The sequence below is a fragment of the Oncorhynchus mykiss genome, chromosome 26 (assembly GCF_013265735.2).
Source record: "Oncorhynchus mykiss isolate Arlee chromosome 26, USDA_OmykA_1.1, whole genome shotgun sequence".
Taxonomy (NCBI): Eukaryota; Metazoa; Chordata; class Actinopteri; order Salmoniformes; family Salmonidae; genus Oncorhynchus; species Oncorhynchus mykiss.
Window position 1 is genome coordinate 24044391 of NC_048590.1, and position 72089 is coordinate 24116479.

The 72089-nt window shown below is 44.5% G+C and overlaps 1 protein-coding gene across 1 annotated transcript; it reads right to left on the reverse strand.

The window, feature by feature from the left end:
- Positions 1-10876: 10876 nt before the first annotated feature.
- LOC110506449 (lysyl oxidase homolog 1) lies at positions 10877-35684 on the reverse strand. The gene is made up of 7 exons (XM_036963809.1): positions 34128-35684; positions 25167-25275; positions 23849-23986; positions 17597-17753; positions 17209-17304; positions 15646-15761; positions 10877-12672 (listed from the first exon to the last, which is right to left on the reverse strand). Exons 1-7 carry the CDS (start codon positions 35239-35241, stop codon positions 12666-12668), a joined length of 1737 nt encoding a protein of 578 aa, XP_036819704.1. The 5' UTR covers positions 35242-35684; the 3' UTR covers positions 10877-12665.
- Between the last annotated feature and the right edge of the window lie 36405 nt (positions 35685-72089).

Here is a 72089-nt window from a genome sequence, read left to right on the forward strand (position 1 = left end):
TTAAAATGATGTGTTCCGGAGACACAGGCAAACACACACACACTCTCTCCAAGAGTAGCAGTGATCATGTGGTAAGAATTCCCAACCCAGCTCATCTTCTCACGCACATCACGAGATGGATCAGAGCAGCCAGCCAAGAACTAAGGAGGGGTCACCAAGCTGTCTGGAGTCAGGCCACGTTACTCTGCTACAGAAAAGACTGTTGCCGCCACCAGGATGTGAAATCACCCATCTGATGATGGGAGGCGTCCCATTGACACCCAGAGGAGACAGGGACAGTACAGGCTGTCGTGTAGAAAGAGTCCACTGAAATATGGTGCTGTCAGAGGACGGGAGACGTAGGGCAGAGTGCTGCTGGCGGCTGCAGCCGAGGCGCCATCACTCCCTGTGGCTGACTTCATCAGCTTTCCCTGTGGAGCCCATTGGGAAGGATGACGTCTGCAGACATTCTGTATATACATACATACAGACAGATATATCCCTCACTAACTGGGGGAGTCCTACCTTGCCTTCTGAACATCCAGTCATTAGTTTCAATTGTCTGGGACCATAAACACGAATATCCCAAATTCAATTTCTTCCCCTTTCAAAGAAGGGGCGCCTTAATGAGAATGTATTGCCCTGTTGTTGCAGCCGTGCAGTCGTTCGGACTCCCATGGATACGAAGGAACGAGACATTTGCATACTCCTTAAAACTGATGAGTGGGGAAAGTGAGAGAACCTAAGTTTTAAGAAGAATACATCTTTGCCTCAGACACCAAAACCGGGGCCAGATGTTTCAGAGATGAGGCACGAGGCATTTAAACTGTCAGGCTGTGCACTCGAGTGTGTCGTCAGTCTACTACTCAAGCTGCTTCCCAGCCTCCTATAACGCCCATCGCTTTCGATGCAGAGCGCTAACACAAAAAGTGAGATGTTTGTTATCTCAGATATATACGGCACACTCTGCTCTGTATAAAATATGTACAGGATGAGCCAGGATGAGCCATTATCAAAACAAATGAGCCAGTGACTGCAGCTGCATGTAAATCAGAACATCATTTAGTTCACTGTTCAAATGATGGAAACAGTTTTTTTCCTTCTTGACTTACACTGTGCCCACTCAGTCATTGCTCCTTTTTTCTCCATCCAACCTGGACTCGGGGGTAGATGCAACAAGGAAACGGAAATCCAGGTTAAATATTATACTAATTTGTGTCCCGGATTTCCGTTTACTCTGTTGGATCTATCCCTAAGTATTGTAGGGGTATGGTATGTATCAGGTATGGTATGTAGCAGTGTAACCTTTTTCTGCAGTCAAATCACCAAAGCGCCCTCTCGTGGCCTCATGGGTGGAATGTTATTAATATTTTTTGTACAGAAAATCCAGTGTTTCTATGTCAAACATTTTTTTTAAATATTTTATTCTGTTGTTTATATAAACTGTAATATTGGGATGTAAACTCAACATTTAAAAACATGTCAACTCTACACTGAGTGTATAAAACATTAAGGACACCTTCCTAATATTGAGTTTCACCCCCCTTTTGCCCTCAGAAGAGCCTCAATTCGTCGGGCATGGTGTCGAAAGCGTTCCACAGGGATGCTGGCCCATGTTGGCCCATTTTGACTCCAATGCTTTCCATGTCTCAATTTTCTCAAGGCTTAAAAATCCTTCTTTAACCAGTCTCCTCCCCTTCATCTATACTGATTAAAGTGAATTTAACTAAAGTGACATCAATAAGAGATCATAGCTTTCACCTGGATTCACCTGGTATGTCTATGTCATGGAAAGAGTAGGTGCCCTTAATGTTTTGTACATTCAGTGTATATCTGACATGGTACAGAGCTCTTCCTTTTGTTAAGCCCATGACCATGTGTGTGTGGTGTATACTTTTGTTTCAAAGTAGATTTGTTTAAGAAACCTGATTTAGCCCACTGCAGGAAAAGGTTATTCACATTTTTTGGTGAGAGATTGCATTTTTTTTATGAGCATGGCCTTATTTATATTATAGCATATTGGATGACTGTCATTCATATTTCATTCACCCAGCTCAATGTAACATCGACAGGTTTAGGCTACTACATGATACTTGAATTTTCACTATACCCATCATGAGGTTGCTACAACCTAGCCTATGAATGAAAGTGTACAATATAGGTGTACAAAAAATGTGAATAATCAAGGTGACAGACAGTGACACATTCAATACCATATTGCACATGCTTGCCTGCATCTAGCGGATCTAAGGTGTAATCATTAGACCAACAGTTGAAATCGAGACATTCTATTGGACAAATTCCTGTATGTTTATCCCCATTTCATTCCGTTTAAGAAATGCTTTTCAACAGAATCGGCGGAATTGTGAAAGTGAAGTGAAAGTGAAAAAAATAAAACAAAATCTCTCTCTCGTTTCTCTTGAATTTTTAAAGAAATGAATTTGCTCAGAATTGTTCAACTATTGTCTTTCTCTCTCTGAGTCAACTACTCACCACATTTTATGCACTGCAGTGCTAGATAGATTTCAGTACTAGATTAATTATCTGAACCTTTAATTGGGTGGACAACATGTCAGTTCATGCTGCAAGAGCTCTGAGAGGTTGGAGGACATTTTCCAGAAGTTTTTATAATTACTCTGTAAGTCTATGGAAGGGGGTAATAACCATGAGCCTTTTAGATTCTGTATTCAAGTCAATGTACAAAGAGGAGGACGGAAACTAGCTGTCCTCCAGCTACACCATGGTGCTATTGAGGCTACTATAGAAACTTCATTGCAAAACAGTGTGTTTTAATCAATTATTTGGTGATGATGTAAATATATTTTAGTATAGTTTTAACTAAAAAGGATAACTTTTTTATATTTTGCTATTTTGATATGTATGAAATTCACAGAGGATGATGGTCCTCCCCTTCCTCCTCTGAGGAGCCTCCACTGGCATGTATTAATTTGTAGATTTCCATCATCCATTTTGTATCATATCTTACGAATTACAATTCCTATTATATGTTACGAATTGCAATTCGTAAATATGTTGCGATTTTCAATTTGTTGTGGCTAATGTTGGCTAGGTGGTTAATGCTAAGGTTAACTAAGTGGCTAATGTCATCTAGGATAGGGGTTAGGGGCTAAGGTTAGAGTTATGAGTTATGAGTTATTGTTAGGGGAAGGGTTAGCTAATATGTTAAGTAGTTGAAAAGTAGCTGAAATGTAGTAAATAGTTGCAAAGATGCTAAATAGCTCAAATGCTAAAGTTGGGCTGCTAGACGTTTGCGTTATATGCAGACCCATTCTATGCGTTATATGCAGACCCATTCACCCAGACCAAGTAACCTTCTTTCTTGTGCAACCATATCAAACGTAACATATCATATAATTTAAGTGTCCTGAATTTACATTTACTATAATACGTCTAGTATTTCAGACCAGGCTGCTCCATCTCTCCATCTCCCGCTCTTTGTTCCCTCCATTCCCAAAGACAATCTCTCCTTTCTCTTTGACCACACAGCAACATGTTTATCCTCCCTGAAAATGAAGGTGAGCCTTTATTCATTGAATTAATTTGAAAAGCGCAGTAACAGCCAGAAGATGAATTACCTGTGGCCTTGATGTTGTGCCACAGAATATGTGTGCAGCAGGAAGGCTCTGCAGAATGAGACCGCATGTCTGGGGGTTATTTTTTGGCAGTGTCTGGTTGCATAATAATTCCTTTTCTCTCCTTCCTCTCAATTAAATTATCCTCACCAAGAGAATGCTTGAGTGGGGAGTAGAGCAGTCTCAAGTTATGTCTTCAAGCCTTGTCTCAAATTATGGTCAAATGATGTTGGAATGCTTAGTGAGCTTATAGCTAGTTAGTTCTATCATTGATCTGAGAGTAAGTAAGGATAGAATGCTAAGGCCAAGTCAGAACACTTAGAAGCTTTGTAACTGTGTCAGAGGAAGTAAGATGGTAAAGACCAAAGGTGGACTAATGAATATTGATGGAGCGGAGACAGACAGGCAGAGACCGGCAGAGATAGATAGACAGGCCATGGAATGAAGATCCATGTAGCTATGACATGATTAAGTGTTCCGTGACTGGTTATTAGATACATCAATTACCTGTCCACTCCCTCTGGCCTCGTAGGAGTTTTAATAGATGGATCTCTAGGACTGTAAGCTGCCCTGTACCTCTCCTATGGGTGTGAATGGATCTCAACTTTGTCCTGAGTGACGGTCTATGACACCCTCACAATGAGGATAATGTCAGATTTAACTCTGCAACACTGTACAGCTCACCGTGTATTTTACAAGTCACTCATCACCCTCATCGACCCTCCTCACACCCACTGCTTCCTTTCCTAGAGCCTAAGTAGTATAAGACCTCAGTTGATCCCCATAGAGCCACGCCTGTAACATGAGAGTTCTTAGAGGCCAAAATGTGTTCCCAATGTTTACACAAACTGAATCACATGCCATAACATGGATTACATTCACACTTGTCCATTTTTAATGTAGAGCCTAGGAATGCCTCCCCACCTTCCCCAGGCTGTATCACATCCGGCCGTGATTGGGAGTCCCATACAGTAGGGAGGCACACAAGTGGCACAGCGTCATTCGGGTTTGGCCGGTGTAGGCCGTCATCGTAAATAAGAATTTGTTCTTAACTGACTTGCCTAGTTAAATAAAAGTATATATATTTTTTAAATACAATAATAAAGCTGATGTCAAATGATGTACAGTAACTCACTGCCGTGTATTCTGTTACCCTGTCCTCTCTTTCCAGCAAGCAAACACACGCACACACACGTGCACACACGCGTACACACACACACATACTCGCACACACACACAATAATCTGGAGGAATTTTTTTTGGAAGTGTCTGTGTACCGTAAGGAAAAGGCTGAGAGCAGCTTGAACAAATAGCCATCACAGAGAGGAAGTCCCCTCAGAGTGGTCAGGGTAATACAGGGACAAACAGGAGGAACATAACACCCATGGGGATGACACAGGAAATATTGGACATTTTGTTCTCCGGAGATGAGAAATATTTTCATTCCGAAGGATTAGATTTTTTTATTTGTTTTATTTCACCTTTATTTAACCAGTTAGGCTAGTTGAGAACAAGTTCTCATTTTCAACTGCGACCTGGCCAAGATAAAGCATAGCAGTGTGACACAGACAACAACACAGAGTTACACATGGAGTAAACAATAAACAAGCCAATACACAATAAACAAGTCAATGACACAGTAGAAAAAATAAAGTCTATATATAGTGTGTGCAAAAGGCATGAGGAGGTAAGCAATAAATAGGCCAAAAGGAGGGAAATAATTACAATTTAGCAGATTAACACTCGAGTGATAAGAGAGCAGATGATGATGATGTGCAAGTAGAGATACTGGTGTGCAAAAGAGCAGAAAAGTAAATAAAATAAAAACAGTATGAGGATGAGGTAGGTAAATTGGGTGGGCTATTTACAGATGGACTATGTACAGCTGCAGCAATCAGTGGGTCTGGCGACGAATATGTAGCGAGGGCCAGCCGACTAGAGCATACAGGTCGCAGTGATGGGTGGTATAAGGTGATTTGGTAACAAAACGGATGGCACTGTGATAGACTGCATCCAGTTTGCTGAGTAGAGTGTTGGAAGCTATTTTGTAGGTGACATCGTCAAAGTCGAGTATCGGTAGGATAGTCCGTTTTACTAGGGTAAGTTTGGCGGCGTGAGTGAAGAAGGCTTTGTTGCGAAATAGAAAGCCGATTTGATTTTGGATTGGAGATGTTTAATATGAGTCTGGAAGGAAAGTTTACAGTCTAGCCAGACACCTAGGTATTTATAGTTGTCCACATATTCTAGGTCGGTACCGTCCAGGGTGGTGATGCTAATCGGGCGGGCGGGTGTGGGCAGCGAATGGTTGAAAAGCATGCATTTGGTTTTACTAGTGTTTAAGAACAGTTGGAGGCCACGGAAGGAGTGTTGTATGGCATTGAAGCTGTTGTATGGCATTTGGAGGTTAGTTAGCACAGTGTCCAAGGAAGGGCCAGAAGTATACAGAATGGTGTCGTCTGCATAGAGGTGGATCAGGGAATCGCCCGCAGCAAGAGCGACATCATTGATATACACAGAGAGAAGGTACGGTGGAATTCGAAATGGTCAGTGATCTGTTTATTAACTTGGCTTTTGAAGACTTTAGATAGGCAGGGCAGCATGGATATAACAGTTTGGGTCTAGAGTGACACCCCCTTGAAGAGGTGGATGACCGTGGCAGCTTTCCAATCTTTAAGGATCTCGGACGATACGAAAGAGAGGTTGAACAGGCTGGTTAATAGGGTTTGCAACAATGGTGGCGGATAGTTTTAGAAAGAGAGGGTCCAGATTGTCTAGCCCAGCTGATTTGTAAGGGTCCAGGTTTTGCACCTCTTTCAGAACATCTGCTGTCTGGATTTGGGTGAAGGAGAAGCCGGGGAGGCTTGGGTGAGTAGCTGCGGGGAGGCGGAGCTGTTGGCCGGTCATGGATTTATCAGTGGTGACCGTGTTACCTAGCCTCAGTGCAGTGGGCAGCTGGGAGGAGGTGCTCTTGTTCTCCATGGACTTTACAGTGTCCCAAACTTTTTTGAGTTTGCAAATTTCTGCTTGAAAAAGCTGCCTACATTGGTTCCTGACTTCCCTGAACAGTTGCATATCGTGGGGACTATTCGATGCTATTGCAGTCCGCCACAGGATGTTTTTGTGCTGTTCAAGGGCAGTCAGGTCTGGCTGGAGTGAACCAATCTGTTCTTAGTTCTGCATTTTTTGAACGGGGCATGCTTATCTAAGATGGTGAGGAAACTACTTTCAAAGAATGACCAGGCATCCTCGACCGTCGGGATGAGGTCAATATCCTTCCAGGATACCCGGGCCAGGTCGATTAGAAAGGCCTGCTCGCAGAAGTGTTTTAGGGAGCATTTGACAATGATGAGGGTTGGTCGTTTGACCCCGGACCCATAGCGGATACAGGCAATGAGGCAGTGATCGCTGAGATCCTGATTGAAAACAGCGGAGGTGTATTTGGAGGGCAAATCGGTCAGGATAATGTCTATGTCTATGCCCATGTTTACGGATTTAGTGTTGTACCTGGTGGGTTCCTTGATGATTTGTGTGAGATTGAGGGCATCTAGCTTAGATTGTAGGACTGCCGGGGTGTTAAGCATATCCCAGTTTAGGTCACATAACAGAACGAACTCTGAAGCTAGATGGGGGGCAATCAATTAAAAAATGGTGTCCAGGACACAGCTGGGAGCGGAGGGGGGGTCGATAGCAGGCGGCAACAGTGAGAGACTTATTTCTGGAGAGGTTCATTTTTAAAATTAGAAGTTCAAACTGTTTGGGTATAGACCTGGAAAGTATGACAGAACTTTGCAGGCTATCTCTGCAGTAGATTGCAACTCCTCCCCCTTTGGCAGTTTTATCTTGATGGAAAATGTTGTAGCTGTGTATGGAAATCTCAGAATTGTTGGTGGCCTTCCCTAACCTAGGATTCAGACACGGCAAGGACATCTGGGTTGGCGGAGTGTGCTAAAGCAGTGAGTAAAACAAACTTAGGGAGGAGGCTTTTGATGTTGCCATGCATGAAACCAAGGTTTTTTCGATCACAGAAGTCAACAAATGAGGGTGCCTGGGGACACGCAGGGCCTGTGTTTACCTCCACATCACCTGAAGAACAGAGGAGGAGTAGGATGAGGGTACGGCTAAAGACTATCAAAACTGGTCGCCTATAGCGTTGGGGACAAAGAATAAAAGGAGCAGATGGTAGAATAAATTCAGGGCATAATGTGCAGACAGGGGTATGGTGGTGTGCGGGTACAGTGGAGGTAAGCCCAGGCACTGAGGGATGATAAGAGAGGTTGTATCTCTGGATAAGCTGGTTATAATGGGTGAGGTCACCGCAAGTGTGGGAGGTGGGACAAAGGAGGTATCAGAGGTATAATGAGTGGAACTAGGGGCTCCGCAGTAAACTAAAACAATGATAACCAACATAAACAACAGTATACAAGGCATATTGACATATGAGAGAGACATACAGCGAGGCATAAAGTAAGCACAGGTGTTGATTTGGAGAGCTAACTAAGACAACAACGGGTGAGACAACAACAGCTAATCAGCTAAAACAACAACAGGTAAAATGGCAATGACTGGGCAGAGAGCCACCCGGTAGCAGCGGTGATCCGGTGCCAAGGTCCAGAGCTTATGGCAAGGATCCGGTGGAGTAGTGGGTTCTAGCTGTGTTTGGGTGGAGTCCAGGTGAAAAACTGAGTAGGCCGGGAGGTGGGCCTCAGGGATAGTTTCGGTGCTGGGTAACTCGGTGGGTGCTAGCTAGCTGTGAAGATCAGGAGAACGGTCCAGGGATTACGGCAGGAATCCGGCGTTGTAGTGGAGAGACAGTCCGTTAGGTAGGCTGGCGTAGGTAGGCTGGCGAGTATTATCCAAGCTAAAAAACGGGCTGGTACCTGTGCAGAAGATAAAGGCCACAAGCAGTGGCTACCAATGGCTAAATAGCTGGTAGCTAATTAGCTGGTTAGCTTCTGATGGCTAGGTGGTTCTTGCTATAATGTCTAAAAATAAAAAATAATAGTGGTTCCGTATCACATTGGGTGAGGCAGGTTACCGGAAGGTATAATTGAACTAAAATGGAGAAGAGATGAAAATAAAATTGAAATATGTACAAAAAAGACAAAAAAATACAAAAGTACACGAGAAGACGAACAAAACACGTCTGCACTGCTATGCCGTCTTGGAATCGGATGACAATGCTTCCTGAACAAACACCACTGGCTATGGTCACCCAACACATTCAAATCGTAATTCTTTACGCAATCATGATAACAAATTGCCTTTAAAGGTCCAATGCAACATTTCTGGGTAACAATTACTGTGACCTTACTGTGACCTTACTGTGACCTTACTGTGACCTTACTGTGATTGTTTTAATTTAAAATGGTAAAAAAAATTGCTTCTTAGCAAAGAACAATTTCTCAGGCAAGAATTTTGCTAGGACTGTCTGGGTGTGGTTTGACTCAAAACTAGCTGTTATTGGCAGAGAAGTTTGGAACTCTCTTTCTTATTGGTCTATTAACTAATTTACCACATGGTGATGTCACCATGTAAAGCCAAAACTCCCTCCCACCAAAACACGCTGATATTTCAGACGGTCTTTTCAAACAGCTCTCATACTAAAAGGGCATTGATCATTATCACTATTTTCACAATTTCACATTATTATTCCAACCTTGTAGTTTGGAAATATATATAAAATACAGGTAAATCTGATTTGGACTGCACCGTGTCTTTCAAGTATGACAGTAAAAGTAAAGTTGAAGTGAGTTTAACAGAGGGCAAATCCCTGTTTTTATAATCTTATCCTGCTGCATTAGTAATACAGGAAAAGTATCGTCCAGACTGTTACACAGGCAAACAGTCCCTCCCTCACAGTATGAATCTAGGCTGCTCCACTCTCCTGGTGAGACAAGCCTGTGAAATATCCTCAAACACTTTCACTCAGCCTCTGTGTGTGTGTGTGTGTGTGTGTGTGTGTGTGTGTGTGTGTGTGTGTGTGTGTGTGTGTGTGTGTGTGTGTGTGTGTGTGTGTGTGTGTGTGTGTGTGTGTAGGTGGGTGGGTTGTATCTGTTCTCTTCTCCTTTCTTTCTCTTCCATTGGGTTTTTCAAAGAAACTAAATCAACTCTTCTTTGTTTAGAGAACCTTCTAATAACCCTTTCTACTGAAGGTGATTGTTCCTTTTAGGAAGTCTTCAAAAGGGTGGATATTGCTTGCTGTGATATGTCCTATACTCCCTACTCGGGCTTTCCTGTTACCTCTAGTTGCTTTAAGTGTGTATCACTAACCCACATATTTGTAGTCTAGTTAGATTGGCCTGTACTGTGGGGTCAGGAATGCTCCGTAAAATAAGCCTTAGCCCTTCAGCTGCTGTTGGAAAAGCATCATTATAGAGAAACACGTCAACAAATGTTACTTTTCAGTATTGGGGTCATTTGAGAAAGCTTTTGCTTTTTATAAAAAAGGCTACACTTATTTTTGTTTCTTTACCAAAGGCACTGTGTGCCCATATCCATATTCTTATATGGACATTATGGCATTGGATGCCCATAATGATGTTCAAATGTAAAGCCAGCCCAATCAAGCTGATCTTACAACATGTCTCCGGACAGGAGATGTGTGCTCTGTTTCAGGCTTACTAACATCGAGAGAGACTGATGACCAGCAAGCCTGCTCGGACACACAAAGTAATTAGTTGTGCGATATCACATGATGAATGCACGACACAAATGAGACAGCCATGTCTCTTGCTTGGCCATGAACAGCTGTCTATATATTTGTATTCACTGTATATTTTTGTGAATCTGAAAAGGTCTGTTTTGCATTCCTGCACGGATGCTGCATGATAAATGTACACGACAACACAGACAGACCTACAGTAAATGCCATAATGCAATAAACATACCTTCACCTGACATTTCAGAGTAGGAAACCATAAATAACTTTTCAATATTCAAATCTCAGGGCACTGTTTGTCTGGATGTGTGGCCTATTACGTGAACGCTCCGGAGCAGTGTAATCCCAAACTGACCATGGAATTCTTATTTACATATAATAAGGACAATAAAATGAAGTGCCATATCAAAATGGATATAGGTCCAAATCCTAACATGAGATACACACATGAAACTGGAAGTTGAAGTCATTTCCAGCATTGAAGTTTGCTCTAATGTTTATGTCTCGTGCTTGAACACATTTTTGCTCCATTATTGTGTTATTATCCCACCAAAATTTTTTTTTTTAAATTTTTTTTAACACAGTGACAGAAACCACGTCGGTAACTACAGCCTGTAAACAACCGTCACATGTCAGTCCAAACACCTTATAGAGGTGTAAATGTATGTCTTTATTAGGTATGTCATTTTTGACAGGTGTTCAAGAACAGAAGAACTCAAGCAAATCAACATATACTCTATATATTTAATGATACCTGCTATAATCCACAAGTCTAATAGTGTCATTCCATTGATTGAATAGAATCTCCTAATTATACTTTCCACCTGTCTTGGTAAACAATATCAAGAGCAACCAGAATACAAAGAAGTGTTGGTCAATGACAGCATTGATAGACTACTATGTACAATGTTAAAATGGTAAAGTTAACGTGTAATATGGTATATAAACAGAATACAAGACCAGACCTGTTCTGCATTTGTTCGTGTTTCTAAATCCTTTCTCTTAAGTGTTTTACTGTAGGCGTGTGTTGCAATGGAGTGTGTGGGAGGCCACAGTGGGCCATCATCACAGGGATGTCTGATAGAAACCGTACACTCAACTGGAAACAGTAGCTCACTCTTTGAGAGGTAGGTAGAGGCGGCATTTCGGTACTCTGTCTGTCTGTAATGCCAAGCTAAACCTACTAGTGTAATGCATCACAACGATAGGTTTTTACAACAGTAGTTTCTTCTTTACAGTCACTCTCTGCCGCAACACACTCAATTTGAACAAATCCAAAGTATGTTCTGGATTCGTATAAAAAACATATATGAGTTCCTGGAATTTCACAAATACAGCAACAATTCAAACACAGTACTAAAGACCCTTTCATTAAAGAAGAGAAGAATCAAAATACAATCAATTAAAACAAGTACAGTTCTCTATAGCTAAAACCATGCATCAGTGGGTTAATTGTCATGTACATTCTTCTTACAAAGCTACAGATAACCTATATGGCATCTGACCAGTGTTGGTAGTTGAAAAAGAACTCCAATGTAAGTTTAATTCTGGAAAGCACCTCCTTGAAAATAAATGGCAGTTCTGCCAACTAAGCTTTATGTTTTATTGTGAGACAAACACAAAGATGAAGGACGAGGACGAAAACTGACTTTGACGGTATTTAGAGGCGGTAACGCTCTGGGTTCTGACAGCCTCTTTATGTTGAGTGACTACTTGATGGAGACTAACGTGTGCAAACGAACAAGACCTGGCTTCTCCCCTCTCTCTCGTCTCTCGATAATATTACACTATGTAGATGTGCTCAGAGAATCACATTGTTTTAAACCTGGCACAAAGAGGCAGAGAGAAGAAGAACAACAACACTATAATGGTCCTAGTGAGTCACTGGCTGGGGCTGCCATGTCTTCCTCCCAGACAGCGTGGATGAATGCACCATTTTTTTTTTTTTTGTTGGATTGCAGTTGAGCCCAGACTCGTCTGGGACCACTAATTTCAGCACCAGCTCCATTTCACACCTTATTTCAAACCAAACCGAGCCACTCTGCGCACAGCTGTGAGCAACGTACTCACAATGTCCAAGATGTTTACTATTTCATGGACAAAAGCCTCATTAAGGCTGTCAGAGTATAAATACGAGCAGTGGGGTTAGTCTGGGAGAGAAGGTTATGGATAATATAGAGGGAAAACAACAATAGAGACGGTGGGAGACTGGAGTGATGAGTCTGGTATGGGTTTTCAGTTTGTGTGCTTGTGTAAATATCCCCATGTTCTCTTCAGTGCCACTGGAACCCTTGTTCACTCTGGGCCCAGGAAACCAAAAACAGCACAAACAAAACAACAGCAACAACAATAACAAAACGAATTCCATTCACATTTCAATGGAACAGCACTGTCCTGGAGGACTCACCCTGGCTGGGCAGCCTTCCCACGTCCGATCAGGACCTTCAGGATGGACACAGAACAAACAACACAATGAGGCGGGTGTTGATAACACAGAGAGACAGAGAGGTTGGCCTACCTGTCCACACATTCTTATTAAAGGCCCTTTCTGTAGACCGAGGCAACGTTATTATAGTGAACTTAAACTGAAGCTAAAATGAAAACAAATCATGAAAAACGACTTAGAAACGTAAATAAAATAACTAATAAACCTGTCTGAAAAACTAAAACTATTATCTTTGACACCAAAACTAACCAAAATGAAAATAAAACAATCATGAATTATGTTCAGTTTCATTTTTTCCCCTAAACATTGGACAGAAATCGAATTTCAATTGGGTTGTCATGCTTTTGAAGTGTTTTAAAGCTACTGAACCGGGCGGGTAAATGCTGCCAGGAGATGGGTAAGTTTCAAATAGGCCTAATTTGTGCATTACTGTCACTAGCTATCACTAGCTAACAGGGAAAAAAATTGGCTAAGTAGCCAACTTGATTCTTCTTTAGGAACGGACATGCCGAAATGTTTGATGGGGTGGTGCATTTTTAGCCCAGTGGGCCTGTCTAACTTTTTTGTTGTTGTGCAAAATCATCATTATCTGGCTAATAATGGGGGCCTTAACCTTTCTGATCTCCCCATCCCGGATCCGGGTTCGTGAATACAGACTCAAGCTCATTACCATAACGCAACGTTAACTATTCATGAAAATCGCAAATCAAATGAAATAAATATGCTAGCTCTCAAGCTTAGCCTTTTGTTAACAACACTGTCATCTCAGATTTTCAAAATATGCTTCTCAACCATTGCAAAACAATCATTTGTGTAACAGTATTGATGGCTAACGTAGCATTTAGCATTAGCATTCAGCTGGCAACATTTACACAAAAAAACAGAAAAGCATTCAAAAAAATCATTTACCTTTGAAGAACTTCAGATGTTTTCATTGAGGAGACTCTCAGATAGCAAATGTTCAGTTTTTCCTGAAAGATTATTTGTTTAGGACAAATCGCTCCGTTTTCTGCGTCACGTTTAGCTATGAAAAAACCCCTGTATCCAGGATTGTGTAAATCTATCAGCAAGCTCATTAGCATAACACAACGTTAACTATTTATGAAAATCGCAAATTAAATGAAATAAATATGCCATCTCTCAAGCTTAGCCTTTTGTAAACAACACTGTCATCTCAGATTTTCAAAATATGCTTCTCAACCATAGGAAAACAATCATTTGTGTAAAAGTAGCTAGCTAGAGTTAGCATTTCGCGTTAGCATTTAGCGTTAGCATTAGCGTTAGCATCCAGCACGCAACATTAACAAAAACATAAAAGCCTTCAAATAAAATCATTTACCTTTGAAGAACTTCTGATGTTTTCAATGAGGATACTCTCAGTTAGATAGCAGATGCTCAGTTTTTCCAAAAAGATTCCTTGTGTATTAGAAATAGCTCCGTTTTATACATCACATTTGGCTACCAAAAAAAATCCATAAATTCAGTCCTCAAAACGCAAACTTTTTTCCAAATTAACTCCATAATATCGACTGAAAACATGGCAGACGTTGTTTAGAATCAATCCTCAAGGTGTTTTTCACATATCTCTTCATTGATACATCGTTCTTGGAAACATGGTTTCTCTCCTGAATCCCAGGAGAAAATGCCTGCACCTGAAGATTACGCACAAATTTAGACAAAGGACACCGGGCGGACCTCTGGAAAATGTAGTCTCTTATGGCCAATCTTCCAATGATATGCCTACAAATACGTCACAATGCTGCTAAGACCTTGGGCGAACGACAGAAAGTGTAGGCTCATTCGTTGCGCAATCACAGCCATATAAGGAGAGAATGGAAAACAGAGCTTCAGAAATTCTGCTAATTCCTGGGTGATGCATCATCTTGGTTTCGCCTGTAGAATGAGTTCTGGGGCACTTACAGACAAAATCTTTGCAGATTCTGAAACTTCAGAGTGTTTTCTTTCCAAAACTGTCAAGAATATGCATAGTCGAGCATCTTTTCGTGACAAAATATCGCGCTTAAAACGGGAACGTTTTTTATCCAAAAATGAAATAGCGCCCCTAGAGCTCTAACTGGTTAAAGAAATAAAATGGGCTGGTGAGGGGGCCTCAAGTGAAAAAAATGCCTGGTGTATCAGGGCCGAATTTTGGTCCCAGTCTGCCCCTGTTCTTCTTATATGTACCACTAAAGTTAAAAAGCATTGAATTGGCGTAAACATGGGTTAGAGCGAGTTTCCTTCCACCATATTGTTTTTGCACCAGTCTCAGCGCTTTTCCATTTAAATCCAAGTCACATTGAGCTGGAGTTTATCATTTAAACCTAACCTAACCTTTGACTTGATCAATCATCCCAAAAAACACACCATTTTTATTTTACAATACAAACGTCTCCTAGCCTCCCCACATACTTTCTGTTCCTATCACAAAAAAGAAAACTGAAACAAAACAATAAAAAAAAAACGAAATAGCATGTTTGTTGTTAGTTATTCACAACTAAGACAATCACATAGGGTATATACTGTCATACGTTTCCATATCATTCCAATGTCAAATAAAGGGTCAGTTGGTTTTCTGAATGCTTTAGCCCACTCACCATGTAATTATCTGTGTACTCCCTATATACTCCATAGAACTAGAGGTGATTTACTACCTCACTTGTACATTTTCATTGCTCAGATAAAGTATGCTCTAAAGCTGAGTCTCTTTCATAAAAAGAGATGGATTTTTCAGTAATTCGGAGTGTAATAATGCACTTCCTAATCAACCCATTGAAAGTCCCAATAGCATTACTGCTCCTTATGAGAGGCAGTATAAAACAGTCAGTAATCATTCATCTTGGTGACATTGATGAACATGATTCACAGAATCATTAGGTAATGAACTAAAAAACATTATATCAGGTTGTTTGACATAATAATGAGAGCTTGTCTTTTGACTAGTGTCATAAAAGAGACGTTGCTGTACTCACTGAGATATCTTGCAGTTGGTTGTTGTGACGAAGCGTCCCGTGTAGTGGATATTGCACCTCACCACATTGTTGGTGAAGTCAGACTCCAAGATAAGGTACTTGGGGTTGACCTGGAGCTGAGAGGCAGAGGAGGCAGAGGAGGATACCACTACAGCTAGGCAGGTAGGAATAAAACAATAACGTACACAGTACATTTATCAGTGGAATTCTGGCAGAGACCGGACGGAGAATCTTGACTTGAGATTCTGTATGCGTAAATAAAACATTTGAAGTGCTGCTTTAATCATCTGTTGATGCCAATGGGGAATTGATGAGGAATTAAGATAGCTATATGTGTGCTGTAGGCTAATGTGCTCACTGACACCTGGAGTTGCATGGCAAATGGTCCAGGAACAAAGGCCAATGTCCAAGGACTAGTCAGCTCTTTCTCTTCTGAGGGGCCAAGGTTGTATCTCTGTTATCTCTGTTACAGTATCCAGAGCACCTGATATTGATTGTGATAGAATAATACTATAGTATCCACGTGTGGTTTCTGTCTGAGACTTGTTCACTGAGAATAACTCTGATGCTATCTATATGTATGTATGATCTCTGTGGTTACTGTTCACTGAGGATGACTCTGATACAATCTATGTTTGTATGATCTCTGTGGTTACTTGTATCTGTATAACGGTGAAATCTGAATTACTATCTGCCAAAATATCTCAGTAATTCTTATTACTGAGATATTTTTTTACATTGCTGTTATCCCCCATACAAGCATTTATATGCTGTGACACCCTGTGGAGATTGGGCCTGGGAGTGTTCAGGTTACTGTAAACTTGGTATCATTTGATTGCTCAATGGTGGTTGGTTTCAGGTTGAAAGGTTACGGCTTCAGATGTTATAAATGGAATGAAATGCCTGATCTCTCTCTTATCCTGTATCCAGTCTATGCCCAAAACATTGACAAAGACTCCAGTCACCCAAGTCATGGACTGTTCTCTCTGCTACCGCACGGCAATGCTTTGTAAATTAAGCTTTCTGGCTTGTAGGTGAACCCGCTCGTTGTACAATGTTAATTAAATACCTGCCTTTGATATAGACAATTCTCAGACCAATTCTTGCTAGTCAACGTCAACACATTGCTTAAAGCTTGCTTGTACATTTGAATTATCTTTGTGGAGTCAGAGAAACATTTGAATAGGCAAATTGTTTATTCTTCCTACGAGTCGCATGTGAGGTATTTATAATATCATATATATTGTATGTCAAATATTACTGTCCACGACATGCAACTCAATTTAAGATTCATCCCTCATTGAAACACATGAGGTCAACACAGACAGGCAGAGAGCGATGGGACTGAATTGCAGTCAAAACGAGTAGATCGGTATGAGCCACAGTCTAGGAACAGTAATGTTTTATAGCTTAAGACAACTTTCCACATGTAAAACTTTCAGATACATTTTCCCAGTAACCTGGTCGGGCGCACCTTTTCCTATGGAATGTTGTCTTTGGAATGGCGCCTTCCTGGAAGATTACCAAGTACACATCAGAACTTTCCTCTGCTCTTAGTCTCACCTTTAGTATGTAGTTCCCAGGTTGGATGTCTGTTATATCGATCCACTGGCAATCAATATCAGCGTTGTACGTATCGTAGCAGCCTGGACTCAGACCCTGGAGGAACATAGAGGAGAGTTATTCATGTGGAACATCAACAGACTATGCTTATGGCTCAGGAGCAGAGAGACGTGCCTGCACCATCTCTGACTCATAGAAAGACTGAGTGGGGTGGAAGAACTGTTAAACAAGAGACATGTTGTGGTTGCTCGCTGAACTCAGATGATGATACCTTGTTGCGGTACCTGCTGCAAGAGCATGACACCGACTTGCCGTCGGACAAATGAATGATGCCATGCCAAGTCTATTGGCAAATCTACCTTAGTGAGATATGTGTTGGTGTATCTACCTGAGTGTGAGATGTGCAGGCATAACGCTTCAGGTGACCAAAGTCACAGGTGGTGTCCTCCAGACAGAAGCTGGCCTTGTGTCCCTCAGCCACCTTTCTTCCTGTGGTGACCTCCAGCAGGTCATAGTGGCTGAACTCATCCATGCTGTGGTAGTGTCTGTGGGTAGACAGAAGGGCAAATAGGTGGTCGGTAGTGCAACAAGAGGGGAATGAATGTCCACTTTTACCATATAATGCATTTGTGACAGGTAAAAAGCATGTGCCGCGTGTGCCGCGCAGCAGAGAAAGGAGGCATGGCACAGGGTGGTCAGCAGGGGAACAAAGAAGAGTCCAATTTTAACATTTATAAATTCAGTTAATGACAGGTACAACAACCAATACTAGAGATGTGCTCAATTTGCATAAAGGATAATTACATGATAATCAGTAAACCAACACAGAGCAAACTGTTTACTGCAGGCCACCATCCAAAGTCTTTAAATTAGGTGTGCTTGTTTATTTGAACAGCCCATTGCCCTCACCTGTCAACACTTCAACTCGGTGCAGCTTGACTGAGCATATGACAACATACCAAAGGAGACTAGAATGTAATTAATACCTACAACCATGCACTGATGAAGAAAGACATTAACAATCTATTGATGTCTGAGGTCTCGTTAATTACTTTCTATCAATCTGGAAAGTTTTAATCACTACCGCAAGATAAGTGAAGGATTGAACATGTATTCGTGTTGTGTGTGTGTGTGTGTGAATGCGTCTTTGTCAGCCCGTGCGTTTGTGTATGTGTGTGTGTGTTTACACAGCTTTAACAGTGTTGGAATGCTGGCTCTTGCCACTGCTAGCCTAGTTACCCATGAGAACAAATCATGTCCTCAGATTGTGAAATGAGCTACACCGCTCCGTATCTCAGTGTACTGCTGGTGCTGGTCCATCTGAAATCATTTACTCTAATAGCCGTGCACCATCTTGTAGCTGGGATGTGGACCAATGCCAAGTGTCAGACAGTGACCTGAGAGGGCTGGCTGTTTACTGTTGCCCTCTGCAGACCAGCATGTTGTGAATATCCTTTCCATACGAACTGTTAACACTGTGGTACTCAGATAAATCAGACAGATACCGCTACACTGTAAGGTTGAGAATACAAGTGACATACATGGGGGATTCCTTTAAATATGCAATAGAAACAGTGTTGCACTGTGAATAAGAAGGCGTCCTCTGTCCTATTTAGTCTCCTGCTGTTTGGAATAAATGGCAGCATGGTAAATGTAAAACATATTGTATCTCGATTCCCAGATACAGTAATGGCCTCGTATTTCAGCCAAGTTAGATTTCCTATGAAGATGTCATCTGAACTGTGAACACAGTGTCGAATGGCTGAAAAGCTGCAGTGCATTGTCAACCTATTCATCTCACAGGCACTTAAATGTATCCTAATCTTAATTTTTGAAATGAATCACCCTTTCTTGCTATTTTTACTGAAAGTCACATTCCAGATTCCAGACACTAAGAATTATGTCAGTGTTTGTTTTGGTGAATGTAGTGCAGGTGTGGTAAGAGCTGGAGCTGGTTCAGTCAGTAGGACTCAGACTGTATAAATAATAACCCAGTCTCCTTACCTCATGCTCCCTGTTCTAACATAGCTACAACTTTTTACTGGCGTAGTCATTAAAAGATTGAATGGAGGCTTGGAGGGAAAGGCAGACGGGTACTTTCCACCAATGGAGGAGGTGACAAATGGAAGAAGTAATTCGTTCCATAGCAGTTGGAGATGGTAAACAGCTCCTCTCAGGTGAGGAACAGTGTGTTTCCGCAGGCTAAAAGCTACACCATGCGATTCTCTAAGGGGGAATCTGCACCGACTACACAGGGAATCTGTAAACACAGAGGAATTGAAAGGGCTGTACACTGGGTATCCTGAGAGGGCAGCTCTCTGCAAAACACCCTCTGTATGTGGTGTGTGTGTGTGTGTGTGTGTGTGTGTGTGTGTGTTTGTGTGTATGTGTCTATGGGCAGGGGTTTGGAGGCAGGTGTTCAGTGCAATGGGGGTTTGAAATATGGGCATTATTTTTGTTCCCGCGAAATATGTTTATTTAGATGGAAGCCTTGAGATTGTTATCTCTCTGTGAGAGTGGGACAGACAGGGAGACACTGGGTCTGTCTGGACTGGAGGGCCCTTTCCGTCGCCTTGTAATCCTGGATCTCCCCTTGTGACTATGTCAACTAGAGAGAATTCACTTTTGGAAGGACACAGAGAGAAGGCTGGAATAAGCCTGGCTTGTAATCCTAACATACAAAACATTCCAATCCCACTTTGCACTTTATAACCACAAGTAATTTTCCAGTTGTGTTAAAATGCAATACAAAGACGTCCAGGAGGCCAGGCAGGAGAAGGGGGGGAAATATTTAGTGGATGGTGTTTGCATTCCATACAGTCCAACCAGATTACAGGAAGCCCAGAAATGTATCGCATAACGCCTGGGCAAACAGTAGCCATGGCCTTTGACCTTAGAGGTAATGCTTGTGTTCACCATAAAGAGAAGAAAAGAGGAGCATAATCGGAATATCTGCATGTATAGTGCATTTGGAAAGTATTCAGACCCCTTGAGTTTCTCCACATTTTGTCACGTTACAGCCTTATTCTAAAATGGATTTTAAATAAATCAACACACAATAACCCATAATGCCAAAGTGAAAACAGGTTTTTAGAAATGTTTGCAAATGTATAAAAAAATAAAATAGAAATACCTTATTTACAATAGTATTCAGACCCTTTGCTATGAGACTCGAAATTGAGCTCAGGTGCATTCTGTTTTCATTGATCATTCTTGAGATGCTTCTACAACTTGATTGGAGTCCACCTGTGGTAAATTCAATTGATTGGACATGATTTGGAAAGGCACAGACCTGTCTATGTAAGGTTCCACAGTTGACATTGCATGTCAGAGCAAATACCAAGTCATGAGGTCGGATTGTGTTGAGGCACAGATCTGGGGAAGGGTAGAGTTCCTCTGTGGAGATGGGATAACCTTCCAGAAGGACAACCATGTCTGCAGCACTCCACCAATCAGGCCTTTATGGTAGAGTGACCAGACAGAAGCCACTCCTCAGTAAAAGGCACATGACAGCCAGCTTGGAGTTTGCCAAAAGGCACCTAAAGACTCTCAGACCATGAGAAACAAGATTATCTGGTCTGATGATACCAATATTCAACTCTTTGGCCTGAATGCCAAGTGTCACGGCTGGGAGGAAACCTGGCACCATCCCTATGGTGAAGCATGGTGGTGGCAGCATCATGCTGTGTGCGTGTTTTTCAGGGGCAGGGACTGTGAGACTAGTCAGGATCGAGGTAAAGATGAACGAAGCAAAGTACAGTGAGATCCTTGATGAAAACCTGCTCCAGAGCGCTCAGGACCTCAGACTGGGGCGAAGGTTCACCTTCCAACAGGACAACGACCCTAGGCACACAGCCAAGACAAAACAGGAGTGGCTTTGGGAAAAGTCTCTGAATGCCCAGCCAGAGACCGGACTTGAACCTGATCGAACATGTCTGCGGAGACCTGAAAATAGCTGTGCAACAACGCTCCCCATCCAACCTGACAGAGCTTGAGAGGACCTGCAGAGAAGAATGGGAGAAACTCCCCAAAAACAGGTGTGCCAAGCTTGTAGTGTCACAGCCAAGAAGACTCGAGGCTGTAATCGCTGCCAAAGGTGCTTCAACAAAGTACTGAGTAAAGGATCTAAATACTTATGTAAATGTGATCATTCTTATTTTTTATTTATTTTTTATAAATTAGTAAACATTTCTAAAAAAAAAACAGTTTTTGCTTTGTCATTATGGGTTATTGTGTGTAGATTGTGTGTAGATTGATGAAGAAAAAAATATATTTTAGGATGATGCTGTAACTTTCAAGGGGTCTGAATACTTTCTGAAGGCACTGTACATAATCCGGATATTAACTGTGTACATCTATTGCACTGTTTGATCATAATTGATCACTCTATTGTGTAAATGGACAGAAATGTTATATTGAGGTTTACATTTTTTATAGAGAAATCTGAATCTAATGATGCACACTGTATTTAAATTCAATTATTTAAATTCAACCGAGTTCATGCTATCTGTTTGTCTCCATAAAACACTGATTCTAAGGTTTTATCCTAAACTTTCTGTACCGTATAACATTTGCTCAATACACAAATGAAAATATAGATGGATTAAGGGGTCATATACTGACTACTCATTGTATTCAAATATTCCATTGGGGGGAAAAATGTAGGACAGTGAAGTTGATTTGGCAAAGAGTTGTTCTTTTCTCAAACAAGCACACTTGTTACTGTGTTCTGTGCTGTTCCACTAACACAAATCCATGTCATCATATAATACCAGGCACCAGGCCTATGATGCCAGGGAACAGATTGATAGGAACATTTATGGATTCTATTCCATTTCCATTGGCCAGTCAAATCGAGCTGTTGCATTGGCTAACTCCCGCCCTGGAAACCAAGGTATAAACGAACAGTGATGTCACCAGGCAACATTGCCAATCTGCTAATGGGCAGTCAACATTCCATAGAGCTGAGGACAGTAAGTACAGCCTGAAACTTGTTGCACAAACCCAAGGAACACAGACATACTGTGACCAATAAAACCGTTGTGGAACGCAAGGTCATAGAGGAAGGGCAGGGCAGAGGGTGTCCAAACATATCAGTGATGTCATGACATACTGTATGAAGTGAAGTCATGATTGCACCAAAAAGAGCAAATGTGAACGCACTGACCTCAGCTAACCAAACTAACACAAAACGAAAGAGCTAAACAGCCAACTTTAAATGTCACATTTAACAACAAATCCGATTAACCCTGTAGAGCAAGGATCTTACCGTTTTTACCATAGCAAGGTTGTGTACATTGGCCCCGGAGAGGATGGCTGCTGTTTTATGGGCTCTTAACCAACCGTGCTATTTTGTTTGTTTTTTCGCATTGTTTGTAACATATTTTGTACATAATGTTGCTGCTACTGTCTCTTATGACCGAAAAGAGCTTCTGGACATCAGAACAGCGATCTCTCCTTTTGAATTGGACAAATCATTTTTCTTTAATGTGCCGGACGAGAGGGATTTACTCCAGACACCCGAACAGGCCCTCATCCCCGTCATTTGCAGGAGAAAGAGACTGAGGTTTCGCCGAAGGAGATCGGGGTGCCTTGTGAGGATCCAGTGACGAGTGGCAAATCTGCCTTTGCCATCTGTCCTATTGGCCAATGTACAATCGCTGGATAATAAAATGGACAAACTAAAAGCACGTATTTCCTACCAACTGGACATTAAAAACTGTAATATCGTGTGTTTCACCGAGTCGTGGCTTAACGACGACATGAATAACATACAGCTGGCGGGTTATACACTGTACCGGCAGGATAGAACAGTAACCTCTGGTAAGACAAGGTTTTTACCTCATTTCTACCAGCATGTTAAATGTGCAACCAGAGGGGAAAAAAACTCTAGACCGCCTTTACTCCACACACAGAGACGGGTACAAAGCTCTCCCTCGCCCTCCATTTGGAAAATCTGACCATAATTCTATTCTCCTGATTCCTGCTTACAAGCACTAAAGCAGGAAGCAGGACTGTTTTGCTAGCACAGACTGGAATATGTTCTATGATTCTACCAATGGCAATGAAGAGTACACCACATCAGTCACTGGCTTCATCAATAAGTGCATCGATGAAATCGTCCCCACATGGACTGTACGTACATACACCAACCAGAAAACATGGATTACAGGCAACATCGACACTGAGCTAAAGAGTAGAGCTGCCACTTTCAAGGAGCGGGATACCTGAACATCTAATCAAATGGCTACCCAGATTATTTGCATTGCCCCCTCTTTTATGCTGCTGCTACTCTCTGTTATTATCTATGCATAGTCATTTTAATAACTCTACCTATATGTATATTTTACCTCAATTACCTCGACTAACCGGTGCCCCCGCACATTGACTCTGTACCGATACCCCCTGAATATCGTCTCCCTACTGTTATTTTTCTGCTGCTCTTTAATTATTATTATTATGTTTTATTTTTTTTGTATTTATCTTAAAACTGCATTGTTGGTTAAGTGCTTGTAAGTAAGCATTTCACTGTAAGGTTTACACTTGTTGTATTCGGCGCATGTGACAAATACAATTTGATTTGAGTATCATAAACCAATAGCATATACTGTATGGGTTTGGGGAAACACTGGTTACTTACTGATGGCAGCTGTGCCACTCCCAGGTGTGTCGAGGTCGGTTGGGCATGAAGTCAGCTGTCCCCTGGTTCTTAACCCTCTGTGGGAAGCGAAGCAGGACTCTGACGTCATAGTCTGTAGTCTCAGCGCTGTAGGCAGTGCTGTGGGAAGACAAACACACAGTATGGAATAGCAATGAGTGACGGAAAGTGCAGAAGGCTACAGAGAACATATCTCCCAAGGGTTGTCCCGGTGAGTTTCTGATACCTAAGGCTCACAATGTGTTCCTGCAACAAGACAGAATTGAGCGCGTCTGGAAAAGCTAGAGGGAAAAAATATGTTAAATAAATAATTACAGATTACTGTGATTAATCTCCATAGCCTACTGCACACGTTTTCAGTTTTGTAGCAAGGGAAGCTTTGAAGTGGACAGGCATACACTGTGTAGAGACGTCCAGTATGAACACATTTTTTAGAATTGTTTTAATATTAACCTGCATTCAAAAGTATCAGTAAAAATCTTTGCAATTCATTTTATGGCTGTTTTTGACATTGGAGTGTATAGCACATTATACAAGGCCATCTGTCCATGACTGCTGATAACACAGGCAGGATATGAGAGGGCTTCGAGGAATGGCTGTGCTTGAGAAAGGAAGGAGGGCAAACAGGAGAGCCAGTGGGACAACAAAGTTCATCGCCTTCATTTAAATGCTCTGCAGTCTGGGCAATTGTACCGTACCCATCTAACCCTGGGGCCAAAGTCAGAGGACCATTATGTGTGCTGCGACTGCAGACCAAACCACTCAGAGAACCGTTTACTGACAGGCCACGTTACATAGGCAAGCCTTAGGCTGCTTTTACACAGGCAGCGCAAATCTGATCTTTTGCCCAATTATTGGCAAAAGACATGATCTGATTGGTCAAAAGACCAATTAGTGGCAGCATATCAAAATTGTATAAATGCAGCCTTAGTGACAGGCCTAGGTGAACAGATTTCAGGTTATTGATGTTGCACTGTGAACTGGGTTCCAAACTTTATATACTGCATCTTAGATAAGGAGTACATTTACTAAGCAGGTAGATAAAACAGTCCGGAGCGGAGACATAATATGCTAATATTCACCCATAGGCACATGGAATCTTTCAATCTGTTCTAACTGGAGGAGACTGATTGTCCATCAGAATGTGACAACTGGCTTACAAAAATTGGTGATAAGAGTGACTACTAACAGAGTGACTACTAACAGAGTGACTACTAACAAAGTTATTGTATGTTCTCCTCATCCAAAGCAAACACAGACACTTATTAAAACACTTAAAAGGTTTCAAATGGTCTCTTACCTTGCCAAGCATTTCTCCTCGGCAGCACAGCGGAGAGAGTACATGTGAGCCCTCTGGATATACGTGGAGGCCTGCACATAGTTGGGATCAGGAACCAGGTCTGGCAAACCTAGAACAAGACACTTGGCTCAACAAATAGTATCCTTCGACAGCAATTGATTCAATCATGTTAGTATCAATACCTTGATGCCAATGTCAACTTTTACAGGTCTGCTTCCTCCCTTGACAGAATATAGAGTATCGCTGTGGTGCACCGACCAGTGAGGTCATTCCTCAAATAAAACAGCACAGCTTTACACCTCCTCATCCATCAGCTACATTTCATTCCCCTGCGTTGTGTTAGTGTAAGGACTTTAATACAGATGCAGTGGAAGTTCACGCTTTTAATGATGTGCAGCTTATAAAGCCTTCCTAAACACTACATACATGTGTTACAAATCATTTATAACCATATTTCATGCTTTATAAACGCTTCATAAATGTGGCATAACTGCGTGACATAACCACCAATGTCAAATGTGACATAACCCGCTATGTCAAATATGACATGAACTTGTGCTTTATAAAGGGTGGTATAAGCACCGCTTAATAAAGGCCTTATAAATCATATTAAATTGAGGCTTCACAAAGTATTTATAAACCTGTCATACGTTCTTGGTAGAGCATCTCAACGCCAGGATATTGAATTTGATTCCCAGGACCACCCATACGTAAACATTTATTCACCAATGACTGTAAGTCACTTTGCATAAAAGCGTCTGCTAAATGTTATATATTAATTCACTAAAACATTTCTAGGATGGCCCAACCTCTTTCCCTCTTGGGTGCATAGTCAAGTATTGGACCTGAACTCTACTTTCCCCAAAATGCTGTGCTGCAGAAGGATGTGTGCAGTCATGCACAGCAGAACACGTTGGTAGGGCCTTTAAAAAATATTTATTTTTGTTTTTGTTTTTCCAGGTTTCGGATTGTTAATTGTTCATGTTTAGACAATAATTTTTCATATATCGTTAATGGTTATTGACACTTCTCTACTATTACGTTGGGTACTTTTATTTAAAACATTTCTGAAATTCCCTGACATGGAAGTACTTTTTTAGTGTTGCTGATGAGACACTGATCATATTATGAGTTCAAATGCCGCTGGGCAGCGAAAGGATATTTTCTCCAAATTATTCTGGGGGACTACACACATGCGGCTATTCTGTGTTGAGCGGTTAACAAAGAAACAGATACTCCTATCTGCTTCATTTAGAGTTATTTATGCGACTTTAGTTATGATACAAACGTTGGGCTATATGTTAAAATTGATTTTGTATTTGACCCCCTTTTTCTCCTCTCACCGCTGCAATGCACCAACAGGCTTGGGAGGCGAAGGTTGAGTCATGCGTCCTCCAAAACATGACCCGCCAAACCGCGCTTCCTAACACCCGCCAGCTTAACCCGGAAGCCAGCCGTGTGTCGGAGGAAACAACTGACGACCAGGGTCAGCCTGCAGGCGCCTGGCTCGCCACAAGAAGTTGCTAGAGGAAATTGAACCAAGTAAAGCCCCCCCGGCCAAATTCTCCCCTAACCCGGACGACGCTGTGCCTATTGTGCGCTGCCCTATGAACCTCCCATTATGGCCGGTTGTGATACGATGCAGTGCCTTAGACCGCTGTGCCACTCGGGAGGTCTATATGTTTCGATTTTTAATACATTCTAAGACTGCAAGATGCGACTCTGATGATGAATGGCATGAGCTCTAGTTTGTTTCTTGCGCAGGCTGCAAACACTTCATCAGTCTCTCATTCACAATTTGACAAGCACTTGATAATGCCTCAAATTTCCTGGCGGCATCCCCCTTGTGTGGCTGTAATGCCCCCTAAAAACATCCAGGTCTTTTGTGGCCAGTGGCCGTTGTACCCTTGGGCTGAATATAATAATTAGAATTTCCTTCTCCAGGCTGCGTGCTTCGAAGCACCTCTCACTTCCATGATTCTCTCAGATACCTCAATTCTTATTAACCAATGACTGTCACATGATCTGTTCCTTCTCACAGGCATCTCAGTGCCTGTAGGCTACAAGTGAAGACAGACACATCGGGGACGCAACTGCATGTGTCCTTCTTATTGAATTCCGAGGCGCATATTGAAGATATTGGAATAACTGTCCACATTTACTTTTCGTCAGCCAACAAGGTGAGTAGGCCTAATGAACAGCAGAAGCACTAGCCTATGACAATCTACTATCCCCCATGGTACAAAAGTTGACCTATTCTATTACATTTTTATAGTGAAAGTTATCTTCCCCAAACTTGAAACTCACGCGCCGCCTATGTATGCCAGTTAGGCTCTACACCGGTTATAAAGCAAATTAATGTGCTTCATTTTAAGAAGTTATTTGGCCACTTTAGTTTTGATTCAAACCTTGTGATACAAAACATATAGGGCTATGGGCTAGGCTACATGACGTGTGCAAATTAAGATTTTAGAGGGTAAATCATCTTTAATATTACAGATAGATTGTGGCTTCCATCAATGTAATTGTCTGCATCATTTCCAATCCCCCATATATTTTGTGTGTGTATGTATGTATGTATATATATATATATATATATATATATATATATATATATATATATATATATATATACAGTGCCTTGCGAAAGTATTCGGCCCCCTTGAACTTTGCGACCTTTTGCCACATTTCAGGCTTCAAACATAAAGATATAAAACTGTATTTTTTTGTGAAGAATCAACAACAAGTGGTGCACAATCATGAAGTGGAACAACATTTATTGGATATTTCAAACTTTTTTAACAAATCAAAAACTGAAAAATTGGGCGTGCAAAATTATTCAGCCCCTTTACTTTCAGTGCAGCAAACTCTCTCCAGAAGTTCAGTGAGGATCTCTGAATGATTCAATGTTGACCTAAATGACTAATGATGATAAATACAATCCACCTGTGTGTAATCAAGTCTCCGTATAAATGCACCTGCACTGTGATAGTCTCAGAGGTCCGTTAAAAGCGCAGAGAGCATCATGAAGAACAAGGAACACACCAGGCAGGTCCGAGATACTGTTGTGAAGAAGTTTAAAGCCGGATTTGGATACAAAAAGATTTCCCAAGCTTTAAACATCCCCAAGGAGCACTGTGCAAGCGATAATATTGAAATGGAAGGAGTATCAGACCACTGCAAATCTACCAAGACCTGGCCGTCCCTCTAAACTTTCAGCTCATTCAAGGAGAAGACTGATCAGAGATGCAGCCAAGAGGCCCATGATCACTCTGGATGAACCGCAGAGATCTACAGCTGAGGTGGGAGACTCTGTCCATAGGACAACAATCAGTCATATATTGCACAAATCTGGCCTTTATGGAAGAGTGGCAAGAAGAAAGCCATTTCTTAAAGATATCCATAAAAAGTGTTGTTTAAAGTTTGCCACAAGCCACCTGGGAGACACACCAAACATGTGGAAGAAGGTGCTCTGGTCAGATGAAACCAAAATTGAACTTTTTGGCAATAATGCAAAACGTTATGTTTGGCGTAAAAGCAACACAGCTCATCACCATGAAAACACCATCCCCACTGTCAAACATGGTGGTGGCAGCATCATGGTTTGGGCCTGCTTTTCTTCAGCAGGGACAGGGAAGATGGTTAAAATTGATGGGAAGATGGATGGAGCCAAATACAGGACCATTCTGGAAGAAAACCTGATGGAGTCTGCAAAAGACCTGAGACTGGGACGGAGATTTGTCTTCCAACAAGACAATGATCCAAAACATAAAGCAAAATCTACAATGGAATGGTTCAAAAATAAACATATCCAGGTGTTAGAATGGCCAAGTCAAAGTCCAGACCTGAATCCAATCGAGAATCTCTGGAAAGAACTGAAAACTGCTGTTCACAAATGCTCTCCATCCAACCTCACTGAGCTCGAGCTGTTTTGCAAGGAGGAATGGGAAAAAATGTCAGTCTCTCGATGTGCAAAACTGATAGAGACAAACCCCAAGCGACTTACAGCTGTAATCGCAGCAAAAGGTGGCGCTACAAAGTATTAACTTAAGGGGGCTGAATAATTTTGCACGCCCAATTCTTCAGTTTTTGATTTGTTAAAAAAGTTTGAAATATCCAATAAATGTCGTTCCACTTCATGATTGTGTCCCACTTGTTGTTGATTCTTCACAAAAAAATACAGTTTTATATCTTTATGTTTGAAGCCTGAAATGTGGCAAAAGGTCGCAAAGTTCAAGGGGGCCGAATACTTTCGCAAGGCACTGTATAGTACCAGTCAAAAGTTTGGACACACCTACTCATTCAAGGGTTTCTATTTATTTGTACTATTTTCTACATTGTCGAATAATAGTGATAGTAATAGTTAAGACATCAAAACTATGAAATAACACATATGGGATTAGGTAGTAACCAAAAAAGTGTTAAACACAGGGAATGAGATTAGGTGTAATGTGACTAACATGACATCACTTTATAGTGTGAGCCATCCTTCAGCACAACATGTCACCCTGTATACAGCATGATTACATCATATTCCACATAGTGGGTTATGTCACAGTTGACAATGGTGATCATTTTATGTAGCGCTTATGAAGGCTTTATGAAGCCTTTAGAAGCTGAACGTCATTTAAAGAGGGACCGAAGATTTAGTGTAGAGTTATGACCACAGGTTACATATGGTGGCACATTCAGATAGGTGGGCCCTGTGGGCAGTAGTCAGGAATCACTAATTACAGTACATTCCAGATGATCATCTCAGCAGGATCTTAGTGTACACAAAAAAGCTAATCATGCCAAGAAAAATAAAATGGAGTATACATGGAAGGAGTCATTCATTCTTTAAAAAATTCTTCCATCACAACCTGAATGTGAAAGTGAAAACATGGTTGGTACACATAGGGAGAAAATTATGCTAAAACGCTGGGGCCTCTTTATATGATGTGATGTTTCATGACACTAATCCTAATTTGCACCTGTCATTCCATGTTAACCTTTGGCATGAAAAATACGTTCAGACTATTCATATCTGGAGGGGATAATGAGAAGCATTAGAGAATCAACTTCCTCAACTAGACTTGCAATTCTGTTCTGCTACAGTAGCCAACGTTCATATTTCATATTTGCTGTAGGCTCCTAGTAATCAAAAATTGAAAGCTATTTCACATTAATGCAGAGAAAATGAGCGAGATGGAGGGAGAGAGAAAGAGAGACAGAGCAGCATGCTAAGGTAAAACAACAATGATCTCACACCCTGCTGTTCCTAAACTGGGCCAGTGATCGACTCTGTCAGAGAAAACAGAAGAATAAATAAAAAAGCAGGCCTGAGTTGTCAGAGCCAATGTGAGTCCCATTTCCAGTAAAGGGCATGCCAGAAAGGGTCACTGGGATACCTTATCACCACCCCCTTCCCTCCTCCTTTACCTCAACCTCAAAGGCCAGACATCCACTTAAATGTGAACCAGTTGGAGCAACATAAAGTCAATCCCAAGTTTTGACCTCTGGTACCATTCAAAAACTACCATCTGCTTCATTTTGGTCCCAGCCAAATTGACAAAACAGTAAAACAACTGAAGCCATATGGGGACATGATATTTAGCGTTGCGCTTTTGTATCCTCGCTCTGTCATCACGTTGTTTACAGCAGGCCTTGGATACAGTTTGTTTATAGGAATTCTACAGAGAAAGCGTCCTATCTCCTCTGCCTGTTTAACATCCAGGTGAGCCTTCCCCAGTTTAGACACAGGTTCAAGTGAGGGTTCTGTCTTTCCGGGCACTGTGTACACATCCTATTTGTCATCTCTCTCTGAAGCAGATTTACAGGCCACGGGAAGCTTCCTGGAGCAGACCATGTAAACACTGTAAGGCCTGTGTGAAATGCAAAGGTTTTCCATCCAGCAGCGGACTCGGCTCCCTCATCTTTCGGCAAAGCCTTTGTTCTTTAGCCCCCTAATCTCCGAAAACTGGAAATTGAGTATTTTTCAGAGGGATATAGTGTGTCTGAACCAAAGGCTGATCAGCCCTCGAAAGCATTTGACAAGGCTGTAAATACTGTATCATAGTCTAAGTGGGGCACTAGAGAAAAGATGTTGGATTTTGCCAGTTCTTTAATAATGTCTTTCCCTGAAAGTGTACAATACACAACATAGAAACACATCCCTTTTATGAAGTCAATAGCATGTCATTTATTTTTTGAGAACAGCTCTTTCATTAGAGTGGGTGCATGTGAGAATACGTGAGAGCTTAAGAGTGGTGAGAGAATAGAGTGCAATATAATAGTGCTGTCACGGTTGCAGTCACAGCTCTCCGTGAACAAGACAAGTCCGAGCCTATTGCAACACACCAACACAGGCTCTTTCCACATCCCTCATTTATCTTGTTCCCATTAAGGCCATTTGGCAATAAACAAGACAAGTTACTACTTATCTCTATTGACAAGTCAATACATTAACACTTCCCACTGGGCAAAAACTGGTTGAATCAACGTTGTTTCACGTTAGTTGAAAACTCAACCAAATATAAATCAAAACTAGACATTGAACTGATGTCTGTGCCCAGTGGACTTTGGATAGTCCATGTGTAGATGCTCTACAGACTATCACTAACATTTCAACTGACTATCTATTAACCCTAACCCTAATCCGAAACGTAACCCTTATCCTAAACCTAAACCTAACCCTAACTCTAGCCCTAACCCTTATTCTAAACCTAGCCCTAACTGTAACCTAAGCAAGCAGTTTCTCATCAACAGATAGTTTATTGACAGTATGACCACGTGTAGAGCATCTACAGATGGACTAGCCAGGCTATCCAAATGAAATGTGACCCGCAATAATTCTGTGTCTAATCGGTCTTTGATTTGAGTCCTATTCATTTGAGTGGGAACAAAGCGAACCGGTCTCCACATTTGAAGGTATGTCAGTTAAATTGGAATCCCTTGCTGCCTTCGCTTCTATTGACTGTCAGCCCACTGGAGGAACTTCTATCACATTGATTAAATGGCGTGTGAGAAAGCCGAGGCATCTGCACACATGTTGGCTGTGTCTTGGACAGAGAAGAATGAGTGCGACTGAGTTATGGAACTGAAGCACATGGCACATTAAAGAGCCTCATGCACAGCCTGGTCAGGCAGAGGAATAGAGATATGTGTAAGTCAGTCTTCCATGCTCCCAACCAGAGGAGAGTACCCCATCTGATGTCCCAGCTCCTCAGGCCATGGAGGCTCCTAGCAGCTAGAACTGCTCTAGCTGCTAGGAGCCTCCATGGCCTGAGGAGCTGGGACATCAGATGGGGTACTCTCCTCTGGTTGGGAGCATGGAAGACTGACTTACACAAACTCCCACACACGTGTGCGCAATTGCGTCACTTTTTTCGCCACACGGCTTCAGTTACTCTAAATAAATGTTTTCCACATTGATAACTTTGGGCTCCAATAATAAAGTCGGTGTCCACCCCTTACCCTCACCATACTCCCTAACCCAGCCCTGTGATTGGCTCTCAGAACAGAGTCTATCAATTACCCTTGGTTTTCAAGAAATTGTGTGTTTTGAATTACAAAACAAATATTGGGCATTTTGGCTGGGCCACTGCATGTTTAAGAGCAGCTCGTTGATGCTCCCTCCCTCCCTCTTCACCCCAGCTCATACTAAATATTTGTTTGATTTCCTGAGGCAATGGACCATGTGAAACAGGGACTTTCCACTAATCCGCCCCCCCCCCCCCCCCCCCCCCCCCCCCTCTCTCTCTCTCTGGTAGTGGTACAGGCAGCACCCCCTCCTCCCCTCTCTCTCTCTGGTAGTGGTACAGGCAGCACCCCCTCTCCTCCCCTCTCTCTCTCTGGTAGTGGTACAGGCAGCACCCCCTCCTCCCCTCTCTCTCTCTCTGGTAGTGGTACAGGCAGCACCCCCTCCTCCTCTCTCTCTCTCTCTCTCTGGTAGTGGTACAGTCAGCACTCCCTCCTCCCCTCTCTCTCTCTCTCTCTGGTAGTGGTACAGGCAGCACCCCCTCCTGCCCTCTCTTTCTCTCTGGTAGTGGTACAGGCAGCACACCCCTCCTCCCCCCTCTCTCTCTCTCTGGTAGTGGTACAGGCAGCATCCCCCTCTCTCCCATCCTGCTCACCCAGGCCCCAGTCACCCTCCTCCAGCCAGCCCCAACACCGAGGTAACCTCTATTCCCAGGTTCTACACCCAGACCTTCCCAAGAGCCAAGCCATTTTCAGCAGACTATTACTCCCCAAGCTATGACACAGTGAGCCCTGTGTGTGCGCTCACCACATTGGCAGGCCTTTCTCAACACCTGGTTTCAATAACCCCTCTGAGTGAGGGGGAAAAGATGAACCGTCCTTCAGTAGAGTTTGCTTTTGTTTGGCAAATTATAATTGAAAGACTTGAGCCAGGAAATAGCAATGCAATTCTGGTTATTTAAAAAGAGATTTCTATGTACTGTGTTTTGAGCCTGAGAGATGTGAAATGAAAGACCTCTAGAAAACAGTGCACTTCTCCAGCTGCAGAGGCACATAGCTGGGGAGACAGGTGGTAAGGGTTCTGCTCCCCCTGGGCTCACAGTGTCCACCACTGTCAGGAAATAGCAGAGGAGCAGAGTAGAGGAGCCACATTCCCTTCTTGTTTTCTTTCCTTCAACTGAGGAAAAGCTTGGATGTGACCCCACAAGTGCATAATCCACTTCACATGTGCACTGCCATTAGGATCTGGTGGTTCCTTCGTGGTTTGCATGACTGTCTTGTACTGCTCACATCAAACAGACTATAAAGTTGACTAAATAGAAGATGACAAATCTCTATTGTTTCTTTAGGACCACATACAGATTATCTTTCATACTCTCAAAACAAAATACTGTACATTCTGATGATTTAAAACATTTGGTTGGACAGTGGACAAAGAGCTGGCTTTGTTATAAGACATAAGACGTTGAACTAAATGACTTTGTGCATGTTAATTGCGCGTACCTCTCTGTTCCGGCCGGTAGACACTCCCGACGTTGACGCTGGGGTTCTCCACGGCCGTGTTGGGGTTTCTTCCTGGCACCACAGGTGGAAGGAAAGGAGGCTGTGGCTGCACCTGGGGCCTACCGAACGGGGGGAACTGCTCGTACTGGGGACTTCGTACTGGAGGCTGAGCGCCAGCCACTGTCCTGTCCGGGGCAGCGGGCACTGTGTCGGCAGCGGCAGCAGCAGCAGGATCTTCTCCTCCATTGTAGAGGCTGTGTGTGTATCTGCGGTCCAGGCCATCTGAGAAGGGTGGCTGGGCAGCCCGTGCTGGCACAGCAGGCACGGCAGGCACGGCAGGGTTGGGCCCGTAGCCATAGGACTGGTAGTAACGGTAGCCATCCTCACCATAGTCCTGTGGGGAGCGTGGAACCACAGGGGCCAGACCAGCACCCGTTCCATACCCGACTCCAGTGTATCCTCCACCGACACCAACATATCCTCCACCACCAGCACCGTATCCTCCACCACCAGCACCATAGCCTCCACCTGTGGCCCTCTGGAAGGGTGGCTCCGCGTAGCCCCGACCTGCTCCCTCCACCACACTAGGATCATAGGGCAGGGGGTAGGACTGCTGAGGGAAGGGGTATTGCGGGTAGGGTTGGACAGGGACGTTGTAGGAAGATGAGAAGGATGATGAGGACGATGAAGAGGACCCAGTGGATGGCCTGAAGCGGGGGTTGGTGGAGCCTGTCCCCACGGAGCCCTGGCGCCAGTTGTCGGGCACCTGTCCGAAGCCAAATGGATGTCTGGCCTGTCCTCTCACGGTCTCCGAGCCTCCCCTGGAGGGGGCCTGCCTGCGTACATTCCCACCTTGTGGTCTGCGGGGGGTTCGGGGGCGAGAGTCAGCCACCACCACTCTGTGACTTCTCTCCTGCTCCTGTGCTCCAGCAGGGACGTACTCGGCTCCACTGTTGAGGAGGCTGAACCTCCGGCCGTTGTTCTCCCACTGGATCATTTGTCTCCAGGGGGTGGCAGCGCCATCCTGCCCCACAGCCTGGTCCTGGGCCTGGGCCCATCCGGAGCCCAGTAGTACACACACCAAGCTCATCACAACAAGAGGCAGCATCATCATGACACTAAACACACCTCAACTCACCACCACACAGAGAAAACAACCAACAGCTGCTCAAACACAACCAACCACCTGTAGCCTATGTCAACACAGCATGAATCCTTTTCTGGGGGTATGGAGCAGCGCGTGGTGGGGGTGTGGAGAGGATAGCAGGAGGATATGCCAGTGGTTCTGTCCATTCGCTGCTCCTTACAGCTGGCTAGAGAGGCTGAGGATCAGTCTGTGTCCAGGAGCAGTCATATCCGGGAGGGTGGGGGGTGGGGGGGGGGGAGTAGGCTCCAGAGGCCCCGCTGGTGGTGCTAGTGTCTGTTAGTGCTGTGAGAGAATGCCCTGTCTTCCTGGCTGTCTAGCTGTGCTGTGACTGTCAGTTGACTGAGCATTGCTCTCACTCAGCCTTCTGGAGAGGAGTGCCTGTGTGCCTCGACCGAAGCCTTCTATTTGCTTCTCTGATTGCTTACAATGGGCTGTGAAAAAAAGCACTCTCAACTGCTTTTTAAAAAAAAAGGAGAGGTCCCACATGGCCCTAGTGCTAGAGTGGTTTCCTGGACTGACTGCAGGAGCCAGGACTCGCTCTGTAAGGCTTCCAGAGTCAACATCACCATCTGCAAAGGCACTCAGATTTATATCGCGGCTCACTTTCCGTTGCCCAAATTCTTTTATCATCCTGAACAAGCAGAGATGCGTTGAACATGGCCTGGATTCACCCACACAGGTGTCTAGCAAACCCTTTAACTTCATAACTACCTACAGATGGGAAATAACATGTAACAAAAATAACTTTAGACAGGAATTGGTAACAGAGTCACTCAGATCAGTTCAGTTACAATGAGCAACAGGTTCCTTTAAACTGGAGAATTGATGAAGAGGAGAGAGAGTGAGGGACAGCTTTCAGAGAAACACAGAGGGATCAGATCGTCTTTGATTCAGTCAGCTCGGCCATTGAAAACAGTCACTATTATTGCCTTCTGTACACTTATGTCCTGATACGAGGGGATTTTCCATCTGGTTACAGAGAAAGTCTTGTTGTTTTTTTAATCTCAACAATCCTCCCACTATGTGGTTGTACTGTGGAAATGTGAAATGTGAAGTGTCCCCCACCCCAAGGCATATTATGCAATGAAGTTGAGGTCAATTAAGCAACAGCCTTTCTTACTCTCCCCACCCAGCATCTCCCCTGTGGCCAGTACAATGCACAATACACCCATACAGACCTCCCAGATCAAACTGTGTGCACGGGCCCCTTTTAAATAATAGATGAAGTTGCTCTTACATCTGTGTAGTAACGCTGTAATCACACTAGTACACAACTGTTCTCAAAGACAAGTAAACACATTCCAAATATGGGGATTAACAGCAGATCTGGTTCCTGTTTGCCTTGACAGAAAGAGAGGGAGAGAGAGACAATATCATATTTGTCCTTGTTATCAAAATCAGCGGTTTCCAAGGTGTTTGAATTGGCATGGGCCTTTGTCGGGAGCTGGCAGAATGTGCTACAGACCAACGAAAGGACAACATTCCACCGCCACAGACAGGATCAGAGGTTTAAATTAAATCAGCTGAGCTCTGCCAACTCTGACTCAGACCAATGTCCTGCAAAGAGCTAGCCTGGTTCTAGATCAGTTTGTGCTGTCTTTCCAACTCCTATAGTCAACGCTAATGAGGAAACTTAGGGGGAGCTCCTCCAGGGAGTGGGCCAAAAGGATCCTGTAGAGGGCATCAATATGTACGTGATACTGTAACGCTGTATAGCGCAGAGCAGAGAACTAAATCCTTCCCAGGTGCCATTTGGCTACGGCTCTACACAACCTTCGTGGTTCAATGCTGTATGGAGCAACCAGCACAAACTCAAAAGAGATGAGAGGGGATATCATTCTGAGTATTGAAATGCTTTACTGCATCTTACACACGTCAAGCAGATATTCTTGTTACGGCCTTAGTTTAGGTGGTTCTGTCATTGATGAATTAGGATCATCCAGCAGGTCAAGACCGGAAAATGAGATAGCAAGATAACAAGATAGCAAGCAGTCCAGAGGAGAAAACAGGGAGGCAATTTCAGCATATCTCTCGATTCGGAGAATTGGTTGGAATCACTTGCATTTCTCACATGCTTTCCCTTCTCGTAAAGCGGATAACCTGCTGAACAGAACAGAACAGGTCGCACAGCTGTTCTGTTGTTCTTCCCACTCCTGCCTGCAGCACAGCTGATCACTAATAGCCTGGTATGATCAGATCATTATTTTCTTGTGCAGCTATCACAGGTTGTTAAAATGTCAACTACCTTTCATTCACCAAGGGAAAATTATTACAGGTTGGAGGCAATTACCCTCGATTTACCATGTTAGTTAACAGCGGGGGCACTGCTTTGCTGCTGTTGAGACAAGTGCTCATTTATGGCAAAGTTCAGTGGCAGAATACGTCTGGTTTTATTCTCGCTGTTAAAACTGTAGTACCGATGATTTCTGACAATTCTCTACTGCGTCCTTCTACTGTGTAGAATGCTACTGCCCTGGTCATTTCATCATCACTCGTCTCACTACTATAGTTAACATGAAGTATAGCCAAGTTAAGGTTTAGTTCAATGTACTTAATGGTTGGTAATGTTTGCATGTTCAGAGTTGATATAATGGTCTCAGTGGGCCGAGTTAGTGTTTAGGATTACCAGTATTCTATATAAAGCAATGTAGTTGCATATGGCTGACATGCATCTCCTTCTGAGTGATACAGTAAGTCCCCTCTACTCCTCACATTCCTACTCTCCACTCACTCCGTGAAGTTCATATAGCGTGGAAGTTCACTGTCCTGATCATTCCACGATCCAGCATTTTCCTTCCACCCGGGGGGGGAGGGAGTGCATTCCAAGACCGCTGTTATCCATCCAATCTACAGAGCCACACAGGTTATTTAAGGATAGATTAATACATAACCATCTCTCCGTCTCCCATGGCTCTCCCCATCACCACACAACACCCTTCATGGGACTGCCTTAATGGGGATTTCACGTCCATCAAGCTGACATAAAATGATGGAAATTCATTATGGAAGAACAGTGCAAGATTCCTGTAGTGGCAGACAATTGAGGACTCTGTGACATGTCCTAATTATGCTACCTCCAAAGCTTTTGTTTTTAAAGACAAGTATTTCCCCTGAGGACACTGGGTTGTTTTTATCCCTTTATACGTTCATACAGAATTTCTTATCATTACAGTTTTTAGGCTTAAATTAAGTTTAGAGTTGTTTTTTTTAAGTTATAGAACAATCCCCGGAGATTCTCTTTGCAGAAGAAAACATGTTGGTTTCAATAGCAAACCCACAGGACTGATTCTAAGTGCCCCCTCCATCTTTAAGACATTCCATTGAGATTTGTTTTGAACTGTGGCAGTGGAGCGGTGGCTTGTTTTCCTGTGACTGTGCTGTGTGCTTCTCATGTCTCGTAGAAACACTGTGCACTTTGTGAAGAACAGTGACAGAAGACATTGATCTAAAGGGACTGTGTGGCTGTGTGCTGGGGAAACCCTGAGGGAGAAGGTGCCCCACTGAGAGAGAACAACCCTGAGAGCTCCACATAACACAAGTATATGCTCTTGTTCTGGGATCTCACGTCTATATACCCTTTTTCAGGGTATGATCTAGGTGAAACGTACTCTTGCATGTTGTTGGTTCTATGGTTGTATGTAATTACCCTAGACTAAAGATATTACCATAGTCACATTGTTTTGAATGATACGTCTCAATTCAGCTACAGCATTTGCTCAGCGTGTGCTCTTTCACCCAAGTCCCTACAGTACATCTGTGCCAGATAGACTCCCATGCCTTGAATACTGCCAGTACTCCACAGATGTCTGTTGGGAATCACGTTCAGTGGCGTTCTCGTTCCCTCCATCCGCTCCTCCCTCTCTCTTTTCCTGTCACTCCTGGAATTTGAATTCAGAACGTTAATCTTTGGAAGAATTGTCACTGCGAAATGAGAAGTAAGAAGTCCGTCTTATTGGCTTAATTCCGGTAATGAGAAGCGGTAGGTGGTACCTCTTATTTTACTGCACCTTTGACTCCTGATGAGCATAATGCTGTTTGATCTTAGCCTGCTCACAAGAAAGTAGTCTCCCGTGTTACTTCCGCTCACGAGCCCGAGTTTCACTTCAGCAGGTCCACTGCAGGACTATATACAACAGCTGAGGGAGGCTGGATATTGCTAGATCGTTTGGTCATACAGTACTGGACGAGAGGCTGTAGTCTTTGAAGTGAATCCACCTGTTTTCAATGGCATTTTCTTGGCATCCAGTGAGAAGGTGTGATGCACCTGCAGACAGTATTCCTGGCTCTACATGAAGCACAAGGACGAGCAGGCAAACGCTCTCCATCAACAAATCATTACATTCGGTTATACTGAGGCACACCACAATCAGCCTGGTAAAGTAACACAGATTAACATCATGATACACAAATGAAGATTGCTCCTCTGTCAAGTCAAAGCACGTGTTGGTCTGCTTGTACTTCTTTAAACTATCGTTGTTCTTCTTGTAACATCGGATTTGCTGTTTTCCATTCAAACCAGACTAAATCAAGTAATCAACTTAATCAAGCCCCTTTTTGGCTGCTGAAACAAATCTCTTAGCTGAACTAATGAGAGCCTTATAGTCCCAGTTCATTCAATATGGACAATCTGACTATCAGTTTGGAGTGCTTGGGCTCCAGGTGTACAATAATCACTACATGGTTCAGTCTGTCTGTCTGTCACACACACCACGGCACACAAAGGACATGACCCCTACCTGTAACCAGGACGGGAACCTCTCATTGGCATGTCAGGCCTCCAGATATTCTAACAAACGTCAGTGGGGGGAACCCTACGAATGCACCACACATCACAGGAATCAAAGAAGGGTAGAGAAGCTCTAGGGAGAGGTTGTAGGCTAGACACAGGAAAGATGGGCATCGATGAGCGAGGGAAGAGAGTGGCTATTTACTACCCCTGATAGAGAGTTAGGGTGATTCTGGAGACCACAATGTGTATGTACTAGCGCTGATGTGCTGTATGTAGGAGTGACATGATTGATGTTGAACATAGGCAGAGGTTTCTCAGGGGAATAGAGCTGGGGTGGCAGGACTCATTTGGTACTGATGAGCATGTTACTATGACGCAAAGGCACCTGTAGGCACACGTAGGAACACAAGCATGCAAACGGACACACGCATGCAAACGGACACACACACACACACACACACACACACACACACACACACACACACACACACACACACACACACACACACACACACACACACACACACACACACACACGTGCAAACACAAAAACACCAGCATGTCCATGTTCCTACCCACACTCCTATGGCCACCATGTGATTGAAAGGATCCCTGACCTTCTGGTTTCCACCAATGTGTCATCGGTCGTGACCTCAATACGCTTCCCCATCTGCTCCCCAAATGTTACAGTGGAACATTTCACTGGACAGACAAATGAAGGAATAGACTGGTGGTCCTCTCCTCACCTCTCCACTGTTTTCCTGTCCCTCTCACTGAGATATTGTGACCTGCAGCCCTCTGCCTCCAATGTCATTTTTTGCGCCTAGAACTCATTTGAGATGGGGTTCCATCAGACGGTGGCCTTTCGCACAAGTGGCACATACAGGCTCAAGGGAAGGACAGCGGCATAACACCAAATCAAAATCAAAGATTATAATACAAACAGCCCCGCGGGTCTCTCTAATGACTAAGGTGAGCCCCAGACTCTGGCTCTGACTGCACCGCAATACTAATGAGCAGTCTCATGGACGGGGAAATGTCGAGGAGAGTGACTGGCATAGTAAGTGGTTCCTCATCTCACTGTGGGTTTCAGTTGCACAACACCAGCACAGTTAGCTAACATGCCATGTTATGATGACTGGCCATGAAATCTAAATCCCAAAGAACAGAGGGAGAAACAAAGACAAAGGAGGGGAGAGAGAGAGAGAGAGAAAATAGAATAGGAGAATTCCATTGTCATGTGTTTCCCAAAGCAAGTGGAGCCTGTACATTTGATGAAGCGGCCCATTCAATTAGCTCTCGACATCCACAGCTGTTCCCTTGGGAGTCGTTCTCACAGATGTTCAGTGTGCTGTTGTCTGCAAAACTCAGAGACTCTCTACTCTCCCCCTCTCCCTCTAACCCCCTCTCCTCTCCTCTCCTCTCTTCTCCTCTCCTCTCCTCTCCTCTCCTCTCCTCTCCTCTCCTCTCCTCTCCTCTCCTCTCCTCTCCTCTCCTCTCCTCTCCTCTCCTCTCCTCTCCTCTCCTCTCCCTCTAGTCTCCTCTCCCTCTCCCTCTCCTCTTCCTCTTCTCTTCCTCTTCCTCTAGCCTCCTCTCCTCTCACTCTTCCTCTCTCTCTCCCTCTGGCCTCATCCCCTCTCCCTCTTCTTCTCCCCCTAGCCTCCTCTCATCTGCCTCTGTCTCTTCCTCTCTCTCTCCCTCTAGCCTCCTCTTTTCTCCCTCTTCCTCTCTCTCTCCCTCTAGCCTCCTCTTTTCTCCCTCTTCCTCTCCCTCTCCCTCTAGCCTCCTCTCCTCTCTGTCTTCCTCTCACTCTCCCTCTAGCCTCCTCTCCTATATACTCTCCAGACAATAACACAACAAGGTCCTGGCTCTGAATGGTTATAAAGAGCTAGCAGACACTTACTGGTCTGAATCTGAAAGCTCAGACCGCTGCAGCTTGATATCGCTCAAGGAAACAGTCACTCATAAATGGCTCACTTACTCACAAAGATAGTTTGTTTTTGTCTATTTTAATAATGTCCAGACAGAGAGTGACAGACTCACAGATGAACAGACAGTCAGACAGAGGCTTTCCTTACGTAGACACAGACACTCAGACAGAGACACACAATTCAGTCCCATTCAAAATCCTATTTTCCCTAACCCCTAACCCTAACGGTACCTTAACCCTTAACCCTAACCTTAAACCATGCACGCACACACACACACCAACACACACACACACACACACACACACACACACACACACACACACACTGACCAGCCCTTTTTGACAGACATAGTGATTGATCTGATACAGCCCTGGGTGCCACTTCATTATGTGGAGTCTCATTGATAAGAGAACAGCTATACAACTATTTTCTTTCTCCTTATCTCTTCTGTGGGGTGGTGTTGCTACAGAGACATCTATGGACCCTGGCTAAATATCCTTACTAATTTGGTTCCCAGGCTTTAGGTCATGATTAGTCTACACATAGTACAGTACAGCCCATAAATTCCTGCCAAAGGCCACAAAAATGGCTTGCTCTTTACCGAAGATTATGAAACCACATACCATCTTACAAAACTCCAGTCATACAAGCAGCAGAGTTGTCTGCCTTCCTTGCTTCTGGATAATTCAAACATTTTATTAATTTTGGACAGGTGTTGAATGTGGAGCTTCGTGCTGAAATTCCCACTTTAAACTCAGACTTCTACAAGGTCAGGGGTCAGGAGCGTGAACACAGGAACTTAGACACCTCACCCCGTTCTCTCAACTCCTCAGCCTCTCACCTAATCCCAATCCCAAGTCACTGCTTTGAGAGAGAAGGCCATTGACCTGAGTAACATACAAACACACGGTCCCCCCCTGACCTTAGAGCCATTTTATTTCTCTATCTGGTTAGCTCATGGTGTGATGTGGGGTGGGCATTCTATGTTTTGTTTTCTATGTTTCTTTATTTCTCGGTTTTGGCCGGGTATGGTTCTCAATCAGGGACAGCTGTCTATCGTTGTCTCTGATTGGGAATCATACTTAGGTAGCCCTTTTTCCCTCCTTTCAGTGTGGGTAGTTGACTTGTGTTAGTGGCACCTTTCCCCTCGTAAGCGTCAAGGTTGTTCATTTTGTTTCTTGTTTTGTTGGCGTCATTCCAAAATAAAAGAAAATGTACGCTCACAACGCTGCACTTTGGTCCACTTCCAACGACACCCGTGACACACACAGCATATGTATGTATTTTAATCCACAGCAACGGTTGGCTTTATGCATATCATTCAGTCATACTGTGTTCCCAAACTGTGCTGCAATAGACTATAATGGCAGTAGACTATGATGAATAGAGACGCACAATATTCTTCACTCCCGTGACTAGACTCCATGCATGTCTTATGTTACCTATAAAACACAATTAAGTCTCAGTTGACAAGCATGATAAGATACATAACTGTCCTGGTTCTCCCCAGACTAAAGAGCAGAGTATTTCTCATTGATGTAGCTATGCTGTTCTGAGCGGCGGATGCCAAAGTATTTCACTTCAGAGGTAGGGAGAGAGGAAGGGGGAGAGGGAGAGGGGAGGAAGGGGGAGAGGGAGAGGGGAGGTAGGGAGAGAGGAAGGGGGAGAGGGAGAGGGAGAGAGGAAGAGGGAGAGGGAGAGGGAGAGAGGAAGAGGGAGAGGGAGAGGGAGAGAGGAAGAGGGAGAGGGAGAGGGAGAGGGAGAGAGGAAGGGGGAGAGGGAGAGGGAGGGAGGGAGGAAGGGGGAGAGGGAGAGGGAGAGCGGAAGAGGGAGAGGGAGAGGGAGAGGGAGAGAGGAAGGGGGAGAGGGAGAGGGAGGGAGGAAGGGGGAGAGGGAGAGGGAGAGAGGGAGAGGGAGAGAGGAAGGGGGAGGGGGAGAGGGAGAGAGGAAGGGGGAGAGGGAGAGGGAGGGAGGAAGGGGGAGAGGGAGAAGGAGGGAGAGGGAGAGGGAGAGAGGAAGAGGGAGAGGGAGAGAGGAATGGGGAGAGGGAGAGGGAGAGAGGAAGGGGGAGAGGGAGAGGGAGAGAGGAAGGGGGAGAGGGAGAGGGAGGGAGGAAGGGGGAGAGGGAGAGGGAGGGAGGAAGGGGGAGAGGGAGAGGGAGAGAGGAAGAGGGAGAGGGAGAGAGGAAGGGGGAGAGGTAGGGAGAGAGGAAGGGGGAGAGGGATAGGGAGAGAGGAAGAGGGAGAGGGAGAGAGGAAGGGGGAGAGGGAGAGGTAGAGAGGAAGGGGGAGAGGAAGGGGGAGAGGGATAGGGAGAGAGGAAGGGGGAGAGGGAGAGAGGAAGGGGAAGAGGTAGGGAGAGAGGAAGGGGGAGAGGGATAGTGAGAGAGGAAGAGGGAGAGGGAGAGAGGAATGGGGAGAGGGAGAGGGAGAGAGGAAGGGGGAGAGGGAGAGGGAGGGAGGAAGGGGGAGAGGAAGGGGGAGAGGGATAGGGAGAGAGGAAGGGGGAGAGGGATAGGGAGAGAGGAAGGGGGAGAGGGAGAGGGAGAGAGGAAGGGGGAGAGGGATAGGGAGAGCCGTGCAAACCCACACGCAGGGCCAAGCCAAATAACGGCTAGAGTATTTGTTCTCGACTGCCTGATTTAGAGCTCTGGCATTTGGGATTTAGATGGGCAGGTTAAAACACCGCCCAGGCATTTCCTGACGGCACACGGTGTGAGGATAAACCGTGGCTGCTTTCACTTCACCAGATATAGACACAGACACCAGACAGAGGGACATGCTCTTTCTAGGTCCAGACAGTGTCACATACACAGACCACCAGTGAGTCTCTACACCTCCCTTCTACATCCTAGATCTACAGTATACTGTTCCCACCACACAGCAGGATATTAACCCTGTATGCACAGCTACTCCTATCCCTGAAGGCACACATACAGTACAACCGGCTAACATGTACATGGACACAGGACAGCGGAACAGTATATTGACATGTTGCTATCAAAGACATCACTCCGGAAGTCCTTTAAATACACTGTTACAAAGACAATTATTTGTGTGTGTGCATCTACCCCAGACAGTTCCAGTTGAGATTCAAGACTTTTGACTGATCTTCAGTCTATTACCATTGTTCACAACAACAGACCAATTTGAATATAGAGGAGCAGGAAGTTTTCCAGAGGCAGAACAGTAATGGCTGTAAACAAGCCTGACTCAACAGTACTATTCACTGACTCAATGACTGGCGGCTCTTTGGAAGCCCTTTCATGTTTCTGCCCAATCTCATCCCCACTGTCTGCGGAGCGGTTTAGAGACAGGCTATTGGGCAAGGCTCAGAACAAATGCATTGGACCAAATGCATCATCAATATAAAGGGTCCTCTAATGACCAAGTTTGTAATGAGCACAAATGGTATTTTGTTTCTTCTCATTATCAGGACAATAGACTCACACTAATGACATTAACCATCTCACAACAAGTCAAATAGGTTGAAAGAAGAAACCTACAAATTACTGCCACCTAGTGGCTGCCATGGTGGGTAAACGTGTAATATTGACACTAGTTGAAAGCTATATTTGCAGATGCTCGGATGCTCTCAGACATGCGTTAATATACACTGAGTGTACACAACAATAGGAACACCTTGATAATATTGAGTTGCTCCCCCTTTTTCCCTCAGAAGCTCCTCAATTAGTTGGGGCATGGACTACAAGGTGTAGAAAGCGTTCCACAGGGATGCTGGCCCATGTTGACTCCAATGCTTAGTTGGTGGACCATTCTTGATGCACACAGGAAACTGCTTAGCATGAAAAACCCAGCAGAGTTGCAGTTCTTGACACACTCAAACCGGTGTGTTTGGCACCTACTACCATACCCTGTTCAAAGGGACTTAAATGTTTTGTCTTGCCCACTTCTATTGTGCTTCTGAATGGCGCAGAAGCACAATATATGTCTCAATTGTCTCAAGGCTTAAAAATGATTCTTTAACCTGTCTCCGCCCCCTTGAAGTGGATTAATTAAACAAGTGGGGATCATAGTTTTCACCTAGATTCACCTGGTCAGTCTATGTCATGGAAAGAGCAGGAGTTCCTTATGTTTTGTACACTTATTGTATATACCCATCAGCCACCCAGCCACCAAAGCACACATACCTCGACTCATTTCTATCTATGTCTTGTCCTGCAGCGAAGAATATCATGCGTACCAGACATAAACCCCTGGCTAACCTAAAACCAACCCACTCCAAATTCCCTTCTCTGGGCCATTCGAAAGCCTACAGGCAGCTTATATGTTAGAAGCATATGGAAGTGGTGAGTTTCCGTTTTCCTCAATACAATAAATATAGTGTAGGTGGACTATTTAGTGGGGGGAAGAGTATGACCGAGTAGCTCTGTTTCTGCGTTGCATGCTCCCTGCATATTAATGTCCTCTGCAATGAATCAGCCAGACCTCCAGTAAGGTGACACTTGCTCTGTCTCTCATAGGACACCTTCACAGTGCACACACACACACAAGACCTACAGACTACACTCGACCGCTCTTCTGCAGGCGTGATGCAGTGCATGACTACATCGCACTGCTGTTAGTGGTTGGAGGACACGACAGTGGATGAATAATAGCATCATGACTCACTATAGGGTCACATGATGTAATAGCCGAGGCTGTTACTTAACGAACGGCTGAATGTATGAATATGAGTGAGCCTAAGTGGTCCATATAATACTACCATATTAATGGGACGTTGATGAACAAGTGATTTATATTCCTTATACTAGGTCGCTGTATCCAGTCATAACAACCCTGGGCTCCACCCACAAGCTTACAGTAATAACTAAGGGACATTAGGCTGACAACTTTAAGGATGAGAAGGCCCAAAACTTTATGGTGACAGTCAACGGGAACGTCAGCAGGAGTGGATTTGGAGAGTGTAAAGGCTAGCAGAGAACTTGTGATTCTGCATGCATCTTCAATGTGCCCTTTGAGACAAAACAATATTCTGGGACAAAAATAAATCAATAAAAGGAAGGACATATTATTCTTCTCATTGTGCACTTCTCAGGTCTTTATCAAGCTGCAATATTGTTCACTCTCAGCCCTTTCAGCCCGAACTGCTGGATTCTCCTCCACCAGAGCGATAAGAGGAGTGCCCTTTCTTCACACGCACGCACGCACACACACACACACACACACACACACACACACACACACACACACACACACACACACACACACACACACACACACACACACACACACACACACACACACACACACACACACACACATCTTTTTATAGTATGATATCATTCTATTAAAAGATACAGGACACTAAAACAGCATCACAGGTAGAGTTACACAGTGTTCCTTCGTTGTGAATTGAAGAAATGAAATAAGCCTCCAAGGATAATCAATGGGCAGCACTCGGTAACCACCAACCATGAACAATTCTAAAAGAGCACCTACTTCTAAGTCTGCCCAGTCGAGAGGACAAAATGCCAGACGGTTATTATCATTCTGAAATGCAATGTCCATCAAGCCAATAACATACAGTACTCAAAGCACTAGACAGAATATCAATCGTTCTAGGAAAAGGCCCCCAGTGAAATCTATGTACGTGGGCAGAGCATAGGTTCACCATGTATGCATTGACTACTTGACTATTGCAACACCCACCCAGTCACTCAGAGGGCTCTTCTTCCTTCCTCTACACTCAACAACAGAACACTTAACCTTCTACTGAGCCCCTCTTAGCCCTAACATGACACCATGTACTTCATTTTGGCCTCCAAGAACCGTAGAGGTTGCAAAAGTGGTGAGGAGCAAAACAGGAAGATCCTCTCTCCTCTCTCTCTTAGTCGTAACAGGAAATAAAGCAGCAACGGCCAAAGACAGCTCTGAAGCGATTTGATAAAAGAAACACCTGGCAATTACACTGCAGCTTCCCACATGAGAATAAGAGGGCATAACCTTGTGCAGTGACATGGTCATCATTAAGCCCCCAGAGAGGGAAAACAGGCACCGCTGCTCTGTGATCACAGTGTCTGTCTGGCTCGCTGAAGCAGAGCAGGGTAGGGCTCACTGCTGCCTGGCTGACTCTCCTCCCTCTCTGCTCCCTCTCTGCTCCCTCTCTCCCCAAAACGACATGATGATGGCCAAAGACACCATGACATGGAAAAGCAGAATGTGTCATCAAAATAACACAATTGAACTAACACAATTTAACTAGATCCTCTGGCCCTCTGATCTCCTGTGGTCATTAGTGGGGAGGCTGTGCTCTTACAGAGGCTTAAGGAGGTAGACGTCTAATGCCATAAGTTAAGTCTTTGCAAAGTATTACAGACTAGGACCCACTGTCCCAGGCTTTATATTCACTTTGCAATGCATGATTTTGCTGAAGATCATGGATGAAAGCTACAGTGCCTTGCAAAAGTATTCATCCCCCTTGGCGATTTTCCTATTTTGTTTCATATAATGGACATACACAAAATAGTCCAAATTGGTGAAGTGAAATTAAAAAAATGAAAAGTGGTGCGAGCGTATTTATTCACCCCCTTTGCCATGAAGCCTCTAAATAAGATCTGGTGCAACCAATGACCTTCAATAAGTCCACCTGTGTGCAATATAAGTGTCACATGATCTGTCTCATGATCTCTGTATATATATAATACACCTGTTCTGACAGGCCCCAGAGTCTGCAACACCACAAAGCAAGGGGCACCACCAAGCAAGCGGCACCATGAAGACCAAGGAGCTCTCCAAACAGGTCAGGGACAAAGTTGTGGAGAAGTACAGATCAGAGTTGGGTTATAAAAAAATATCCGAAAGTTTGAACATCCCACGGAGCACCATTAAATCCATGATAAAAAAAATAGAAAGAATATGGCACCACAACAAACCTGCCAAGAGAGGGCCGCCCACCAAAACTCATGGACCAGGCAAGGTGAGGAAACAAAGAGACCAAAGATAACCATGAAGGAGCTGCAAAGCTCCACAGTGGAGATTGGAGAATCTGTCCATTGGACCACTTTAAGCCGTACACCCCACAGAGCTGGTCTTTACACAAGGGTGGCCAGAAAAAATGATTGCTTAAAAATAAGTAAACATGTTTGGTGTTCACCAAAAGGCATGTGGGAGACTCCCCAAACATATGGAAGAAGGTACTCTGGTCAGACGAGACTAAAATTGAGATTTTTGGCCATCAAGGAAAAAGCTATTTCTGGCGCAAACTCAACACCTCTCACCACCCCGAGAATACCATCCCCACACTGAAGCATGGTGGTGGCAGCATCATGCTGTGGGGATGTTTTTCATCGGCAGGGACTGAAAAACTGGTCAGAATTGAAGGAATGATGGATGGTGGATGGATACAGACAAATTCTTGAGGGAAACCTGTTTCAGTCTTCCAGAGATTTGAGACTGGGACGGAGTCTGACTGTCTGTTCATCTGTGCGTCTGAATGTTAGCACATTCCAACAGGACAATGACCCTAAGCATACTGCTAAAGCAACACTCGAGTGGTTTAAGGGGACACATTTAAATGTCTTGGAATGGCCGAGTCAAAGCCCAGACCTCAATCCAATTGAGAATCTGTGGTATGACCTAAAGATTGCTGTTCACCAGCGGAACCCATCCAACTTAAAGGAGCTAGAGCAGTTTTTCCTCGAAGAATGGGCAAAAATCCTAGTGGCTAGATGTGCCAAGCTTATAGAGACATACCCCAAGAGACTTGCAGCTGTTGCAACTGCTGCAAAAAGTGGCTCTACAAAGTATTGACTTTGGGGATTGAATAGTTATGCACACAGAAGTTTTCTGTTTTTTTGTCTTATTTATTGTTTGTTTCACAATAAGTGGTAGGCATGTTGTGTAAATCAAATGATACAACCCCCCCCAAAAAAATACATTTTAATTCCAGGTTGTAAGGCAACAAAATAGGAAAAATGCCAAGGGGGGTGAATACTTTCGCAAGCCTCTGTAATGCATTAGTATTTTTATGTTAGAACCATTCACTGAGTGATGAGGGCGAGTCCTATGTTGGATTGGACAGTTCTATACCAGTTTTTAGTGAAAGAAAAAGACAAGTTTGCGTGGGTGTTCAACCTAAAAAGGACTAATCTTTTCTTGCCAGCCTCAGGGATACCATCATGGATACTTTATATGAGTCTCCCTAACAGCAGCACAGTCTGTCCTCTCCTCTGCTCTGCCTGCCTGCTGCACCAGCATCAAAAACAATGACAAAGTTCATTTCAAAGGCATGACTCAACTCTAAGTCTTTGCCTCCAACTCTCCATGTTAAAGCCCTGTATTGTGTCCTGTATTTTCTCCACCCTTTATTCTAGCTGGTATAAGTCAAGCAACACTATTAGAGACCTTTCCGCCTGGGTAATACTGACCAGACCAAACATACAGGATAATTCCTTTTTTTCCATGCCTGTTTTTCATTCATGCGCCAATATTGCTATTGATTTCATATTTGGTGCAGAAGGCGAGCCAGCTAGAAGCGATCGTCTAGTTGTTGTGCCCGATCATGCTGCAAGTTTGACTTTGTTTCAACAAGTTAATCATCTTTGTGTTTGTCCCCAAAGCAGCAGAGGCTGAGCCAAGGGAAGTGCAGGTATTTCTGGGAGAGGGGAGCAGAGAGTATAGTCGCCCATGCATAAGGTCCTCATTTGTTCTGAATGTACAGTCATGCTTCACTACTTCTGGACTGGAAATACTGATACAGCAGATTCCGATTCAGAGTGTTTAATAGTCACATGTACAGGGGTTGCAGGTGGGATTGCAGGGTACAGTTCAAATCTTAGGCTCCGAGATGCAGGACTAAGTGAAATAAAATAATGAAAATGGTAATAAAAAACAACAGCCACAGAAATATAAATAGCACTATATACATCATCACTGTAGCAGTGATCAATTAATGTATATTGAGGTGGAGGCAGAGTAAAGACTGTTGAGGGGGTGTGAATAAATGGCCATAGGGGGAGCAGCACGACCAGTGATGAATGTCATTGGGTTGGGGGCAGAGTAAAAGTCTGTTGGGGGGGGGGGGGGGGGGGGATTTGCTGTGGTAGCCATGCTGGTTAAGTGTGCTTTGATTTCTAAATAAATCACTGACAGTGTCACCAGCAAAGCACCCCCACACCATCACACCTCCTCCTCCATGTTTTACAGTTGTCACGTTTGCTCCCGCCCTGCATCACGCACCCCTATCATCCATTACGCACACCTGCCTTCCCTCGTCACGCGCATCAGCGATATTGGACTCACCTGGACTCAGTCATCACCTGTTATATTACCTCCTCTATATTTGTCAGTTCCCCAGCTCTATTCCCCGCGTCTGCATTGGTTGCCTTTTGTTTATGTTACCTGTTTGCTGACGCTGTTCCTGTCTCGTTCCATGTCCGTTATTTATTAAATGTGTTACTTCCCGTAACCTGCTTTGTCTCTCCAGCGTCATTCCATGTGACAACGGTGGAGCATGGAGATGTCATCAAGACAAATGGTAGCTACTTTGAAGAATTTAAAATATAACATATATTTTTATTTGTTTAACATTTTTTGGGTTACTACATGATTCCATATGTGTTATTTCATAGTTTTGATGTCTTCACTATTATTTTACAATGTAAAAATAGTAAAAATAAAGAAAAACCCTTGAATGAATCAAAGTTTTTACTGGTACTGTATATAACATTCTATTGTTTGCAATAATTTTGTATAATAATTTAAATAGAAAAATTCTAGTTTTTGAATCCGGCGTCATTTTGGAGAGGTTGTTTTCATGGCACCACGTTGTCAGAGTGCATACCTCCCTGTAGGCTGTCTCGTCGTTGTTAGTAATCAGGCCTACTACTATTGTGTTGTCAGCGAACTTGATGATGGAGTTGGAACTGTGTGAGTCCACGCAGTCGTGGGTATACTTGGAATACAGGAGAGGAGAGGACTGAGGACGCACCCTTGTGGGGCCCCGGTGTTGAGAATCAGTGTTGAGGAGGTAATGTCGCCTACCTTCACCACCTGGGGGCGGCCCGTCAAGAAGTCCAGGACTCAGTTGTATAGGGAGTTCAGACCCAGGGCCGTGAGCTTTGTAATGAGATTATAGGGCACTATGGTATTGAAGGACAAGCTGTATTCGAGGAACTCTTTGATTGGACTCCAGGTTAGCTGACTCCTGACTCCAGTTAGCATTTGGAGAAGTCATTAGCCTAGAGGTTCACATACCTTTTCCAACCTATACTGTGATTGTTTAAATGATGTATTCAATATAGACAAGAAAAATACAATCATTTGTGTGGTACTAGTTTAAGGTGACAAATTTATGCAGAAATCCAGGTAATTCCAAAGGGTTCACATACTTTTCCTGCCACTGTATGCATTCCTTTTGTCCAGGTGGGTAAGGGCAGTGTGCAGTGCAATGGCGATTGCGTCGTCCGTGGGCGGTAGGGGAATTGGAGAGGATCGAGTGTATCGGGGAAGGAGGAGGTGATATGGTCTTTGACTAATCTCTCGAAGCACTTCATGATGGTGGAGGTGAGTGCTAACGGCCAGTAGTCATTCACTTCAGTTACTTTCCCTTTCTTGGGCACAGGGATGATAGTGGACATCTGAAGCAGGTGGGTATAGCGGCCTGAGCTAGGGAGATATTGACAATGTCAGAAAACACAACAGGCAGCTGGTCTGCACATGCTCTGAGAGCAAGGCTAGGAATGCCGGTTGGGCCGGCTACCTTGAGAGGGATAACACATTTGAATGACTTACATACGTCCTCAGTGGAGACTGTGAGTGCGTTACCCACATTGTCATCGGGGGCTCTCCTCGGCAGCTCAGGGTCATTTTGCTCAAATTGTGAGAAAAACGTGTTTAACTCCTCCGGTTGGTCACCACGATGTGGCTGGCTTTCTTTTTGTAATCTGTGATCGTTAGGAGCCCCTGCCACATGTGCCTTGTGTCCGACCAGTTGAATTGCTCCTCCACTTTGTCCTTATACTTGTGTATCGCTATCTTGATTGATCTGCGTAGGTCCAATTTGTACTGTTTAACCAAACTATTATCCCTGGTCACTTTGCCCTGTTTATAAGCATCTCTCTCTTTCACTTTTCCTACAAGGCTGCTATCAATTTGAATTAACGCGGAACATATTCCAGTCCACGTGATTAAAACAGTCCAGTAGGCTGTCTATACTTTATATGCGTCATATTTAGGACGACGACTGCCAATCATAAAATGATAGGGCCGCCTCTGGCTTTGAGAAATCTATCCCTCATTCTATGCCGTGTCACACCTGCTCCCCATCATTGCTGATTCCCACAAATGTCAATAAGTAGGTATGATGACTGTACTATAAATTGGATCTTAATCATTGTTGGGGCATTGGGGCGGGTTGGAGATTATCATGTTTGGACTCGGGGACCGGAGTCAAGCGGGGAGGGGGATGTGAAGCGTGCGACGCAGGGCAATTGCTCCTAACCCTTGTCCATTGGCGACAAGCAGGAGGCTTGAGGGACTCTGGGTATGGTGCTGCAAGGGCCTGGCTCCATGTAGGGTCTCCATTCACTCTGGTGTGGGAGAGAGTTAAGAGGCTGCATCAGAGAAGAGGGGCTCAAATAGATTTCAGCAGGGATCTTCAGCATCGCTAATAAACAATAACTGACATGGTGCAGCATTACTTTACATTTGCCCAGTACCATTGAGACAACTTTAGAACCCCCTCAAGTGAATTTCATTTTACAAGAGGATTGGAGTGTATGTGTAGATGATGAATCAAATTAAGACCTAGCCAGTGTGGTGTTTGAGTGCCTTGCAGAATGTGGAGAAGGAACCTCCATTGGTTCATGTTTTCCTGTAGTAGTAGTTTTTTGTTGTGCTTGTGTATTTAAGTGCGAGCGATTAAGCATGAAGAGCTATGTGAATGGACCGGTCATTATAGCCGTTTAGAAATGAGCACCGTGTAGAATCCCAAGCAGAATAATAGATGATGTCTTTGTTTATGGAACCTTTGTTTTAAGGGGAGTGTACAGAGTGTATGGTTTGTGAGTGTACTCAAATAATGGGACACTTTACTCATAGGGGCGCAAAACATTTCAATGGATCCAATTAAAGCAAGGCAACTCATTTTTCAATGCACTCATGCCTATCAAATGAATCACACTTTTTCAGCAGCGGATTCTGAATTGCGGAGCGGGGGAAAGGAAAACATACGGTCAGCGGTTTCTTTTCAATCCTTTTCACGTGGGTTTGTTCTTCTCGTGTGAGGCGTACTCAGGTGCTAATATTCTGCAGCTACTGGAGGAGAGAGAGCTAGGCAGGCAGCAGGCGAGACAGAGCCCCCAGTGTCGCTAGCTGCTCCATAGTGTACAATATGAGAGTCAGCAGGATAAGAGATTGGCGCCCTGCACACACGCACGCACACACACACGCACACATGCACACACTCACGCACACACACACACACACACACACACACACACACACACACACACACACACACACACACACACACACACACACACACACACACACACACACACACACACACACACACACACACACACACACACAAGACATCCTGTCAAGAAAGAGGTCAGCTGAAAGTGGAAGCCAGACAAATTACACATCCACACTGACAAAGGGTTTGGAGAGAGGGAAGGTGCATTGTGGGTCCCTCCCAGGGCCTGGATTTGTCTCAGATGAGTAATGGTGTTGGGCCCGGTGCTGGTTGATCATACATGCAATCAGTGTGAACCAGATGCTTTCAAAAGACTCAAATCCAGTCTGTGAGAGGACAGTTGGTTTCCCAGGCCCGCCGGGGCTTCCCAGGGCGGTCATTAGGGATGGTTAAAACGTAATCTCATGTTCACCAGTAGATGGCGTGGATGTCCTAAATCTGCTGCTGTCTTACTGGAGGGTTTTTTCCTGCTTCCTTCATTTGACTAGTTTTATAATGATGTCGCTGAATTACATAAGAGTGCAGCATCCCTCTCACTCTCTCTCACCAGGCTGGCTCTCCATAAGAAATGATGCGTTAGATCTTCTCTGCTGAAAGTCCCCCATTCTTTTCTTTGTTAATGCGCAGAGCTCCATCATAGAGCCACCAAAATGTTTCTTCTTCTTTCTGTACAGTGATAGAGAAATCCAGCTTTGATCACTGACCTAATTAATGAACCAATTGATGAATGCAAATACCAGATTAGCTATGCAAATGTCACAGCGGAAAACAAATACTCTGCCCTCATTTGGAACTTCTGAAGGCTCGAAATAAATTATAAATGCATGAGACAAGATCTTGTTCATGATACATTTAAGAAAAAGTAAAGCTGTGGATTAGGGTCTGCGGCTGAGCTGAGTGAGGAGCTTTTGGGAGACACTGTGGCAGAGAAGGGGAAAGGGAAAGGACTTAACACCGGCAAGGCCCTGATGTGAGGAGAAAATAATGAAAAAGAAAGCAGAGAGGCTTAAAAAAGTCATCGTTCTAAAACGACAAGATTTTCCCACAAGCCTGTGCCATGTACTAAGGATCAGGGGTCCTTCATATGCTACTCATGTCCGTTTCTGCACTGGAGGGTCCAGGGATTAAGTTGCTGGCCTTGGAAATGAAGCCAAACTGGTCTGAGGTTCACTGTGCAATATATACACTACCAGTCAAAAGTTTTAGAACACCTACTCATTCAAAGGTTTTTCTTTATTTTTACTCATTTCTACATTGTAGAACAATAGTGAAGATATCAAACTTATGAAAGATCACATATGAAATCATGTAGTACCAAAAAAGTGTTAAACAAATCAAAATACATTTTATACTACTAAAGGACACCAATAATAAGAAGAGACTTGCTTTGGCCAAGAAACACAAGCAATGGACATTACACTGGTGGGAATGTATCCTTTGGTCTGGCGTCCAAATTGGAGATTTTTGGATCCAACCGCTGTGTCTTTGTGAGATGCGGGGTGGGTGAATGGATGATTTCCGCATGTGTTTCCCACCGTAAAGTGTTGAGGTAGGAGGTGTTATGGTGTTGGGGTGCTTTGCTGGTGACACTGTCTATGATTTATTTATTTAACCAGCATGGCGACCACAGAATTCTGCAGAGATACACCATCCCATCTGGTTTGGGCTTAGTGGGACAATCACTTGTTTTTAAACAGGATAATGACCCAACACACCTCCAGACTGTGTAAGGGCTATACGGAAAATTTCAAGAAAATTTATTAAATATTCAAAAGGAAATATCACATTTACATAACTATTCAGACCCTTTACTCAGTACTTTTTTGAAACACCTTTGGCAGCGATTACAGTATTAAGTATTAAGTATTAAGTATTTTTGGGGTATGACGGTACAAGCTTGGCACACCTGTATTTGGGGAGTTTCTCCCATTGTTCTCTCAAGCTCTGTCAGGTTGGATGGGGAGCGTCGCTGCACAGCTATTTTCAGGTCTCTCCAGAGATGTTAGATTGGGTTCAAGTCTGGGCTCTGGCTGGGACATTCAGAGTCCTGAAGCCACTCCTGTGTTGTCTTGGATGTGTGCTTTGGGTTGTTGTCCTGTAGGAAGGTGAACCTTCGCCCCAGTGAGAGGCTCTGAGCGCTCTGGAGCAGGTTTTCATCAAACATCTCACTGTATTTTGCTCAGTTCATCTTTCCCTCGATCCTGACTAGTCTCCAAGTCCCTGCCACTGAAAAACATGCCCACAGCATGATGCTGCCACCACCATGCTTCACGGTAGGGATGGTGCCAGCTTACTTCCAGACGTGACGCTTGGCATTCAGGCCAAAGAGCTCAATGTTGTTTTTATCAGACCAGAGAATCTGTTTCTCATGGTCTGAGTCCATTAGGTGCCTTTTTTGGCAAACTCCAAGCGGGCTGTCATCTGCCTTTTACTGAGAAGTGGCTTCAGTCTGGCCACTCTACCATAAAGGGCTGATGGTGGAGTGCTGCAGAGATGGTTGTCCTTCTGGAAGGTTCTCCCATCTTCACAGAGGAACTCTGGAACTTTGTCAGAGTGACCATCAGGTTCTTGGTCACCTACCTGACCAAGGGCCATTCTCCCCCGATTGCTCAGTTTAGCCTGACAGCCAGCTCTAGGAAGAGTCTTGGTGGTTCTAAACTTCTTACATTCAAAAATAATGGAGGCCACTGTGCTCTTGGGGACCTTCAATGCTGAAGATATATTTTAGTACCCTTCCCCAGAACAGTGCCTCGACACAATCCTGTCTCGGACCTCTACGGACAATTCCTTCAACCTCATGGCTTGGTATTTGCTCTGACATGCACTGTCAACCATGGGACATTATATAGACAGGTGTGTGCCTTTCCAAATCCTGTCCAATCAATTGAATTTACCACAGGTGGACTCCAGTCAAGTTGTAGAAGCATCTCACGGATGATCAAAGCAACTGGATGCACCTGAGCTCAATTTCGAGTCTCATAGCAAAGGGTCTGAATACTTATGTAAATAATGTGGAAGAAGTCAAGGGGTCCTAATACTTTCTGAATGCACAGAGGGCAGGGGAGAGGAGAGGGAGCTGCCAGCCATTGCTCTCTAATCAAATTCACACTCTTCTTTGACGAGTGGACAAACTGCTCTCTGACTGCCCTATTTTTCTTTTTGCCTTTGCATCGCTATTGTTATACAGTTTAATACCTAAATAAAGGACAACATTCTAAAAACACAGGGACTCCTACCTCCCTATATGCATGTGATGCATTCAGAAAGCCCAGGGTTGTCGGAGCAGTGCTGTGTTTGTTAGTCTCCAATGCATGCAGCTGGAGCTGATAATGCCATTATCTGGACAGATTTGCATAGGTAAGTGGCAGCACTCTGGTGGAGCCAAGCTTTGCTGCAGCAGGAATCTGACCGAATGCCAAGACGTTAAGACAGAAACACTTTCCCTCAGCCTGCTAAAAGGTTAAAACAGCTTGCTACCCTCTCCTCTCCTCTCCTCTCCTCTCCTCTCCTCTCCTCTCCTCTCCTCTCCTCTCCTCTCCTCTCCTCTCCTCTCCTCTCCTCTCCTCTCCTCTCCTCTCCTCTCCTCTCCATGGGCCTCAATGGCAGAAGCAAAAGCTCTGCTGTATGACTAACCAGAGTACACTAGTCAGATAGCCTCTACTGGCTGGGTTACCAGACTAGTACACAGTCAGAAAACCTCTACTTGCAGTGTTACCAGAGTACACAAGTCAGAAAGCCTCCACTTGCAGGGTTACTAGAGTACGCTAGTCAGAAAGCCTCTACTGACTGTGTTACCAGAGTACACTAATCATAGAGCCTCTAATGGCTGGGTTACTAGAGTACACTAGTCATAAAAGCTCTACTGGCTGTGTTACCAGAGTACACTAGTCAGAAAGCCTCTACTGGCTGGGTTACCAGAGGACACTAGTCGTAAAGCCTCTACTGGCTGTGTTACCAGAGTACACTAGTCAGAAAGCCTCTACTGGCTGGGTTACCAGAGTACACTAGTCAGAAAGTCTCTACTGGCTGGGTTACCAGAGTACACTAGTCAGAAAGCCTCTACTGGCTGTGTTACCAGAGTACACTAGTCAGAAAGCCTCTACTGGCTGGTTTACTAGAGTACACTGGTCAGATAGCCTCTACTGGCTGGGTTACTAGAGTACACTAGTCAGAAAGCTTCTACTGGCTGGGTTACCAGAGTACTCTAGTCAGAAAGCCTCTACTGGCTGGGTTACCAGAGTACACTAGTCAGAAAGCCTCTACTGGCTGGGTTGCAAGAGTACACTAGTCAGATAGCCTCTACTGGCAGGGTTACTAGAGTACACTAGTCATAATGCCTCTACTGGCTGGGTTACCAGAGTACACTAGTATAAAGCCTCTACTGGCTGGGTTACAAGACTACACTAGTCAGAAAGCATCTTCTGGCTAGGTAAGCAGAGTACACTAGTAAGAAAGCCTCTACTGGCTGGGTTACCAGAGTACACTAGTCATAAAGCCTCTACTGGCTGGGTTACTAGAGTACACTAGTCATAAAGTCTCTACTGGCTGGGTTACCAGAGTACACTAGTCAGAAAGCCTCTATTGGCTGTGTTACTAGAGTACACTAGTCATAAAGCCTCTATTGGCTGGGTTACTAGAGTACACTATTCAGAAAGCCTCTACGCCCTGGGTTACTAGAGTACACTAGTCAGACAGCCACTACGCCCTGGGTTACTAGAGTACACTAGTCATAAAGCCTCTACTGGCTGGGTTACTAGAGTACACTAGTCAGAAAGCCTCTACTGGCTGGGTTACCAGAGTACACAAGTCAGAAAGCCTCTACTGGCTGTGTTACCAGAGTACACTAGTCAGAAAGCCTCTACTGGCTGGGTTACCAGAGTACACTAGTCAGAAAGCCTTTACTGGCTGTGTTACCAGAGTACACTAGTCAGAAAGCCTCTACTGGCTGGGTTACCAGAGTACACTAGTCAGAAAGCCTCTACTGGCTGGGTTACCAGAGTACACTAGTCAGAAAGCCTCTACTGGCTGTGCTACCAGAGTACACTAGTCAGAAAGCCTCTACGCCCTGGGTTACTAAAGTACACTAGTCAGAAAGCCTCTACTGGCTGGGTTACTAGAGTACACTAGTCATAAAGTCTCTACTGGCTGGGTTACCAGAGTACACTAGTATAAAGCCTCTACTGGCTGTGTTACTAGAGTACACTATTCAGAAAGCCTCTACGCCCTGGGTTACTAGAGTACACTAGTCAGACAGCCACTACGCCCTGGGTTACTAGAGTACACTATTCATAAAGCCTCTACTGGCTGGGTTACTAGAGTACACTAGTCAGAAAGCCTCTACTGGCTGGGTTACCAGAGTACACAAGTCAGAAAGCCTCTACTGGCTGTGTTACCAGAGTACACTAGTCAGAAAGCCTCTACCTGCTGGGTTACCAGAGTACACTAGTCAGAAAGCCTCTACTGGCTGTGTTACCAGAGTACACTAGTCAGAAAGCCTCTACTGGCTCGGTTACCAGAGTACACTAGTCAGAAAGCCTCTACTGGCTGGGTTACCAGAGTACAGTAGTCAGAAAGCCTCTACTGGCTGTGTTACCAGAGTACACTAGTCAGAAAGCCTCTACTGGCTGGGTTACCAGAGTACACTAGTCAGAAAGCCTCTATTGGCTGGGTTACTAGAGTACACTAGTCATAAAGCCTCTATTGGCTGGGTTACTAGAGTACACTAGTCAGAAAGCCTCTACGCCCTGGGTTAGTAGAGTACACTAGTCAGAAAGCCTCTACTGGCTGTGTTACCAGAGTACACTAGTCAGAAAGCCTCTACTGGCTGTGTTGCTAGAGTACACTAGTCAGATAGCCTCTACTGGCTGGGTTACTAGAGTACACTAGTCAGAAAGCCTCTACTGGCTGGGTTTCCAGAGTACACTAGTCAGAAAGCCTCTACTGGCTGGGTTACCAGAATACACTAGTCAGAAAGCCTCTACTGGCTGGTTTACTAGAGTACACTAGTCAGATAGCCTCTACTGGCTGGGTTGCTAGAGTACACTAGTCAGATAGCCTCTACTGGCTGGGTTACTAGAGTACACTAGTCAGATAGCCTCTACTGGCAGGGTGACTAGAGTACACTAGTCAGAAAGCCTCTACTGGCTGGGTTACCAGAGTACACTGGTCAGAAAGCCTCTACTGGTTGGGTTACCAGAGTACACTAGTCAGAAAGCCTCTACTGGCTCGGTTACCAGAGTACACTAGTCAGAAAGCCTCTACTGGCTGGGTTACCAGAGTACAGTAGTCAGAAAGCCTCTACTGGCTGTGTTACCAGAGTACACTAGTCAGAAAGCCTCTACTGGCTGGGTTACCAGAGTACACTAGTCAGAAAGCCTCTATTGGCTGGGTTACTAGAGTACACTAGTCATAAAGCCTCTATTGGCTGGGTTACTAGAGTACACTAGTCAGAAAGCCTCTACGCCCTGGGTTAGTAGAGTACACTAGTCAGAAAGCCTCTACTGGCTGTGTTACCAGAGTACACTAGTCAGAAAGCCTCTACTGGCTGTGTTGCTAGAGTACACTAGTCAGATAGCCTCTACTGGCTGGGTTACTAGAGTACACTAGTCAGAAAGCCTCTACTGGCTGGGTTTCCAGAGTACACTAGTCAGAAAGCCTCTACTGGCTGGGTTGCTAGAGTACACTAGTCAGATAGCCTCTACTGGCTGGGTTACTAGAGTACACTAGTCAGATAGCCTCTACTGGCAGGGTGACTAGAGTACACAAGTCAGAAAGCCTCTACTGGCTGGGTTACCAGAGTACACTAGTCAGAAAGCCTCTACTGGCTGGGTTACCAGAGTACACCAGTCATAAAGCCTCTACTGGCTGGGTTACTAGAGTACACTAGTCAGAAAGCCTCTACTGGCTGTGTTACCAGAGTACACTAGTATAAAGCCTCTACTGGCTGGGTTCCCAGAGTTCACTAGTCAGAAAGCCTCTACTGGCTGGGTTACCAGAGTACACTAGTCAGAAAGCATCTACTGGCTGGGTTACCAGACCACACTAGTCAGAAGCATCTAGTGGCTGGGTAACCAGAGTACACTAGTCAGAAAGCCTCTACTGGTTGGGTTACCAGAGTACACTAGTCATAAAGCCTCTACTGGCGTGGGTTACTAGAGTACACTAGTCATAAAGCCTCTACTGGCTGGGTTACCAGAGTACACTAGTTTAAAGCCTCTACTGGCTGTGTTACCAGAGTACACTAGTCAGAAAGCCTCTACTGGCTGGGTTACTAGAGTACACTAGTCAGAAAGCCTCTACTGGCTGGGTTACCAGAGTACACTAGTATAAAGCCTCTACTGGCTGGGTACCCAGAGTTCACTAGTCAGAAAGACTCTACTGGCTGTGTTACCAGAGTACACTAGTCATAAAGCCTCTACTGGCTGGGTTACTAGAGTACACTAGTCAGAAAGCCTCTACTGGCTGGGTTACCAGAATACACTAGTCAGAAAGCCTCTACTGGCTGGGTTGCTAGAGTACACTAGTCAGATAGCCTCTACTGGCTGGGTTACTAGAGTACACTGGTCAGATAGCCTCTACTGGCTGGGTTACTAGAGTACACTAGTCAGAAAGCCTCTACTGGCTGGGTTACCAGAGTACACTAGTCAGAAAGCCTCTACTGGCTGGGTTTCCAGAGTACACTAGTCAGAAAGCCTCTACTGGCTGGGTTGCTAGAGTACACTAGTCAGATAGCCTCTACTGGCTGGGTTACTAGAGTACACTAGTCAGATAGCCTCTACTGGCAGGGTGACTAGAGTACACTAGTCAGAAAGCCTCTACTGGCTGGGTTACCAGAGTACACTAGTCAGAAAGCCTCTACTGGTTGGGTTACCAGAGTACACTAGTCATAAAGCCTCTACTGGCTGGGTTACCAGAGTACACTAGTATAAAGCCTCTACTGGCTGGGTTACCAGAGTACACTAGTCAGAAAGCCTCTACTGGCTGGGTTACTAGAGTACACCAGTCATAAAGCCTCTACTGGCTGGGTTGCTAGAGTACACTAGTCAGATAGCCTCTACTGGCTGTGTTACCAGAGTACACTAGTATAAAGCCTCTACTGGCTGGGTTCCCAGAGTTCACTAGTCAGAAAGCATCTACTGGCTGGGTTACCAGAGTACACTAGTCAGAAAGCATCTACTGGCTGGGTTACCAGACTACACTAGTCAGAAGCATCTACTGGCTGGGTAACCAGAGTACACTAGTCAGAAAGCCTCTACTGGTTGGGTTACCAGAGTACACTAGTCATAAAGCCTCTACTGGCTGGGTTACCAGAGTACACTAGTTTAAAGCCTCTACTGGCTGGGTTACCAGAGTACACTAGTCAGAAAGCCTCTACTGGCTGGGCTACTAGAGTACACTAGTCATAAAGCCTCTACTGGCTGGGTTACTAGAGTACACTAGTATAAAGCCTCTACTGGCTGGGTTCCCAGAGTTCACTAGTCAGAAAGCCTCTACTGGCTGGGTTACCAGAGTACACTAGTCAGAAAGCATCTACTGGCTGGGTTACCAGACTACACTAGTCAGAAGCATCTACTGGCTGGGTAACCAGAGTACACTAGTCAGAAAGCCTCTACTGGCCTGGGTTACTAGAGTACACTAGTCATAAAGCCTCTACTGGCTGGGTTACCAGAGTACACTAGTTTAAAGCCTCTACTGGCTGGGTTACCAGAGTACACTAGTCAGAAAGCCTCTACTGGCTGGGCTACTAGAGTACACTAGTCATAAAGCCTCTACTGGCTGGGTTACTAGAGTACACTAGTCAGAAAGCCTCTACTGGCTGGGTTACCAGAGTACACTAGTATAAAGCCTCTACTGGCTGGGTACCCAGAGTTCACTAGTCAGAAAGACTCTACTGGCTGGGTTACCAGAGTACACTAGTCAGATAGCCTCTACTGGCTGTGTTACCAGAGTACACTAGTCAGAAAGCCTCTACTGGCTGGGTTACTAGAGTACACTAGTCATAAAGCCTCTATTGGCTGGGTTACTAGAGTACACTAGTCAGAAAGCCTCTACTGGCTGTGTTACCAGAGTACACTAGTCATAAAGCCTCTATTGGCTGTGTTACTAGAGTACACTAGTCATAAAGCCTCTATTGGCTGGGTTACTAGAGTACACTAGTCAGAAAGCCTCTACTGGCTGTGTTACCAGAGTACACTAGTCATAAAGCCTCTACTGGCTGTGTTACCAGAGTACACTAGTCATAAAGCCTCTATTGGCTGTGTTACTAGAGTACACTAGTCATAAAGCCTCTATTGGCTGGGTTACTAGAGTACACTAGTCAGATAGCCTCTACTGGCTGTGTTACCAGAGTACACTAGTCAGAAAGCCTCTACTGGCTGGGTTACCAGAATACACTAGTCAGAAAGCCTCTACTGGCTGGGTTACCAGAGTACACTAGTCAGAAAGCCTCTACCTGCTGGGTTACCAGAGTACACTAGTTTAAAGCCTCTACTGGCTGTGTTACCAGAGTACACTAGTCAGAAAGCCTCTACTGGCTCGGTTACCAGAGTACACTAGTCAGAAAGCCTCTACTGGCTGGGTTACCAGAGTACAGTAGTCAGAAAGCCTCTACTGGCTGTGTTACCAGAGTACACTAGTCAGAAAGCCTCTACTGGCTGGGTTACCAGAGTACACTAGTCAGAAAGCCTCTATTGGCTGGGTTACTAGAGTACACTAGTCATAAAGCCTCTATTGGCTGGGTTACTAGAGTACACTAGTCAGAAAGCCTCTACGCCCTGGGTTACTAGAGTACACTAGTCAGAAAGCCTCTACTGGCTGTGTTACCAGAGTACACTAGTCAGAAAGCCTCTACTGGCTGTGTTGCTAGAGTACACTAGTCAGATAGCCTCTACTGGCTGGGTTACTAGAGTACACTAGTCAGAAAGCCTCTACTGGCTGGGTTTCCAGAGTACACTAGTCAGAAAGCCTCTACTGGCTGGGTTGCTAGAGTACACTAGTCAGATAGCCTCTACTGGCTGGGTTACCAGAGTACACTAGTCAGAAAGCCTCTACTGGCTGGGTTACTAGAGTACACCAGTCATAAAGCCTCTACTGGCTGGGTTACTAGAGTACACTAGTCAAAAAGCCTCTACTGGCTGTGTTACCAGAGTACACTAGTATAAAGCCTCTACTGGCTGGGTTCCCAGAGTTCACTAGTCAGAAAGCCTCTACTGGCTGGGTTACCAGAGTACACTAGTCAGAAAGCATCTACTGGCTGGGTTACCAGACTACACTAGTCAGAAGCATCTACTGGCTGGGTAACCAGAGTACACTAGTCAGAAAGCCTCTACTGGTTGGGTTACCAGAGTACACTAGTCATAAAGCCTCTACTGGCCTGGGTTACTAGAGTACACTAGTCAGAAAGCCTCTACTGGCTGGGTTACCAGAGTACACTAGTATAAAGCCTCTACTGGCTGGGTACCCAGAGTTCACTAGTCAGAAAGACTCTACTGGCTGTGTTACCAGAGTACACTAGTCATAAAGCCTCTACTGGCTGGGTTACTAGAGAACACTAGTCAGAAAGCCTCTACTGGCTGGGTTACCAGAATACACTAGTCAGAAATCCTCTACTGGCTGGGTTGCTAGAGTACACTAGTCAGATAGCCTCTACTGGCTGGGTTACTAGAGTACACTGGTCAGATAGCCTCTACTGGCTGGGTTACTAGAGTACACTAGTCAGAAAGCCTCTACTGGCTGGGTTACCAGAGTACACTAGTCAGAAAGCCTCTACTGGCTGGGTTTCCAGAGTACACTAGTCAGAAAGCCCCTACTGGCTGGGTTGCTAGAGTACACTAGTCAGATAGCCTCTACTGGCTGGGTTACTAGAGTACACTAGTCAGATAGCCTCTACTGGCAGGGTGACTAGAGTACACTAGTCAGAAAGCCTCTACTGGCTGGGTTACCAGAGTACACTAGTCAGAAAGCCTCTACTGGTTGGGTTACCAGAGTACACTAGTCATAAAGCCTCTACTGGCTGGGTTACCAGAGTACACTAGTATAAAGCCTCTACTGGCTGGGTTACCAGAGTACACTAGTCAGAAAGCCTCTACTGGCTGGGTTACTAGAGTACACCAGTCATAAAGCCTCTACTGGCTGGGTTACTAGAGTACACTAGTCAGAAAGCCTCTACTGGCTGGGTTACCAGAGTACACTAGTATAAAGCCTCTACTGGCTGGGTTCCCAGAGTTCACTAGTCAGAAAGCCTCTACTGGCTGGGTTACCAGAGTACACTAGTCAGAAAGCATCTACTGGCTGGGTTACCAGACTACACTAGTCAGAAGCATCTACTGGCTGGGTAACCAGAGTACACTAGTCAGAAAGCCTCTACTGGTTGGGTTACCAGAGTACACTAGTCATAAAGCCTCCACTGGCCTGGGTTACTAGAGTACACTAGTCATAAAGCCTCTACTGGCTGGGTTACCAGAGTACACTAGTTTAAAGCCTCTACTGGCTGGGTTACCAGAGTACACTAGTCAGAAAGCCTCTACTGGCTGGGCTACTAGAGTACACTAGTCATAAAGCCTCTACTGGCTGGGTTACTAGAGTACACTAGTCAGAAAGCCTCTACTGGCTGGGTTACCAGAGTACACTAGTATAAAGCCTCTACTGGCTGGGTACCCAGAGTTCACTAGTCAGAAAGACTCTACTGGCTGGGTTACCAGAGTACACTAGTCATAAAGCCTCTACTGGCTGGGTTACTAGAGTACACTAGTCAGAAAGCCTCTACTGGCTGGGTTACCAGAGTACACTAGTATAAAGCCTCTACTGGCTGGGTTACTAGAGTACACTAGTCAGAAAGCCTCTACTGGCTGGGTTACCAGAGTACACTAGTATAAAGCCTCTACTGGCTGGGTACCCAGAGTTCACTAGTCAGAAAGACTCTACTGGCTGGGTTACCAGAGTACACTAGTCATAAAGCCTCTACTGGCTGGGTTACCAGAGTACACTAGTCAGAAAGCCTCTACTGGCTGGGTTGCTAGAGTACACTAGTCAGATAGCCTCTACTGGCTGTGTTACCAGAGTACACTAGTCAGAAAGCCTCTACTGGCTGGGTTACCAGAATACACTAGTCAGAAAGCCTCTACTGGCTGGGTTACTAGAGTACACTAGTCATAAAGCCTCTATTGGCTGGGTTACTAGAGTACACTAGTCAGAAAGCCTCTACTGGCTGGGTTACTAGAGTACACTAGTCAGAAAGCCTCTACTGGCTGTGTTACCAGAGTACACTAGTCATAAAGCCTCTATTGGCTGTGTTACTAGAGTACACTAGTCATAAAGCCTCTATTGGCTGGGTTACTAGAGTACACTAGTCAGAAAGCCTCTACTGGCTGTGTTACCAGAGTACACTAGTCATAAAGCCTCTACTGGCTGTGTTACCAGAGTACACTAGTCATAAAGCCTCTATTGGCTGTGTTACTAGAGTACACTAGTCATAAAGCCTCTATTGGCTGGGTTACTAGAGTACACTAGTCAGAAAGCCTCTACTGGCTGTGTTACCAGAGTACACTAGTCAGAAAGCCTCTACTGGCTGGGTTACCAGAATACACTATTCAGAAAGCCTCTACTGGCTGGGTTACCAGAGTACACTAGTCAGAAAGCCTCTACTGGCTGGGTTACCAGAATACACTAGTCAGAAAGCCTCTACTGGCTGGGTTACCAGAGTACACTAGTCAGAAAGCCTCTACTGGCTGGGTTACCAGAGTACACTAGTCAGAAAGCCTCTACTGGCTGGGTTACCAGAGTACACTAGTCAGAAAGCCTCTACTGGCTGGGTTACCAGAGTACACTAGTCAGAAAGCCTCTACTGGCTGGGTTACCAGAATACACTATTCAGAAAGCCTCTACTGGCTGGGTTACCAGACTACACTAGTCAGAAAGCCTCTACTGGCTGGGTTACCAGAGTACACTAGTCAGAAAGCCTCTACTGGCTGGGTTACTAGACTAGTACACTAGTCAGAAAGCCTCTACTGGCTGACATGGGCCTTTCATGGCTGATTTGTAATTTTACATTACTTCAAATACATTAACATAAGTGATACTGTGCTTTAAAAACACTTTAAAAACACTTTAAAATGGCCTACCGTCATGTAAGAAGAAAACAATGCTTTTTAAGAAAGAGGGAAAGCTCTTAGAGTAAAGTGTCTATGCCTGCTGAACCAAAGCAGCCTCAGTAAGGAGTGGAGAAAATCCTGTTGACCTTGAGCCAAATGAGACTTTTAAGCTATTGACAAATACTTCAATAGTAACCAACTTTGTGGTAGTGAACAGGCTCTTAAATTTCAACTCCAACATTGAGTGAAACAACGGTGGCACTTAGGAATTCAGGAGCTATTCAACCTGGCAAGACTCCAAACTGTGATAGGGCGAGAGACCCAATGTACCAGTTAAGACTAGGCTGAACATTACTACTAAACTACTACAGAAGTAGAGGCTGCTATACAAAGCCTCTGTACTCTCCTCCACCCAGACATGATCTGGCGTGGCGCCTAGAGGAAAATATCACAGACCTCTAGCCCATCAAGTCTGAACAGACCCAATGTGGACTCATCTGCACGGTGAATGGAAGGATTACAAACTCAACAGAGCTCAATGTGAATCTGAGCCATTCACCACCTGAAAGAGACACTCATCCTCAACTCCTGGTAGGGTCATTGTCAGTGCCAGCATCTTATCTCCACCACTACACATGCAGCTTCCTGTGGACTTCTTTCATGAAGTCATTAGATCCTGCAGAATATATTACAATATGAAAATAGATGAGAAGGGAAAGATCACCTGGGGTGGCTGGTAGCCTAGTGGTTAGAGCGTTGGTAACGCCAGTAACCAAAAGGTTCCTAGATTGAATCCCTGAGCCGACAAGGTAAACATCTGTCGTTCTGCCCCTGAACAAGGCAGTTACCCCACTGTTCCTAGGCTGCCATTGTAAATAAGAATTTGTTCTTAACTGACTTGCCTGTAAAATAAAACTCATGATGGCTTCACTGGAAAGGAAGCTTTAGGTATGCTAGTAGTTCAATAATTCTTGGGCGTTACTTGTTCCCAATCCATACAAGTTTGTGGGACAGGATGTTGTTTGACCTTTAGACACAACCAACATGTTATCATAGACACCTGCAATCGTAGAAGTGGGAATGCAGTTAGCTGGCACGTTTTCTCTCCATACAAATAATGTCATGCATATTCTGCAGTGTCTAAAGGCCTACCGTCAAGAGAAAAGAAGCATTTTCAGTCAACCATTCTAAAGTCAGGGCTTATGAGTTTAACTAACTCCATCAGCAGTGGGCCTGAGTTAATTAAACCCTGGGAACAATGTCACGGACCAAAGAGGACAGCATTCCTACCTCACTTTGTCTGACTGTGTGAAGGAAATGCCATTACTTCAATGTTCCCTTCGTCAATTGAGAAAACATTTTCACACTGAGGGGAATGCTCACAGCCTCGGGTTATGTTAATTCAGCATTTCATCATCACTGTTTATTAGCTACTACTAATGAAGTACTTTGTGTTTGTTGGTTGGCTAAAACTATTTCATCAACAGTTATAAAATACCAAACTCTGCATTGTTACTGTGAGGGAACTCATGTACTATGTGTTTGACTAACATTCCAAACATTCCTATCATTCCTAGCCAAAACACTTCAGTCATGTTTCAATTCACATGATCAAGTTAATTTTTACAACTTCAAGTGAACCTGTAGAATGTAGTCTGCTTGCTCCACCCTGGTATTAAGCTTTTAAATGTTTATAGCCCATTATCAACCAGCAATTAGAGCCAGTTCAGCAATGTGGAAAATGGAATTTCCTCCATCTATCGTCCCAGGTTTTCCAATGAAGTGGCTTGCACTTGAACGCACTGAGAGACAACGGAACCTGTGCGCCGCTTAATTAAAAGAACCCAGCATCTGTTTCTTCAAACAATTAAATATGAGAGGTATTAACTTGTGGTATTTAAACAGAGTTTGGGCACTATAGATTCTGTAACAGATGATTTAACAAACATCTGTTGCCTTTTTTGTAACGAACAAAAGTTTCCATCAGTCTGCCAAGCCTTTTCGTTTCGCTGCCATTTCTCTCGCTTCAGATGCTCGCATCACATAAGTCTGGCTTGGCAGCCGCAGACTGCTAGAATAGCAGGTTCACAGGTCAGGTTTGGGTGACCTCAGACTTCTCCTCAATCTATAATGCTTACACACAACTTCAGAGTAAATCTTTAAGAATTTCTTCTAGAAGCTGTCTCTGTGCACCAAGTAGGCATTTGTAGGCATGTTTTGGAGGTCTCTAGGGATTATAACATCCTCAGCATTCATGCAAAGGCTACTCATACAAAAAATCATCTTCAAAGATTCTGACAGATCAGATATGGTCAAACCTAAATAGTCATACAATAGAAGAAGGTTATTTCCCCTTGTAGTGAATAAAGTTGTACAGACCGCAGAGCATAACTGACAGCTGAGCTGAACAGGCTGGGTGGTGTGTTGGTAATGCCCTTGTTTCCTTTGAAGGCTGAGGAGGGCCGTCACCATGGTGCCTGCTGCTGGCTCTCCTCCACTGCCTCCTGAGGGATGCTCTGATAGACAGACGGACAGACAGATGGACGGACAGACAGACGTGAGCAGGGCATGAGTCTTCACTTTGTCTCTCAGACTGTAGCTACAGGGAATGTCATAGGAATCAAAGGTAATTCTGAAGACAGACTTGTTATGCTGGGTCATTGTTAGTGTGGTTATTTAATTGTGTGTGTTTGTGTGTGAGAGAGAGCGAGAGAGAGAGGGAGAGAGACACAGAGAGAGATTGAGGGAGAGAGAAATGGAGAGATGGAGACAGAATGGGAGTGTGCGTATATGCAGCTCCACCTATGGTGAAGCACACCTCTCCATCAGCCCTGTCTCATCTCCCCTGGTATCCAGACACAGGTTTTGAGTGATTTCAATTAATTCCTCCTGTCAGCCCTGGTCCTCCCGTCCTCCCAGACGCAGCTGAGGAGAGCTGAGCAGAGCAGCATGGAGAACCTTGTCACTGCCACCAGCACCACTTCCACCAAGCTGTCTGTCCGTCTCACAGGACTGCCTCAACATCGTAGTGTTCTCCCGATCATTAAAAAACACTCCTCCTCGCTACACGCTCCTTTTAATATGGTCAGCCATGAGGAGAAAACAACAACATCAGGCCAGTCACAGTGTTGGTAATTGATTTCCAGTGCATTAGGTGACTCTTCACAGTCGTTGGCTAGGGTTTCTTTCAGGTACTGCAGTAAGAATAAGATGCTCGTTTGAGTTTCAGTTCAGAGCCACGCCACAATCCTTTGAGGTCCATGTCTGGAGTAGGGCTATACATAATTCAAGTTCACAGCATAACACTGCTGTGCTGTCCCAGCAACGGAGGGTGATGCCACTTACTCACTCTGTCTTCACCAGACAGACACACACTGATGAAATGGAAGCAGAACTCTGTTCACTCAAGAGTCCTTTGTGTGCCACAAGAAGCAGAGTTGAGGGGACATCTTGGAAACCGAGCCAAGTACACAGCAAAAAGGGTTAGCCCTGACCTCAACAAAAAGTGCAGTAGAACAAATGGTACAGTACAGTGAAAACGTATTGAGCAGGACATGGGGGTGTGGCATATACCTTAAGTCTAATTTCTAATTGCACAGGCCGTGCAGTTTGTGCTTAAAATCACCTTTTTGCCCGGGGCTGGTGTGTGTCTGTGCAGGCATGTCAGTGCATGTGTGTGTGTGGTGTGACTCAGCAGCACAGTCCTGTATCTGGTGTGTCCTTCGATCCACCGGCTCTGAGGAGCTCCGCGCTACCGCCGTCCTTTATCATGAAGGCTGCTTCAGAGAATATTAAGAAGCCATCTGTTTATTCTGCTCACTAAGCTATTTATAGGAACACCAGCAAAGCCTACAGAGGTCACAGTAACGGAGGGAGCAGACACCAGCTAACCAACTAGCAGCAGTATGCTGTTCACACACACAGCCTAAAGAACACATGCAGCTTTACAGCCAGTCAAATCAGTTGGCTTCGGTTGCGACCCCCCAACACGAATCGGCTTGCCATCCCCCTTACGGAGCAGCGACGGACCTGTCATCTGAAAGCAACAGAAACAGAATCAGACTGGACAGTCAGACAGATTGAGGCCCCTGCATTACCATGCAGGGCCAACAAGCCATGGGATACAGCCATTAGTGTAATATGATAAATAGGACACAGATGAAGGAGAACAATACTCTCTTCTAATGACTAGGGGTCTCATTTAGAGACAGGGCTAATCTTTACACTGCTCTCCATCTTAGTCATGGTGCCTCTCCTCCTCCTCCTCCTCCTCTGCTGACATCCCCATTAGAGCGATCCCCTCTGATAAATGCCACGCAGATTACAAAAGGGACAAATCTCATTTCAACATCCTCCTTGGGCTGTGTTTGAAGACAGCCCCAGTCCTCTGCTCTCCGCCCTTTAAATAACGCCTTGTTTTTCCACACAGTCAACCAGGAACCACTGCACATGAATAATGCATGATGAGTAATCAGAGCGGCCTCTCACTGACTGGCCACAGAGGGGGAAAGATTGATAAATATGGACCAGGTTTGGTTTTGATGGACAATGTATGTTTAATACATACCACGTTTGATATATACCACATGGATCATTGGAATGTATGGGTAAACCTTGTAGCTTATC

What these genes read in the sequence shown, in the direction of transcription:
- LOC110506449 (XM_036963809.1), bottom strand. Translation starts at nt 35,241, where the DNA reads ATGATGATGCTGCCTCTTGTTGTGATGAGCTTGGTGTGTGTACTACTG. An exon ending in CTACCGGCCGGAACAGAGAG is followed by an intron (nt 25,276 to 34,127) that starts GTACGCGCAATT and finishes GTCTTGTTCTAG; the next exon opens with GTTTGCCAGACCTGGTTCCT. An exon ending in GAGGAGAAATGCTTGGCAAG is followed by an intron (nt 23,987 to 25,166) that starts GTAAGAGACCAT and finishes GTCTTCCCACAG; the next exon opens with CACTGCCTACAGCGCTGAGA.